At 31.3% G+C, this 64861-nt stretch overlaps 1 protein-coding gene across 2 annotated transcripts; it reads left to right on the top strand.

The window, feature by feature from the left end:
- Positions 1-4865: 4865 nt before the first annotated feature.
- On the top strand, positions 4866-62189 carry LOC114324429 (uncharacterized). 2 transcript variants are annotated; one of them, XM_028272277.2, is made up of 3 exons: positions 4866-5385; positions 18439-18784; positions 48371-62189. In XM_028272277.2, exons 1-3 carry the CDS (start codon positions 4889-4891, stop codon positions 48590-48592), a joined length of 1065 nt encoding a protein of 354 aa, XP_028128078.1. In that variant the 5' UTR covers positions 4866-4888; the 3' UTR covers positions 48593-62189. The 2 variants fall into 2 exon arrangements, with proteins under 2 accessions (XP_028128078.1, XP_028128079.1); XM_028272278.2 differs by lacking the exon at positions 4866-5385 and adding an exon at positions 9401-9454.
- The last annotated feature ends 2672 nt before the right edge of the window (positions 62190-64861 follow it).

Here is a 64861-nt window from a genome sequence, read left to right as displayed (position 1 = left end):
GAAACTCTGTACTTTAATGGCGAGCGACCGGCAAATACATATATATACCTAAATACAATTTATAAAGAACAGATTACACGAAAATATAAGCAAACAATACACAGTGTTTCAATGTTTCAAATATTCAAAGGTATAGCGATTACAAATACATATTGCAATTTGGCATTAACATTATACAATGTCTCACACACAGCCAACGGTGAATAGACAATAAAAATTAGCTTGAAAATAAAAAAAAACTCTGTAGTTATAGAAAGGCGAGAGGCAGAAAATAGATAGGTACCTGTGCATAAATAGGTATAGTTTGTATATAGATAAAGAATCCATTTCACGAAAATGTCGATATGCAAACAATACACACTGTTCAAAGCGTTTTAATAGTGAAGTAATTGTAAAATATTTTGTTCAATTTTTTGAATGGAATTTTGTTTCGACATGCCGCGCGGGGGCCCCTCAATGTCGGGGGCCCCGTATAATTGATACGGCTGATACGGCGGTAGCTACGCCCCTCAGAGACCTAACGCGTACACCATTTTTTTACTTTTTTACGGGCTATATTTTTGCTAAGAACATTTTTTTCGACAAAATACTTACTTTTTGAGTTATTTGCGAAAAACCGTTTAAAAATGTGGTTATTTTGTTGAAAAATGAACATATTCACTCGCAAATAACTCGAAAAGTGTTTACTTTGAGAAAAAGCTCTATAGAACAAAAGTTACTTAAAATTAGTAAATTTATCCATTTCCGGACTTATTTTGGACATATATTTTTTCACCCCCAAGAAGGGGTGAAAGTCACCCCAGGGCAAAAGCACACATCGGCACAATATCACTTTTTTCTTTGACATGTAAGCTATGCGTATGCCAAATTTCATGTCAATCCAAGCGGTTATTTAAAATTTAGAGCAAAAACCGTGAAGGCCGCGTCCCACCATCAAATAATTTGATCAAACTTGACAGTTAGTGACACAAAGTGACAGTTAGTGACGTCACATCCTGAGTGTTCATTGTGGATAATAATGAAAAATTTTAATTTTAAATAAAGTACAAACAAGTTAGACAACTCAATACAAAGAATTTGATCAAACTAGACTGATAGTGAGAGCACAGATTTTTAGAATTTCAAAAAAACTGCAATTGTGACGTCACTTTGACGTACTTCCTCAAGTACGTCAAGTTTGCTCAAACTGTTTGATCAAATTATTTGATGGTGACTCGGCCTTGAGAGAATGTACTATTTGAAAAAACAAGTAATTGGACTTCGTAAGTCCTAGGTTTTCACCCAAAGCAATCGAAAGTAGAACTGGAAGTCGATATTTGAACTCTTCGTGTAACTTTGCGTCGATTGATATACGATTTTACTAATTTTGAGTCGTTTTTACTAAACTTTTAGTCATATCATTGTTTAAACAGAAATGACTTCAAAACCGGAACTAAAGATTCAAACACAACTTTTCAATACACTTCGATTGATGTGTTACATGTACTATCGTCGAATAATATATCACTTTTGTACTATTCCGGTTACTTTAAAACAGTACTTCAGGTTGCCTTTCTAGAACCGGAAGTTCTAGGTCAAATTCCTTATCCTTTAGTACCATCCTTGGATTATAAGCTTTCATTTGACACCTCATTTGTCTTTCTACCTGGTATAGTAACGGAGGAGTTATATTCGCGGTCGGACGGACAGACGGGCAGACAGCCTAGGTAAAATTTCTCACCTTTAGTACCATCCTCGTATTATAAACTATCATTTGACACCTCATTTGTCATTCTACCTGGTATAATGACGGAGGAGTTATATTCACGGTCGGACAGACAGACAGCCTAGGTCAAATTTCTCACCTTTAGTACCATCCTTGGATTATAAGCTTTCATTTGACACCTCATTTGTCATTATGGATCTTTTCGATGCAAGTTGTAAAGATATTCAGAAACTTCTGGTGGGCTGGGATAATTTTCAGATGCAATTAGAAGTTATATAACATATAGATCTATATCATATATGTATATATATATATATATATTTTGTATATGTATATATATTTTGACGAATTTGTGCTCCAATGCCATGTATTATGGCGTTTTAATTCATAAAAGCAATAGCAAGCTTTGCTAGAAGCTTTATTCTTTTTGCACATTCCGATAGCTCAGAGGATAGGAGACGGTATTATTAAATCGTCTTCGTTACCTGCCATCAAAAGAGATGGCGCCTCTGTAAGCTGCCACTAGAGTGGCGAAATTTTTGGAGACGTTCAGAGAAACTTCCGTGATTTAATTTGTAGTACCAGCTCGACTGACTGATGAGAGGGAGACCTTGAAATATCGATATATCAGTCTATTGGTACCAGTTAAATCGCGGAAGTTTTGACGAATTTGTGCTCCAATGCCATGTATTATGGCGTTTTAATTCATAAAAGCAATAGCAAGCTTTGCTAGAAGCTTTATTCTTTTTGCACATTCCGATAGCTCAGAGGATAGGAGACGGTATTATTAAATCGTCTTCGTTACCTGCCATCAAAAGAGATGGCGCCTCTGTAAGCTGCCACTAGAGTGGCGAAATTTTTGGAGACGTTCAGAGAAACTTCCGTGATTTAATTTGTAGTACCAGCTCGACTGACTGATGAGAGGGAGACCTTGAAATATCGATATATCAGTCTATTGGTACCAGTTAAATCGCGGAAGTTTTGACGAATTTGTGCTCCAATGCCATGTATTATGGCGTTTTAATTCATAAAAGCAATAGCAAGCTTTGCTAGAAGCTTTATTCTTTTTGCACATTCCGATAGCTCAGAGGATAGGAGACGGTATTATTAAATCGTCTTCGTTACCTGCCATCAAAAGAGATGGCGCCTCTGTAAGCTGCCACTAGAGTGGCGAAATTTTTGGAGACGTTCAGAGAAACTTCCGTGATTTAATTTGTAGTACCAGCTCGACTGACTGATGAGAGGGAGACCTTGAAATATCGATATATCAGTCTATTGGTACCAGTTAAATCGCGGAAGTTTTGACGAATTTGTGCTCCAATGCCATGTATTATGGCGTTTTAATTCATAAAAGCAATAGCAAGCTTTGCTAGAAGCTTTATTCTTTTTGCACATTCCGATAGCTCAGAGGATAGGAGACGGTATTATTAAATCGTCTTCGTTACCTGCCATCAAAAGAGATGGCGCCTCTGTAAGCTGCCACTAGAGTGGCGAAATTTTTGGAGACGTTCAGAGAAACTTCCGTGATTTAATTTGTAGTACCAGCTCGACTGACTGATGAGAGGGAGACCTTGAAATATCGATATATCAGTCTATTGGTACCAGTTAAATCGCGGAAGTTTTGACGAATTTGTGCTCCAATGCCATGTATTATGGCGTTTTAATTCATAAAAGCAATAGCAAGCTTTGCTAGAAGCTTTATTCTTTTTGCACATTCCGATAGCTCAGAGGATAGGAGACGGTATTATTAAATCGTCTTCGTTACCTGCCATCAAAAGAGATGGCGCCTCTGTAAGCTGCCACTAGAGTGGCGAAATTTTTGGAGACGTTCAGAGAAACTTCCGTGATTTAATTTGTAGTACCAGCTCGACTGACTGATGAGAGGGAGACCTTGAAATATCGATATATCAGTCTATTGGTACCAGTTAAATCGCGGAAGTTTTGACGAATTTGTGCTCCAATGCCATGTATTATGGCGTTTTAATTCATATATATATATATATATATATATATATATATATATATATATACATATATATATATATATATATATATATATATATATATATATATATATATATATATATATATATATATATATATATATATATGCGGCATGACCATTGATCAAGTTGCATCTCATTTCTCCTCAATGACATCACATTTGAAATATCCTCAATAAGTTTGTAAGTACTATTTATTTATACATGTTTTCATATTCTTTTACATAGAAACAATATCATTGTAGCACCCTGATGATGGTTATAATCATAACCGAAAGCTTGGATTAAAGAAACTTGAAAGAGTACACTTTTCATTTGCTGCATAACCCAATATCCTAAATTTCTTTCTATATATATATATATATATATATATATATATATATTTTCTTTTGTTATTGTTAGTTTGTTGTTTTGTTTGTTAGTTTGTAAGTTGCCATCACCTGTGATTACCATTGTAACATTTTTTTGTTTATTACTGGTGTTTGTGATGTGTACCAATAAATAAATAAATAAATTATACCTTGTATAATGACGGAGGAGTTATATTCGCGGTCGGACGGACAGACGGACAGACAGCCTAGGTCAAATTTCTCACCATAGTACCATCCTTGGATTATAAGCTTTCATTTGACACCTCATTTGTCATTCTACCACGTATAACGACGGAGTGTTCACAGGCAGACAAACAGACAGACAGACAAAGTTTTCACATTTTGTGAAAATTGGGTGAAAACAAGAATCAAAATAATCATCCATAAATGGATATGGACTTTATTTGGAATAGTGATTCATTCATAATGAGCTAGAGATCTGACAACGCTGTCACATCTATGACGTATTTCGTGACGAAATGTTTTATTTTTATTTCACAAAATCACGCTCAGTTTTATTCAAAATGGCAGCGTAGTAAAATGTGTATTGTGATGTTCATTGTAAACGATATAAAAATGGCTATCGATAGTGTTACAGATAATTATATGAATCAAATAAACGAGAATATAATTGAAAAGTGTTTGTATCCTGTTGAAGTTTTGTGCATGCAATCTGTGAATTACCAATTGCAAGGTTGTTGGACAGTTCCTGGTAGCGATACAGACTTTAAACATTCAGATAGAGGATTTAAAACTGTGGAATCTAGAATAAGATTGTCTTGTTTGTTCTGAATTATACTATCATAGAAATGTGGAACTGCACGAGATCTTTTAGCCCAGGGGGACCTGTTATAGGGCCTTTGCTACAACCCCAAAAGAGAGACTTCAGCTACAGCATGTCTAATCTATCTGTGGCTCCTAAAAAACTGTTTTCCAATCAAAACTTTGTTAGTAACCATTACCCAAAAGTACAAAACCATTTTAACAACACAGCCTACAGCCCATATCACATGTGTCATAACCCTGGTGACACAATTGAAATCAAAGTAAAGTCTGCTGAAAATTCTAGTCAAAATAATATAGATATCATTCAAGAGAGTCTTCCTGTAGAGAAAAGTCCAGTTCAGGATAGTCAAATGTGCTCTACCAGAAAACGGTGTAAGAAAAATCGAAGGAATCGTAAGAAGGTTACTAACAAAAGTTCGAAACAAAATAAATCCAGAAGACAGATTACGGATATGATGGAAGTGGATGTTGAACCTGATGTCTCTATGGACAATGCTGACTACAGTATGAGCTCTAACTTGTAAGTAATATTATTAAATTAAGTACGGTTTCTTATTTATGTAATATACAACTATAAAGTGTTATTGCATATCAAGCATTCTGCTGAATTAATAATTCTGGCTGTGTCTTAGTAATTACTGTAAATTAAGCCTTCTTAAACCACAATAAAATTTTATTATTGGATGTAATGGGCTGCAAGTTGTAAAAATGATGTCATCCATCCATCCAATGGCACTACAGCCCAAATCGAGCCTTGGCCTCCTTCAACAAGCTTCTCTAATCATTTCGATTTACTGCTGTTCTTTTCCATGAACGCGTTTCCAGGAAGTTCCTGGCATCCTCATCGACTTCGTCTTCCCATCTCTTTTGAGGTTTTCCAACAGGTCTTTTTCCCTGCATTCTTGCATTTAGCAATTTTCTGGGGATTCTATTCTCATGCATGCGGACCACGTGCCCTGCCCACCGTAATCTCTGCAGTTTAGTATATTGTGCTAGAGTTGGTTCGCTATATTGCTCGTATATTTCTCTATTATACCTAATTTGCCAGTTGTTATTTTCACATATTGGGCCCAATATTTCAAACACATCTAATGCATTAGCAGATTTCTGTGTCACCACCCATGTTTCACAGCCATAACTTACTATGGGCCTGATTATTGTTTTATAGACCCGGAGTTTTGTTTTCCGGTGTACGTCTGGTGATTTGAATATGTGGCCCATCACGAAATAGGCTTTATTTGCCAGCACAAGGCTTCTATTCATTTCCGTTTCTTCTTCATTGCTTGCGACTAGATCCATTCCTTGGTACGTAAATCTATTCACATGTTCTATATCGTCAATAAAGTGTTGTTGTGCCAGTCTATTTGATCTGGTTTGTATGAGTAGTTTTGTTGCAATAAATACAAATAAAACAAAACAAAAATCATGTCAGTTGATCAAAATAATGTTCATCATGGTATTTCGATGACCCATTCTCATTCATTCTCAAAGTGGCCTAGCCCTCTTTATTTTGATGGACCTACCAATACTAGACTCATTATGAAGTTGGTAAAGCTCAAAATTATAGTGTCTTAACACCATAATCCACTTCCGTGCATGCCTTTATAAATATGTTGAGGATTTTACTTTCAAAACAGCCTAAACATTCTTCATAAATAATTCTTGTCATCCACATTTCTGATGGGTAAGTGAGTCCGAGCTTGTTTAGAGTTGTTTATATAAATATTTTCTTTTTTTTGTTACTATGATGTTAAAAGTTTCTTTAATCCGCAGTAAGTATGCTCTATTGCTAGATATTTATGTCTGTTAATTGTTCTTTAAAAATAATGTCTTTACAAAATTGGGGCACAGAATTGCATGCCCGAGTCCCAGTTGTATCATTATACTAAATAAGCATGATTAAAATTATTGCTCCATCCAATTTGGTACTTTGACATAAATTTCATAAATATTGTATCATATCTAAAAATATACTGAGTGACAAAAAATGCTGAACACCTACCTTATGTTTATTACGTTCATTCATTAATTCATGATTTTTTTTCATATCAACCTATCTTGCTATGAGCAAGAAGTGATAACATTTAAACATTTTCAAATTTTTATTTATTTATTTATTTATTTTACAAGCAAGTCCAATTCTGTAAAAATAAAGAAATTACATTTTTCAATAGATTATAAAATATTACATAAATACATACTATACAGATGAAAACAATAACATAAAAACAAATTAACAAATTACAGATGTTTCACTGAAATAACATAAAAACAAATTAGCAAATTACAGACATTTCACTCAAATATTAAACCCTTGTACTTAAATTGGTTTTAAAATGACTGATGGAGTTGTCAAACAGTTGTAAATCATAAAGGGAGTTAGCTAGATTCAAAACTCTGGGTATGAATGAGAAAAGTGAATAATTAAATCTATGAAAGGGTACATAAAATGTTCGCACTTGTCTAGTGGAGCAAGGTGGTACAAACAGTCCAATCTTATTAAGAAGTTGAGAACAACTGCATATACCATTTAAGATACTTATTGAATAGTAGTAGAATCTCCCTTTAAAAAAACTTTAAACGCAGTTATCTCAAAACGGTGTTTTAGGACTTAACTCTGTTTACGCACAGAGCACAGAAATATGCCACCCATTTCTATGCGTCATAAGAAGAGAGATCTTATTACTTTTTACAATATTCTGCATGGTAGAGCTGCTGCTTCTTCTTTGCTCAATAAAATTAATATACATGTTCCATCTAGACCTACCAGATCTATAAATAGTTTCCGTTACCCTATACATCGCACTAACTATGGATTTAATAACTTCATTTCAAGAACTGCTAGACTAGCCAATCAATATGACAACATAGATTTCTTTGCAACCTTTGATTCATTCTTGTGTCAGGTTTTGTGTACTCTTGGCTTGAGTAATAGATATAGATAACTTTTGTATTGCATTGTATAATAATACAGATTAACTTTTTGTATTGTAACCATAGATTTAGTCAGTGTTATGAATTTATAGTTTAACATTAATTGTAATTGGGCTTGCCCGTTGATAAATAAAATAAAATAAATAGATTAAAGAGTAATGGACCCAAGGAGAACACCTATGGTACGCCTGACTTAAGCAAATGTATACTAAGGCAGTGTATAGCAATGTATACTAAAGTATGTATTCACTTTGGGCATATTTGCATATATTTAATAAAATAATAATTCAATTGTTCAATTTCTTTGAACCAGAGAAACCAACATTATTCTTTAAAATTAGTTTCGTTAACACCACAGATTTTCCATATTATTCCTTAAAAGGCAACAGTAGCCATCAACAGGTAGCAACAAACGCGGTCCAAGATTGCGGCTGTAATTTTGAATATTTTGTTGAGATATTTGGCACACATATTCGTAATATAATAAAGAATGGCGGTACAGAGCCCAATTTGAGAAATATGTTAGTATGTGGAAATTACTCTACAACTAAATAAAATATTGCAAAAAGGAGCCTGTACCGCCATTAAGAAGAACAAAAAATAAACTTTCTTCAAATAAACTTTTTTATTCCATGCCTAGATTTTGTGTCATGTTGTACCGAGTAAAATTTTTTATCTCTAACAAGAAATCGAACATATTATAACTAAATACTCTCTACAAAATAACTGATTAGTCAACATAGAGAAATTGTCACATGTCATTTTGACAAACCTGCGTCAGATTTCTGTTCTGCTATCTGCATAGGGATTATGAACACTACGGCACTACGGTAAAACATGGCGGATACGGTTCATATTGAGTGTTCGTAATCCCTATGCAGATAACAGAACAGAAATCTGATGCAGGTTTGTCAAAATGACATGTGACAATTTCTCTATGTTGACTAATCAGTTATTTAGTTATAATATATGTTCGATTTCTTATTAGAGATAAAAAATTTTACTAGGTCCAATATGACACAAAATCTAGGCATGGAATAAAAAAGTTTATTTGAAGAAAGTTTATTCTTTGTTCTTCTTAATGGCGGTACAGTGGAGTGGAGTGGCGGTATAGAGTAATTTCCACATACTAACGTATTTCTCAAATTGGGCTCTGTACTGCCATTCTTTATTATATTACGAATATGTATGCCAAATATCTCGACAAAATATTCAAAATGACAGCCGCAATCTTGGACCGTGTTTGTTGCTACCTGTTGATCGCTAGTGTTTCCTCTTAACACAACTGCATATGAAGTCACTTACTCCATAAGAAGACATGGCTACATGTGAAGCGTGTCCTTGAATGTGTTAACTTGCATTACTTACTCTTACAAAAGCATTCTAAAACAGCTACATTCAATTACTGATCTATAATAAGATGATAATTTTTTTAAGTTCATATCAATCTTGATCTTAACATTATAATTTTTGCATTGATCCTACAATCTTAGGTAAAACAATTGTAAAACAGATTGTGGTATGTATATTTACATTGATAAAAACTTATATTTATCTTATCATTAAAAAAGTTTATTCATTAAGTCCAGATATATGTGGATGTTTTATTTAGACTGGGAGTTCAAAGGTGCCTTAGATATGGTTCATTGTGATATGTAAGTGCTTAATTTTATTTGTCCCAATAAGAGACACATTTTTTTTGTCTGAATTTTGTCATCTGAATCCAAATGTTTAGTTAGATAATAGACAATAAGTAATAGGACTGACAACTGAATGTTATGACATGCAGGGAGGCATCCAGTAATGCACCCCCTTTTTGAAACTTAGTCTTCAATATTGACTATATTTGAGACATTTATACACTTTTAGTATTAATCAATTAACGCTAACAAAACTTTTTGTTGTAACCTTCAAACATCATGAAGTTTATTCACTTTTTGAGAACACATTAGGATTTAAGTCTGGCTGTATGTTTTTCACGCACTTTTTGATATCATGTTTGATATGTCTTAGTCCAGCATCTTGATGGATGGCTTCATTGGTTATGAACCATTAAACTACTAGTATAGTTCTCAATATTTTGGATTGAAAGCTTTGTATTATTTAAATATTGTAATACAGCAGTCCCCTGTAATTCTAGTCCATAAGTTTAAACTGGTTTCAGGATAGATTTGGCGATTAATATTTTATTTACAGTTAATAAAAAATGTAACAGTACATTTTCTGGTTCTTTTCCTGGCTTTAGTATCATTATTATCTGTGTTAATTCCCATTGTGATGGGAAATGAGCTAATCTCATTGTAGAGTTAAATAACTGTGCCAGAAATTGAAAGCCTTTCTCTGGGAGTTGCTGAAGAGTTTTTCCAGTAATATTAATAACAGAAGGTTATATCCTGAAGATTGATGCTTTTTTGGATCGATGTTATGTTGTATATATTTTGCTTCATTTTTGTGTTTCTTTTTCAGCAATTTCTATTTGATAAGATGTTGCGAGTATTGAAATAATCTCTTCTTCAGTTTGTAGTCAGTATTTTCCATCATTTGGTGTAAGACATAGTCATACATTTTTTAAGGTATGTCGCATTTTCCTGTTTCTGTTTCTTTAATAAAAAGGTTTGTAGGTGCTTTTGAACGGATTCTACAGTGATTTAAGTCACAACATTTACATTCATTTATAGTGATTTAAAAAAATTACATACTATTATTTCATTCTCAATTTTGGAAATTTTACAAAAAAAACATGATTACCCTCGTTACAGTTGGCAACACTATTTTTCCTTCAGTCTTAAGTCTAGAGAACAAAAAAATTGGTCACAAGAGCCTTAAATGTCAAAGTCTATGTTTTTGGCACAAAAAAAGTGTATTAGTTTATGAAACAAACATTCGATAATAATATCTCATCTCTGACTCCCTGCATTTTTTTACAGTGTGCGTAGTTAAAAAACCTTGTCCTTTCAAAATAATTTCATCATAACTTTACCTCATTGTTACTCTCTCACTCAGTTATAAGAAAGCATTCAGCCATAACCTTGCAATTATCATGTGGCAATTTACTTTATACGGTATATATGCAGTGGCTGTCTACTGTGTCTAGGTCAAAAATTATTATCAGGAAAGTAAGGTAGTTGCATCAGGCAAGGAGTTTGTAACTGTTCATATTAGTAAAAATTTAAGGCAATTGAAATCTTGTTTGAAAAATGTATTATAGGAAAAATACATTTTAAATTATGTATTCACATTGAAGTACAAATAATACACTTAGTTTTAAAAGTTATGCATCACCCAAAATTTTCAGAAACTACTGTTATAAGAAGAAGAAGAAGAAGAAGAATTTTATTCAAATTAGGTAACCCTAATATACAGTTAAAATTGAGATATTTTATGATATGTATGTATATACAATTTAAATTTAAAGTCATAATAATAAAAATAAAACAAAAAAACACTTAAAATATTCCATTACAATACAAGCATTAAAAATACTACCTTACTCAAAATATTACACTAAACTACACGCAGTTAAAAACACATTTAGAAGCTACAAGAGACATTAAATACGATTTGCAACATAATTCTTTAAATTTTTCCTATACATGTTCATTGAGGTCTTCAACTTGAGTTCCGTTGGCAACTTATTGAAATTATCAAAACCCTTATAGAGAAGTGAGTTCATAGCACCTGTAGTATTGGTTCTGCTGATGTAAATATTATTAGAATTTCTCGTAAAATAAGGGTGAATATCTGAATTGTAACTAACAAGATCGAGAAAATATTTAGGTGCCAATCCATGTACAATTCTAAAAATCAATATCATGGTCAAATAAAAAAGACGTTGCGATACCGAAAACCACTGCAAAGTATTCAACATCAATGTGACAGGTGTTAATCTACTTGTACGTAAGATGATCCTCATTCCACGATTCTGTAATTTTTGTAATTTGGCTAGTTGGTTAAGATTTAAAAGATATAAGATGGATGCACAAATATCAAAATGAGGTTGGATTATCGATTTATATACAGTGATCCTTGACTGAAGTGACAAATTCTTAGAAATTCTTATAAAAAAATACAATTTCTTTGCTAGTTTTTTACACGTATACTCGATATGCTTGTCGAATGATAGAGTATTATCTAATTGAAAACCAAGATATTTAATTTGTGTCACTAGTTCAATTGGTTCCCCATCAATGTTTAAGGTGACACAGTAGCGATCAACAGGTAGCCAAAACGCGTTCCAAGATTGCGGCTGTAATTTTGGATATTTTTTCGGGATATTTGGCACACGTATTCGTAATATATATATATATGTATATTTCTTGAAATAAAATTATTTTTTATTTTTATTTTTTTATTTTTAAAATATAATAAAGAATGGCGGTACAGAGCCCAATTTGAAAAATATATTAATATGTGGAAATTACTCTGTAATTAAATACAATATTAAAAAAACGAGCCTGTACCGCCATTAAGAAGAACAAAAAAATACACTTTCTTCAAATAAACTTTTTTATCCGATGCCTAGATTTTGTGTCAGTTTGGAACTACTAGTGAAATAAAAAATTTTAGTAATTCCAAAATGACACAAAATCTAGGCATCGGATAAAAAAGTTTATTTGAAGAAAGTGTATTTTTTTGTTTTTCTTAATGGGGGTACAGACTCATTTTTTTAATATTGTATTGAATTACAGAGTAATTTCCACATATTAATATATTTTTCAAATTGGGCTCTGTACCGCCATTCTTTATTATATTACGAATAAGTGTGCAAAATATCTCGAAAAAATATTCAGAAGTACAGCCGCAATCTTGGAACGCGTTTTGGCTACCTGTTGATCGCTACTGTTTCCTCTTAACATTATATTGTTAGTATTAAGACTCCTGTACTTAAATTTAGATGTAACTATCATGGCTTTTGTCTTACTTACGTTTAATTTAAGTTTATTAAGTTTTAAGTATTTAGACACTGAACATAAAACGTGATTCATTTTGTCAACCGCCCCTTCAATAGAACTATCGCTACAAGCCAAAAGGGTATCATCAGCGAAAAGGTTAATAAATTCACAGTTCACAAACAAATTTATATCATTTAAATATAATATAAAAAGCAATGGTCCAAGTACACTACCCTGCGGTACACCAACGTTATTACTGACAGTTTCGGATAATACATCAGAGATTTTTACTCTTTGCTTTCTGTCAGTTAAGAAGTTCCTTAGCCAATTCAGAACAGCTCCATTAATGCCATAGGTTTTTAGCTTATCCAATAGAATGTATCTATCAATCGTTTCAAACGCTCGTTTAAGATCTAGAAAAACTGCAACTGTATAATTATTTCTATCTATTTCTTGTTTAAATTTACATATTGAGAATTGAACAGCCGCTTCACATGAATGATTCTTACGAAAACCAGATTGATGATTAATTAAAATATGGTTCAAATCTATGTGATCAAGAATTTGCTCGTATACAACCGTTTCCAATACTTTCTCCAAAGCCGGTAACATGTTGATAGGTCTAAATTCGCTCGAATTAATAGTATTTGTCACTTTAGGGATAGGAACAACTGTACTTATTTTTAAGTCAGATGGAACAATGCCACCATCTAGGGAAGTATTAATTAAATTTAAAATAACATGACCTATGGTTTCAAATATTTCTTTAATCATTTTACTACAAAGAATGTCTTGTGGATTGTACTTACTATCAAGAGAGTTAATGATGTGTCTTAGGTCAGAAAGTGATATTAATTTAAATTTTGTAAAGGGCATATACAGTGAGCACGTAAAGGTTGGAATAAATTCATTTTCTCGAGAACGGACGATTTTGGAAAAAAATACTGAAACAGGTCAATTTTTATTTTTAAATTACGACTTTTTGACATATATATTATACTAGTGACGTCATCCATCTGGGCGTGATGACGTCATCGTTGATTTTTTTAAATGAAAATAGGGATCGTGTGATAGCTCATTTGAAAGGTAATTCAATTCTCTATTCAGTAATATAAACATTAACATAATTTTTTATACAGGGCGCCTAAAAAAATTTTTTTGAATTAAATTTATTGACATAAAAAGAAGAATGTGTGTAATTTATTTAATTCAAAATTCATTTTACTGTTATCAGAAAACAGGAAAAAATGTTTAATTGGCAGATAAATATTGTTTTTTGCTTAAATTAAATATTAAAGCAGCCACCCACCAGCCTCGCGAGAGTTTAAACATTTAATTTAAGCGAAAAGCCATGATTATTTTTCAAATAAACATTTTTCTGTTTTCTGAGAGTAGTAAAATGTATTTTGAGTTAAATAAATTGCATACATTCTTCTTTTTATGTCAATAAATTTAATCCAAAAAAAATTTTTTTGGACACCCTGTATAAATAATTATGTTAATGTTTATATTACTGAATAGAGAATTGAATTACCTTTCAAATGAGCTATCACACGATCTCTATGCTCATTTAAAAAAATCATCGATGACGTCATCACGCGCAGATGGGTGACGTCACTAGTATGATATATATGCCAAAAGGTCGTAATTTAAAAATAAAAATTGACCTGTTTTGGGATTTTTTTCCAAAATCGTCCATTCTCGAGAAAATGAATTTATTCCAACCTTTACGTGCTCACTGTATAAATTACTATTAACGTTAATCCAAGAATCTTGTATGTAATTCCATACTGTTAACTATATCCTCTATGCTATTAACATAATACAAATTAAAATTGTTTGCAATGTCCACCTTATCATGACATATGCTTTTCTGCCCATTAAACTCAAATTCTATATTATTTGGAAAATCCCGACCGTTCCTGTTAACTAATTTTTTTAAAGTCTTCCACATTAATTTAGAGTTATTTTTATTTCTGTCAATTTTATCAAAGTAGTATTGGTCCTTTTTGACTTTCAACACATTCACAACCTCATTTCTAAGTTTTTTAAAAGTTAACCAGTTATTATCCCTCTCTTGACCCGACTGTTATAGATTATTTATAAAAAAAATATCATATTGTTAACTTGACAAATATTTTTTGTTTTAAAAGAGATGTTGTTTTTTAATAAATAAAAAAAACTAAAAAAATTATTTCTAATTAAAATGTATTTAACAATGGCAGCTAATCTGGAAAGCTGGATAATCCTAGACTACTAGTAGTTTTCCATGATCCAAACTTCTACATGTTGCCAGATAACCAGTAACTCAGGGAATTGGAATACCCAGTAAATCTTATAATTTTCCGAGTTTGTGCCTTTATATCTTGAAAATCCTTCATACGATTGAGTTGTGCCCATGAGAACTTTTTATCATGATGCTTCAAAGAGTATTTTCCCAAAGTAGGAACGAAATCCACTGGGACCTAATTTCCATAAGGTTTGTACGGGGTACTTTATTTGATAAAAATTTTTTCTTCTTAACAGCCAATAATGGATGTGGTCTAATCTGAAAAAGATGAGGCCTCAGATTCAGAATATATTTCTATCATTAGCTCATCCTGGTCGTCTACATTCTACATTTCAATGCAGTGATGAGAAGTTGTGGGATTTGGTTTTTCACTAGTTGCCAGCTCAGTCATGGATTGGTCTAGGTCTAACAATTTTAAATTGTGAGCAATAAAAGTTACCCTACCAGCCTGTTCAGCAGTAAGCCGGTTTCTTTTAGAGGAGTGGCCGATTGGATAAAACCATAAATACTGAAATTTCAGTCGCTACAATGAATGAAGGCATGCTTAATCTGCCGTCCTTAGGAAAAACGCCGTATCTGCAGAGAGATCGCATTTGAGTAAAATCGGTTTTTGTTTAAATGTCTAGCCGTTGAAAACTATTTAGAATTTTTTTTTGTTTTCTACTTTATATACATAATAAATATCATAGAATTCATATTTATACATAAGATTGGAAAAATATATTTTATTTACTCTAAAAACTCATGTTACTGCGTTCTTTCTAAGTATACTACATAAAAATTAACTTATTCCTCCTTAGTAAGAATGCAGTACTGCGTTTGCGCTAAGCATTTTCTTATTTTATAATACAGTAGGCTCTCTCTATAACGAACACGGTTATTACGAGGTTTCGCTTATAACGAGGTACACTAGATGTCCCATAAAATTCCTATTGAACTGAACATTTCTATAACGAGGAAAAATGAAATCGTAAAATATGTATATTATTCTTTATCTATTTTTAGCGCTGTAATGGCTATAAGTAAATAGCCCAACTACCTTCCTATTATACTTAAATTCCCAACATCTGTGCGGTTCTCCAGGGTAGTACTTAATTAATACTCCGTGGCGTTACAACCCTTCGTGGCTTTTACCGACTCGACAACATGCCTCCACTGTTTTTTGTTGAGTCCGACTCCACTGAAGATATCGAGGGTAGTGCTTTAATAAAAATCCACGCCTACGTATAATAATCCTGTTTTGTTTATTTATTGGCCGATACTGAATATTGTAAAAAAAAATTATAATTTATGATGGCGAAGCCTTATTTTCGAAGAAACAATATTTACCAACTTATATTGCTCCGAATGGCATCTTTATAATATAAAGTTAATATTTTAGACAACGATATAGGTATGTATGCACAATATAATATTGTTGTCTGGTATAACGAGATCCGCGTATAACGAGATAATTAGTCTGCCATTTCAGTTCTCGTTATAGAGGGAGTCTACTGTATAATAAATACAATATAACGATGAAAAAGGAGAATAAAAAACATTTTTTATAAAAGTGTGTCATGAAAATGGATAAAAAAAGTGTTGGAAATAATTTTGGAAGTAATAAGTTTGCCGCTAAGGGGCGTTTCTTGAATTTTAAAATTAAAAACATTCCAGAAACGATTAACAATTACGATCTAGTTTATTTTTAATTATTAATTATTATACATTGATTTAACTATGTACTTTTATAACATATTTTTTATTTGGAAATTCTACGACGTACGGCGATCAAAATACTTCGTACCAAAATTCCTATTTCGAACAAACTTTATAAAATTTGCACTGTTTAAAATGCCTGATGTAACGTAATAATACAATGTCGCATCAACAACAATATTCATATACATAGGAAACTCCGCTATACCTCACATTATTTCTTGATCACCAACAACTCAAACATATGTGTTTAGATTTTCTATTGATAAAGAAAAAATAGCCTTTTGCAGTATTAACTTTGTTCTATTTTCTATTTGACATATTTAAAAAATTATATCAAACAACCGTTCACGTTGAAAAATGGCAACAAACTAACCTTATTAAAAATTTTACACATGCTGTAAAAATCTGTCAAATGCTTAGGCAGAACGCAGCATCTAGTGCCTGCTTAGGATAAACGCGGCAAGTGACCTTTAAATACGGCGTTTTTTCTAAGTATTTTTCAGATGACGCATTTATTCTAAGTATCCATGAACATTTTTGCAGATACGGCATAAAATGCGTTGTGTTTAATGTATTTTGACTTAAGTTACGTCATTTTTAGTAAGCAAGTAAGATAGATATGCACATTTGGGTTAGAAAAATGTATAAATCTAATTTTTTCAGATTTTTGCAGATACGGCGTTTTCGCTAAGCACGGCAGTAATATATCAACTGCTATTTTAGTTAATTTTGTTCCGAAACATGTACCTTTCCACCATATTTTATGCTTGGGTCTAGTTTTTCGATTGATTTTGCAACGTATGGTTTTTCAAAAAATCCCTCCTTGGACGGATAAATGTCAATGGGCCATTATTTCAGCCGAGTCATCACTATATTTTAAAGTCGCTAAATTATCTATACATTCAGTTCCCACAACTTGTTTTTCTTTGCTTAAATGGAACACCATTCTAAATATTTGCATGTTAATATAGCACCATAACAATGAATATTAAAGGCTTGTTTTCACGCTACCTCTTATTGTACGTTTTGTGTGTCGACAAGACATACGTTTTGCTGTTTATACGCCACATTATACACTGGACAAAACGTACGTTTTGTCGTACGTTTTGCATGACACACAAAACAAACAAGACGTAGCGTGAAAACGAGCCTTAACACTGTAAACACCCCAGCTAGTAGTTCATGGGATTCCCTAGCCCCAGCTACTTCGATTTTATCTAAAATTGCATGATTCCCCGGCTGGCCAAAGTGAAAAACCATTTCATGAGTGGAGCAGCAAGTAGGTATTTGGGCTGGCTTCAAGAATAATAATGTTTGGGATGCAAAAAATATACTAGGTGAATTGGCAATAACAATAATATACATATTTTTTAAATTACAATAATTTGACCAATATATAGTTTTTATTTTTATTTCAGTTTTTGTAAATATAGAAAATTCTCACCGAAAATTTTCTGGCTGAGAATATTCTAGTTCTCAAGAATATTCTTTTGAGAATATTCTCTTCTTACATCACTAGGTATAAGATATCTTCAGGATTCGACGATAAATCCACATTTCGAAAGCCTCAATTTTCTTGCAGGTGACGTCTGTGAGAGTCCACAACTCAACTTCGTATTACAACAGTATAGGAAAGATATAACGTGGGATATAACAAGATACACAGAAAAGTGTATACTGATAATGCATAACTGTTTAAACTATGTGTATATAGTAAATTGATATATGAGTTGATTGACTGCTATATTTTTTCTAGTCCTAGCTCATCCCCAACATGCATCAGCGTAGCTGACTTTCTATTGGACATACCCGCCAAAACGAGCAAATCAGACGACGATGTGTTCACACTTATATCCATCTCACCCTCCATCAGCTCCAGACCCTGCTCCAGAGAAAGAGAGATATCTATCTGCGAATCCGAAGACAGTTTCATCGTCTTCGACAGTGGCACCGATGAAGAATTGAAGTTCTCCGATTCGGAGGATAACGCTGAATTGGATTCAGAAGACACTGATGATGAGGACGATGTAGTGGACGGTGGATCCGATTCAGAAAGCGATGACGACTGTGACTCTTCTTTTTCGGTTGTGCCTTGTAAGAGGGTAAGTTCAATTTTATCATTTCTTATTCTTACTTATATAGGGGAGTGCAATTAGAACGAAAACATGCATTGTTTCGGAAAAATTCAAACAAGCTTATATTTTTCTAAAACTGTTTTTGTTAGTTTATATACATATTAAAGTAAAAAGTTCTACTCGCAGATTTGGCCGCTAATTGTTTATTAATTGTTTAAACTTATAACAATTGTTTTGTTTAAATAATTTTAAAAATATCGTTAAATTCATCATTTTACTTTGATCAAATATGTTTCTATTTTGTTTTCGATTATGCTGAATCCGAATATGGCATTGCAATTTGAAAATTCTTATACAGAAGCTCTTATACAGTGTGTCTGCGTAGCTAGGAACCACATGGAAACCTTTTTTATGATCAAGTTTACGAAAAAAAATTATTCTTAATAAAATGCTCTGGATAGTCAAAAATCTAAAACTCAACCATCAGATATCAAATTTTATCAATTTTATACGAGTTCTGTCAAAAATATGATTTTCGTTAAAGAGTAAAGTACCTTTATATTCCAGAATATCAAAAAATGCTTTTATGAAAAGTTGTTTGAAATTAGAAACTATGTCTAAATATACAATTACATCATTCTAATCGAAACAAAAATCAATTTTTTCTCAAATTACGGATACTATTTTGTTATCACTTTTACAAAAAAAAGTTATTCTTCATAAAATGCTCTCCCTGGTCTAATATCTAAGACACAACCATCAGATATCAAACTTTTTTAATTTTATACGAGGTCTGTATAAAATATGAATTTTTCTTAAGAGTTAAGTGCCTTTATTATTCACAATATTTTAATTAGAAGGATGTAATTGAACACTAAAACAAATTTTTTAATTCCAAACAACTTTTCTTAATAATAATTTTCGATATTGTGAAATGTAAAGGTACTTTACTCTTGAGTGAGATTCATATATTTTGACATACCTCGTATATCATTAATTAAATTTGATATTTGATGATTGCATCTTAGATTATATGCGACGCAGAGTATTTTATAACGAATAACTTTTTTTCGTAGAACTGATAATAAAAAAGTTATCAATAGGTTCCAAGTTACGCAGACATACTGTATAAGAGATAAAAAAATTTTTTTTGCTAAACATTTATTATTGTTGAAGCTTATTATTAAATGTATTTTAGGTGAGTTTTACAGAAAAAAGTTTTGATCACTTTGTATTAACATTTTTTTAGTTGGTAATTTTCAGTTTTTGTATTACATTTTTGTTATCTTTCTTAATTTTCTTAAAAAGAAATAGTTTATTTCATTTCGAAAGTAAAATAGTTTAGTGCATTTTAAAGACTACATCATAAGCTTTAAAAAGCACTTATAAAACTGTAATATATATGTTCAAACTTGAGTAATACCGTCTTAAAGTGGTGGTAATTCTATAAAACTACGAAGATTTCAAAAATTACATTTTTTGAGACGTCATATCATTTGAATTAAATTTTTGAGATTTTTTTTTAATGAAACATCATTTAGTAAAGCTTGAAAGGTAAGTTGTGCAAAATTGAGAGTTTTATAAGAAAAAATGTATTAGTTACACATTTTTAAATCATTTTTAAACAAAATTCATGTAAGGCTCAGTTTCCGCCCACACCGTACTTATACCCATACATCTTATTTCTTTCTATTATAACCATAAGATAGCTTAATTATTATTCTTTCATGTTCAATTTGTAAAATTTCATTTGATCCATTAGTTAAAGAATTACATTAAAATAACTCAACCGTGCACTTCGCCGTACGTTAGTTTACAGTGCGCCAATGTTTGTGAGAAAGGTGACTTTAGCGTTATAAATAAAAAATTATAGAAGATACAGATTTAATTTTAGAAAATTCTTTATATAAGGTTTTTTTTGTAATATTTTCTGAATTTTTCAATGGTCAAGTCAGTTTTTTTCTAAAATTTATATTTTCGGAGTTATTTAAAAAAACATCTAATTTCGTAGTTCATTTGTTTAATAAAAAATGAAGCACCCACTTCTCGAGTAGATATGTTATTCTTCTCTTTGATATGTTATTTACTTCTTTTTGATATGTTATTTATTAAACATTTCTTAATGAAATTACGAAAAGTTCTATCTTGTTTGATTTTTTCCGAAGTGAAAATCTATATGCACTCCCCTAATAGTCACGATGACTAAAACAATTATTGTGCTTGAAGGAATCCTTAAGGTGGTCGAGAACCAAAGTTATGGCAGTTTTGATTTTAACTTTAATCTGACCTATCAACTGCGTGCATTCGTTATTTGTCCCTCTGGAGATGACCGTATATTTGGTAAAAATCCGCGGATGTCTCCCTACAAGATGGGTTGAATAGTACAAATATTGCTCTATGTGTCCTACAACTTTTGCCGCGTATTATAGTTCGATCTCCATTTTTTTCGGTCGGCCCATTTTTCCTCATTTATGGCTCTATCTCTTATTATTCCTGATTCCTTCTCTCCATTTCTAATACTGATCTTTCTCTCTTTTTCTTGCTTCGCTATCACTGTCCCTATGTACTTAATAGGCCTTGGGCCCGCATATACAATTATTATTTATGACCACACCGTTGAAACTTTTTGTACTTGTTATTTGGGTGGAGTCGGACAAATTTTGAGCTTGGCGCATTATGGTAGTGGGGCGTTTATCTGTCAAGCGGTGACGAAGTTGTCAATTTTATGCAAGAAAAAAATTTATTACCACATTGGTCATTCTATTTTAATCAATGGATTTTGTCATATAAACAACGAAAACAATTTTGTCGGACAAAAATATTGGGGCATATGACGCGTCGGACACGCTAAATATGTCAAATTTATGAAAATAATAAATTTATTACCACATCGATAATTTTAACGGTATCTATCATAAAACCTTTTTACAATAATGTGGTAACCTTGTCGGACAATTTTCACGGGGCATATGCGCAGTCAGACGCGCCGAAGATGTCAATTTCCTGAAAATTTTTTATTTATTACCACAGATGTCATTTTTATTTTGTACTGTTCTTTTACATGTGTAATGCATATTGGATCACTTGTCGGACAAAAATAATGGGGCGTTTTGGTACAATTAAAATAAAAAGTAATTTTTATGCATACAGGGTGTTTGGTAAAGAATGGGCCATAGCTTAACCTCAGGTCCCTGAGGTTAAAATAGGCCGATTTAAGCTAACTTAACTTAGTACAAAGTTTATAATAGCCGAGATACAGGGTGTCAAAGTTAAACTTTTTTTTAATTTATTATTGAATATTTCCTGATAGGTATGAGATAACAACATGAAATTTTATATCTGGGGGTTTCTTGGGTCGAGAAATCTATATTCCTTACCAAAAATTATGCATTGCCCAGAGGGCGCCACATATGCCTTTCAGCACTCATTTATTACGTTCAATTTTTTTTATCCCTCACTCTGTATAATTTTGACATTAAAATTTTTATTTTCCTATTAGTTTTACTTAAAAAAGGTATACTTCTTTCATCTTCCTAAACTCAACCGTTTTCGAGATAAACGCATTTTAAATATGCGATACACCATCATTTTTAGCATAATATCATTGTAGTTACACCCGAAAAATAACTTAAAATTTATGAAAATAATAAATTTATTACCACATAGCTAATTTTAACGAAATCTACCATAAAACCTTTTTAAAATAATGTGGTAACCTTGTCGGACAATTTTCACGGGGCATATGCGCAGTCGGACGCGCTGAAAATGTCAATTTCCTGAAAATTTTTTATTCATTACCACAGATGTTATTTTTATTTTGTACTGTTTTTTTACATGTGTAATGCATATTGGATCACTTGTCGGACAAAAATAATGGGGCGTTTTGGTACAATTTAAAAAAAAATTAATTTTTATACATTTTTGACTTCATATTAAATTACGTATTTTTCGGCTCATATTACCCGTATGCGCGCCAATGGTGAATATTAAATTCTTAACTGTAGTTAAAAAATGTAGTTAATAATGTAACTGTAGTTAATACCCAAAATTAATTTTGGGTACAACTCTAAGTCATCATCATCATCATCATCATTTGGCTCTACCACTCTATGTGAGTCTTGGCCGCGTTTACTATTTCCCTCCATTGTTGTCGGTCCTGAGCAGCTATTTCCTATTGCTGTACTCCCATTTTGCGTAGATCGCTGGCTACTGCGTCCTTCCATCTCTTTCTTGGGCGACCAACTGACCTTTTTCCATCGGGCCTTTCCCAGAATGTGGCGTTTAGAAGTCTTTCGTCACTTGATCTTAGTACGTGACCCGCCCATCGTATTCTGTTTGATTTAATGTAGCGTACTATGTTTTCATCTCCGTATATTGTCTGGAGTTCATCATTGTATTCTTCTTCTCCATTCTCCAAGTCATACCCTTTTAAATTTTTTACTTAATGTGTGTAACAATTTTCAGCTAAATCGTTCTAAAAATAACCGAGAAAAACTGTTTTAAAATTTTTTTTGATAATACCTCCTCGTCGATAGCCTAAAATAATGAAGTTTTCTGTTCGTTTGCCCCAACATTTTTGTCAGACAGTTACATGTTTTGGTTAAGAATATAATTAGTTGTAACTTACTACTTTGTCGGAAAAATGGTTGTAAATATAAGGGATGCACGAACCCAGCATAATTTAAAAGTATAGTTTATTAGTAAACATTAAATTTTTTGTCCGACTTTGGATTTGCCCCAATATTTTTGTCCGACACTTAGATTTTTTGATTTGGAATATAACTACTTATAACCCGATTTGTGTCGGAAATTTTTTTTATTTCGAGAAAAAAAAACTACAGAACTATGTTTGTCGTTGTTCAAGGAGTATGAACGCAAATATCAGATCACAATTTTTCTAAAATTTTCCCTCTTGTCGGAAATTTTTTTGGAAAAATTTTGAGTACACCTCTGCGTCTACCACTTTAAATGTTTTACTTAGTGTGTGTACCAATTTTGAGCTAAATCGATTCAAAAATAACCAAGAAAACTGTTTTAAAATTTTTTTTGATAATACCTTCTCGTCGATAGCCTAAAAGAATTAAGTTTTCTGTTCGTTTGCCCCAATATTTTTGTCAGACAATTACATTTTTTGTTTAAGAGTATAATTACTTGTAACTTACTACTTTTGTCGGAAAAATGGTGGTAAAGATAAGGGATACACGAACCCAGCATAGTTTAAAAGTATAGTTTATCAATAAAAATTAAATTTTTTGTACGAATTTGGATTTGCCCCAATATTTTTGTCGGACACTTAGATTTTTTTATTTGTAATAAAACTACTTATAACCTGATACTTGTGTCGGAAATTTTTTTTATTTCGAGAAAAAAACTACAGAACCATGTTTGTCGTTGTTCAAAGAGTATGTACGCAAATATCATATCAAAATTTTTCTAAAATTTTCCCTCTTGTCGGAAATTTTTTTGGGAAAATTTTGGGTACAGCTCTACGTCATACCCTTTTAAATGTTTTACTTAGTGTTTGTACCAATTTTCAGCTAAATCGATTCAAAAATTACCGAGAAAACTGTTTTAAAATATTTTTGGATAATACCTCCTCGTCCATAGCCTAAAAGAATTAAGTTTCCTGTTCGTTTGCCCCAACATTTTTGTCAGACAATTACATTTTTTGTTCAAGAGTATAATTACTTGTAACTTACTACTTTTGTCGGAAAAATGGTTGTAAAGATAAGGGATGCACGAACCCAGAATAGTTTAAAAGTATAGTTTATTAATAAAAATTAAATTTTTTGTCCGATTTTGGATTTGCCCCACTATTTATGTCGGACACTTAGATTTTTTGATTTTTTAATATAACTACTTAAAACCTGATACATGTGCTGAAATTTTTTTTTAATTCCAGAAAAAAATAGAGAACGATGTTTGTCGTTGTTCAAGGAGTATGTACACAAATTGTCAGATCACAATTTTTCTAAAATTTTCCCTCTTGTCGGAAATTTTTTTGGGAAAATTTTGGGTACAGCTCTAGGTCATACCCTTTTAAATGTTTTACTTAGTGTGTGTACCAATTTTGAGCTAAATCGATTCAAAAATAACCGAGAAAACTGTTTTAAAAATTTTTTTGATAATACCTTCTCGTCGATAGCCCAAAAGAATTAAGTTTTCTGTTCGTTTGCCCCAAGATTTTTGTCAGACAATTACATTTTTTGTTTAAGAATACAATTACTTGTAACTTACTACCTTTGTCGGAAAAATGGTTGTAAAGATAAGGGATACACGAACCCAGCATAATTTAAAAGTATAGTTTATCAATAAAAATTAAATTTTTTGTCCGACTTTGGATTTGCCCCAATATTTTTGTCGGACACTTAGATTTTTTGATTTGGAATATAACTACTTTTAAATTTAAATTTAAATTTTTTTAATTCGAGAAAAAAAAACTACAGAACAATGTTTGTCGTTGTTCAAGGAGTATGTACACAAATTATCAGATCACAATTTTTCTAAAATTTTTCCTCTTGCCGGAAAATTTTTTAAGAAAATTTTGGGTTCCGACCTACGTCATACCCTTCTAAATGCTTTACTTAGTGTGTGTACCAATTTTCAGCTAAATCGATTCAAAAGTAACCGAGAAACACTGTTTTAAAATTTTTTTTTGATAATACCTCCTCGTCGATAGCCTAAAAGAATTAAGTTTTCTGTTCGTTTGCCCCAACATTTTTGTCAGACAATTACATTTTTTGTTTAAGAATATAATTATTTGTAACTTACTACCTTTGTCGGAAAAATGGTTGTAAAGATAAGGGATACACGAACCCAGCATAATTTAAAAGTATAGTTTATCAATAAAAATTAAATTTTTTGTCCGACTTTGGATTTGACCCAATATTTTTGTCGGACACTTAGATTTTTTGATTTACAATATAACTACTTATAACCTTATACTTGTGTCGGAAATTTTTTTAATTGGAAAAAAAATACAGAACGATGTTTGTCGTTGTTCAAGAAGTATGTAAGCAAATATCAGATCACAATTTCTCTAAAATTTTCCCTCTTGTCGGAAAGTTTTTTAAGAAAATTTTGGGTACAGCTCTACGTCATACCCTTTTAAATGTTTTACTTAGTGTGTGTACCAATTTTGAGCTAAATCGATTCAAAAATAACCGAGAAAACTCTTTTAAAATTTTTTGATATTACTTTCTCGTCGATAGCCTAAAAGAATTAAGTTTTCTGTTCGTTTGCCCCAAGATTTTTGTCAAACAATTACATTTTTTGTTTAAGAATATAATTACTTGTAACTTACTACGTTTGTCGGAAAAATGGTTGTAAAGATAAGGGGTACACGAACCCTGCATAATTTAAAAGTATAGTTTATCAATAAAAATTAAATTTTTTGTCCGACTTTGGATTTGCCCCAATATTTTTGTCGGACACTTAGATTTTTTGATTTGGAATATAACTACTTATAACCTGATACTTGTGTCGGAAATTTTTTTTTTATTTCGAGAAAAAAAACTACAGAACGATGTTTGTCGTTGTTCAAGGAGTATGTACGCAAATATCAGATCACAATTTTTCTAAAATTTTCCCTCTTGTCCGAAATTGTTTTGGGAAAATTTTGGGTACAGCTCTACGTCATACCCTTTTAAATGTTTTACTTAGTGTGTGTACCAATTTTCAGCTAAATGGATTCAAAAATAACCGAGAAAATCTGTTTTAAAATATTTTTGGATAATACCTCCTCGTCCATAGCCCAAAAGAATTAAGTTTCCTGTTCGTTTGCCCCAACATTTTTGTCAGACAACTACATTTTTTGTTTAAGAGTATAATTACTTGTATCCTACTACTTTTATCGGAAAAATGGTTGTAAAGATAAGGGATGCACGAACCCAGAATAATTTAAAAGTATAGTTTATTAATAAAAATTAAATTTTTTGTCCGACTTTGGATGTGCCCCACTATTTATGTCGGGCACTTAGATTTTTTGATTTGGAATATAACTACTTATAACCTGATACATGTGCTGAAATTTTTTTTAATACGAGAAAAAAATACAGAACGATGTTTGTCGTTGTTCAAGGAGTATGTACACAAATTATCAGATCACAATTTTTCTAAAATTTTCCCTCTTGTCGGAAAATTTTTTTAGAAAAATTTGGGTTCCGACCCACGTCATACCCTTTTAAATGCTTTACTTAGTGTGTGTACCAATTTTCAGCTAAATCGATTCCAAAGTAACCGAGAAACACTGTTTTAAAATTTTTTTTTGATAATACCTCCTCGTCGATAGCCTAAAAGAATTAAGTTTTCTGTTCGTTTGCCCCAACATTTTTTTCAGACAATTACATTTTTTGTTTAAGAATATAATTACTTGTAACCTACTACTTTTGTCGGAAAAATGGTTGTAAAGATAAGGGATGCACGAAGCCAGTATAATTTGAAAGTATAGTTTACTAATAAAAATTACATTTTTTGTCCGACCGTCGAGTTGCCCCAATATTTTTGTCCGACACTTTGATTTTTTGATTAAGAATATAATTACTTATAACCTACTAATGTTGTCGGAAAAATGGTTTTAAAGGTAAGGGTTGCACGAACCCAGTATTTTTTAAAAGACAGTTTATTAATAAAAATTAAATTTTTTGTCCGACTTTGGATTTGACCCAATATTTTTGTCGGACACTTAGATTTTTTGATTTAGAATATAACTGCTTATAACCTGATACTTGTGTCGGAAATTTTTTTTAATTGGAAAAAAAACTACAGAACGATGCTTTTCGTGTTCAATGAGTATGTAAGCAAATATCAGATCACAATTTTTCTAAAATTTTCCCTCTTGTCAGAAAATTTTTTAAGAAAATTTTGGGTACAGCTCTACGTCATACCCTTTTAAATGTTTTACTTAGTGTGTGTACCAATTTTGAGCTAAATCGATTCAAAAATAACCGAGAAAACTCTTTTAAAATTTTTTGATATTACTTTCTCGTCGATAGCCTAAAAAATTAAGTTTTCTGTTGGTTTGCCCCAAGATGTTTGTCAAACAATTACATTTTTTGTTTAAGAATCTAATTACTTGTAACTTACTACCTTTGTCGGAGAAATGGTTGTAAAGATAAGGGGTACACGAACCCAGCATAATTTAAAAGTATAGTTTATCAATAAAAATTAAATTTTTTGTCCGACTTTGGATTTGCCCCAATATTTTTGTCGGACACTTAGATTTTTTGATTTGGAATATAACTACTTATAACCTGATACTTGTGTCGGAAATTTTTTTTTATTTCGAGAAAAAAAAACTACAGAGCGATGTTTGTCGTTGTTCAAGGAGTATGTACGCAAATATCATATCACAATTTTTCTAAAATTTTCCCTCTTGTCCGAAATTTTTTTGGGAAAACTTTGGGTACAGCTCTACGTCATACCCTTTTAAATGTTTTACTTAGTGTGTGTACCAATTTTCAGCTAAATCGATTCAAAAATAACCGAGAAAAACGGTTTTAAAATATTTTTGGATAATACCTCCTCGTCCATAGCCTAAAAGAATTAAGTCTCCTGTTCGTTTGCCCCAACATTTTTGTCAGACAATTACATTTTTTGTTTAAGAGTATAATTACTTGTATCCTACTACTTTTGTCGGAAAAATGGTTGTAAAGATAAGGGATGCACGAACCCAGAATAGTTTAAAAGTATAGTTTATTAATAAAAATTAAATTTTTTGTCCGACTTTGGATGTGCCCCACTATTTATGTCGGGCACTTAGATTTTTTTGATTTGGAATATAACTACTTATAACCTGATACATGTGCTGAAAATTTTATTTTAATTCGAGAAAAAAATACAGAACGATGTTTGTCGTTGTTCAAGGAGTATATACACACATCAGATCACAATTTTTCTAAAATTTTCTCTCTTGTCGGAAAATTTTTTAAGAAAATTTTGGGTTCCGACCTACGTCATACCCTTTTAAATGCTTTACTTAGTGTGTGTACCAATTTTCAGCTAAATCGATTCCAAAGTAACCGAGAAACTCTCTTTTAAAATTTTTTTTTGATAATACCTCCTCGTCGATAGCCTAAAAGAATTAAGTTTTCTGTTCGTTTGCCCCAACATTTTTGTCAGACAATTACAGTTTTTGTTTAAGAATATAATTACTTGTAACCTACTACTTTTGTCGGAAAAATGGTTGTAAAATAAGGGATGCACGAACCCAGCATAATTGGAAAGTATAGTTTACTAATAAAAATTAAATTTTTTGTCCGACTGTCGAGTTGCCCCAATATTTTTGTCCGACACTTTGATTTTTTGATTAAGAATATAATTACTTATAACCTACTAATGTTGTCAGAAAAATGGTTGTAAATAAAAAAATTTCAGGAAATTGACATCTTCGGCGCGTCCGACTGCGCATATGCCCCGTGAAAATTGTCCGACAAGGTTACCACATTATTGTAAAAATGCTTTATGGTAGATACCGTTAAAATTATCCATGTGGTAATAAATTTATTATTTTCATAAATTTGACATATTTAGCGTGTCCGACGCGTCGTATGCCCCAATATTTTTGTCCGACAAAATTGTTTTCGTTGTTTATATGATAAAATCCATTGATTAAAATAGAATGACCAATGTGGTAATAAATTTTTTTCTTGCATAAAGTTGACAACTTCGTCACCGCTTGACAGACAAACGCCCCACTACCATAATGCGCCAAGCTCAAAATTTGTCCGACTCCACCCAAATAACAAGTACAAAAAGTTTCAACGGTGTGGTCATAAATAATAATTGTATATGCGGGCCCAAGGCCTATAAATTTTTCACACTTTTTTATACCTCTAATCGAGATTTTTGTGGGTCTCTTATTTCGTCCTTTATCCTAAGATATTTCGTTTTGTTAATGTTGATGATGAGTCCCCAACTTTCGTATTCTTCGGTTAATATCGCACCATATAATTCATGTCTTTTTCCTTCATCGTTTGCTATCGTTTTCTCATCGTTTTTTTTTGCTATTATTGAATTGATTAATTTTCAACTTTTGGTTCAGTCCATTTTTATATAATTCTCTCACGTTTTCTAATTCTAGGCTCTAGCTTTAGGTTGTATATCTTTTCTGCTAATTTCTCCATTTCATATTCTTCTTTTAATTTTTGTTGTTTCCCTACTCCAAATCTGATGCAGGTATTTCCATATCTATATCTAAAGTATTTACTAAATTTAATAGTTTTATAACTATACCTGTATACAAATTTAACGAGATATAACGTTGCATTGAAATGGTAATAAAAAAAATCATGAAAGCCATTCTCACAGCAAGTGTTGTCGATTCTACATACATAATTGTTTTTGTTGGTGGTTTTTTATCGGTTTTATTACTATTGCGATAGCTATTATAAATAAATTGCTATGAGTCGGCAACAATATTCCCCGTTTCTTTATTTTAGAACCTCTTGGTTGTCTTATTTTCTTTTTTTAGGCCTTTCGTATTAAACATTCATTTTACCATATCTCTTCTTTGAGTCTTCTTCTAGCTCAAAGGTGTTATCTCTTTGGTCTTCAAACAGTTGCTCTAGGAATACTTTCCACGTTTTTATTTTACTATGTTTGTCCAAGATGATGTTTGCGTTAGAATGATTTTCTTTCTGTCTCCGTCTTAGTCCACCTGTGAGTTCTTTATTTTTTCTATGTACCTACATTGTGACTATCATACTTTGACTGTAGAGCCTTAATTTCTTCTCATCTTTCCATTGCTTTTTCTTTCGTTTCTCTGATTTTCCTTCTTATTGCTATATTTATCGTTTTGTATTTGTCTGGGTCATTTTTGGCTTTTCTTCTTTCGTCGATTAATTTCAGGATCTCATCTGTCATCCATGACTTTTTCTTGGTTAATTTATCTGCCTTTAAGTGTTTATCCTGTACATTTTGAACTACATATTTCTGTAATCTGTTTTGGCTCCTGGTTGAACAAAGTTAAGCGATAATACAAAGTAAATTATTGTATCAAATATAAATCAAAAGAATGGTCTATTTCCAAATAACTTCCAATAAAATTGAATCAAATCGAGTAACTTCGCCTACACGTATATTTTTAAGGTTTCTCTGCAATGAGACATTTTTATTATTGTTTGTAAATGGGAAAATCAATTACATAAATAATGTTTTGATTAGGAAACCGTGTAATTTGGCAAATTGTTCTATTTTAAATAATGAATGGGTTGCATGTGTGAGTCCATACTATTGTAGTAAAGAAAAAAGAGACGCTCTCACAAACAATTTATTTTACAACTGACGACCGGTTTCGCTGTCTACAATATTCACAGCATCTTCAGGTCACGGTAAAAGTAAAATTAAATGCTACAAATAACAAAAAACCAGAGTTAGTTAAGTGGTCTGATTGAAATCAAAGGGTAAAGATCAAGCCAATATTAAAGTATATATATTCATGCATACATATAAATGCTAAAATGTACGTAAATATGGTTTAACAACCCTCACACTCACATACATGCAAGCATTCAAATGTAGTGGCAACTAAAGTATGTCAAGTATAAGTATAAAATGTACACTTACTTTCCGGTATAAGGGAAGAATATAGTAGTATTCAATATCATTCTTTTTCTCCAAATTATGCTAAAGGGAGAGATGGTAGAGGGACAGATTTGATTGTGATGTACAAACAAAACAAAATAATTGGCAGGATCTTGAGGGGATTAGTAAGGGAACACGACACAATTTTTGGTTTCACGGTTTAATGTCGTGTTCCCTTACTAATCCCCTCAAGATCCTGCCAATTATTTTGTTTTGTTTGTACATCACAATCAAATCTGTCCCTCTACCATCTCTCCCTTTAGCATAATTTGGAGAAAAAGTATGATATTGAATACTACTATATTCTTCCCTTATACCGGAAAGTAAGTGTACATTTTATACTTATACTTGACATACTTTAGTTGCCACTACATTTGAATGCTTGCATGTGTGTGAGTGTGAGGGTTGTTAAACCATATTTACGTACATTTTAGCATTTATATGTATGCATGAATATATATACTTTAATATTGGCTTGATCTTTACCCTTTGATTTCAACCAGACCACTTAACTAACTCTGGTTTTTTGTTATTTGTAGCATTTAATTTTACTTTTACCGTGACCTGAAGATGCTGTGAATATTGTAGACAGCGAAACCGGTCGTCAGTTGTAAAATAAATTGTTTGTGAGAACGTCTCTTTTTTCTTTACTACAATGTTCTATTTTAATTTCATGTTCAGGGCCGGCCAGTAGAAGCAAAATTTAAACTTCAATTCTACAATTAAATTAAATTAATCATACTAATTACTAAATTAAAACTGTGCGATAAATATGAGAATAAGAAGAAACATTGCATGTACTGTCACAATGAAACAAAAGCCTAGAAAAGCCATTAATACTGAATTTTTTCTTTTTCAAAATTTTCCGATAGTTATTTATGTTTTATTTTTTCCCTAAAATTTCCTTTTTTTCAAATAAATCGAAAACTACATATAGAGGAGAAAAACCTACAGTTTTGTAATCTACAAAATTTTGCGTATCTCTAATAGTTTTCAATTTAAGAAAGGGAATTTTTTGGAAAAATACAAAATCCTCCTCTCAGTTTAAACTGATTTATTTTTTCAAACTAAGCATTTTAAACCTGGGCCAAACTTCCAGACTTTAGAGCATACGGGGTAACGATTATTTTTAATTAGGGAGGTGGGGCTGATTTTCTTGTTTTTTGTCGCTGAAACAAATACGGACCAACCTTATTTTTGTCACAGTTTCCTTAGGCAAGCAGCACACCAAAGAAACATGAAACGAAAAACATGAAACATGACACGTGAAACATGTTTCATGAAAATAAAATACTGCTAAACAAATCTCAAAGTCCGCCTACCAATGAAACGAGTGTGATTCATGCTCATAAATGAGAGTTTCATAAATTGCCGGACGTATATTTGTTTAGCAGTGTTTTGTTTCCATGAAACGTAATTTACGTTTCATGTTTTTTTGATGTGCATTAGGATTAATGCTAGAGATATACAAAATAAAAATAAAAATTTTTTCAAGCACTTCAAAAAGGTTGTATACTTCTTTTCATGAGCATTTTTCAGTGCGTCACAAATGATAGAAAAAAAGGTAAGTCCGTGATAATATACATTTTAGTGACATGCCATTTTAGTTAAATCTGACAGTTGTCACATTTTATTTGCAATTTGGCATAAAAACAAATCAATTGTGTTTATTGCATTTATAAAATGGTATTTTCTTTGATTTGTTTAGTGTTATAAATTGTACATATTATATTCGTAGATATATTATATAATTCGTAAATAATTTTTTTTCGATTATAGCACCATCTATTGACAAATAGAATAAATGGTATAAATGTCACCGACGAAATGTAATCACCGACGTGCGTTTTTTTCTGTCACATACAATTTAATGCGTTAGAAAGAAATCGAAAAACTGTGACGCACTGAAAGATGCTCATGAGAAAAAGCATACGAGTTTTTCCATGATAAATGCATTGATCTCTTAATATTTCACGTTAAAAGTTTCAATTTTGACGTTTGACGAAGAAGAGTTTTCAATAAGCTATTTTTGTATTGAGGCTACAAACACTATAAATATAAACCCATTATTATTTTTGTTTTTTTTTATAAGCTATATTTTCTATAAGAATGATTTTTTTGATAAAATAAAAAACCGTTTAAAAAAATGTTTTGTTTTTGTTAAAAAATTATGTTTTCAGTTGCGAATAAGTCGGAAATTATTAACTTTCAGAAAAAAATGTATAGGACAAAGTTGCTTAATAGTAATTTACGTAACATGTACCCCAGGCTGTGGGTGAAAAAACGTGATATAATTCAGGAATTTTTGAAACCTATCAGGTGTTGTAAAGGACGATGCCAGGAATAACTTCTACTAAAATGTAACCAAAAATATTGTGCGCTTTTTTTAATTGCGATTTTCATTTGTTAAATTTGCAATTTTTATTAATTTTTAATTTTGTAGCTTAGGATATTGATTTTAGAGAAAAACTTTTTAATAGAAAGTTGTAGTAAATTAAAAAATCTACAAATTGAGGTACGGTAAGTTTAATTTGGTTAATTGGTTATTGCAAAACAGCCTGCGAAAGGTCCAAAATGGCCGTTTTTTACAATTGCATTATTTATTGTACAAATAATTTTTTTAAATTTTTTAAAGCTTTAAAATAAAGATCTTTCGATTCCAAACATAAAAAAAAATTTAAAGCCAGATTAACGAATTTGTTGCTTAGATATTATAAATTGTTTTTCCCAGGAGGTCAAATGTCGAAGGCTATAACTTTTTGAAAAAAAATCGTAGAAAGTTAGTGAAACATCCAATCTCCTTTGAAAGAGTTATATTTTCATATTCTGATGTAAATAAATGCGTAAAACAATTGTAAACCTCTAATTTTTGGATTTGAAAATAAGGGGGCAAATTTCGTTATAAACATTTAGAGCTGAAGCGGCCCTGTACATCCTATGAGTTTTTAACTTACATATTATTGTTGCTGAAGATGAAACAAAGATTTATAAAAAAATAAAAAATTTCTACGACCAACTGAAGCCGAGATAATTTTTAGGTTTGAAAATAAGGGGGCATATTTCGTTATAAACATTTAGAGCTGAGGCGGCCCTGTATATCCTATGAGTTTCTAACTTACAGGTTATTGTTGCTAAAGACGAAACGAAGATTTATAAAAAAATTAAAATTTTCTACAACCAACTGAAGCCGAGATAATTGTTTTTTTTTTTGTCTTAAATGATAGTGCCTTTATTTATAATAATTAAGAATTTATTTTACAGTCATTGACTAAAGAAAGACTTGTGTTATCTTAAAATAAAAATTATTATAAAATAGAATTACATTTAATTATTAAAAATTATTTTTTAAATCGGTGCTTTTGCAAGCGGCCGAATTTTGCAAATCGCCCGGCTCGCGTCAAATCCGCGCGCTCGGAAAATTTTTACGTAACTTGTATTAAATTTTGACAGAAAACAATTTAATAATATTACCATTATGATATACAGTCTATTTACCACTGTATTTGTTTTTCTTGATAAACTTTTATAATATAAACACATATTATAAATTATAATAAGCACATATTATGTGAAATCCAAAAAGAATAGTCACTACAAGAAGAAAAAGTCATATATTGTATATTATAGTAAGAAGTAACATTATTATTATTATATTTATTTAACAATGAAAAAATTAAAAATATAGTTATATATTTCATATATTATGTATCATTTTTGTAATATTATTTCTTCAGAAATGAAATTTCCCATATAAAAGTTTATCAAGAAAAATAAATACATTGGTAAATAGACTGTATATTATAATAGTAATATTATTAAATTGTGTTCTGTCAAAATTTAATACAAATTACGTAAAAATTTTCCGACGGCGCGGATTTGAAGCGAGCCGGGCGATTTGCAAAATTCGGCCGCTGGCAAAAGCACCGATTTTAAAAATAATTTTTAATAATTAAATGTAATTATATTTTATAATAATTTTTATTTTAAGATAACATAGGTCTTTCTTTAGTCAATGACTGTGAAATAATTTCTTAATTGTTATAAATAAAGGCACTACGACTTAAGAAAGAAAAAACAATTATCTCGGCTTCAGTTGGCTGTAGAGAATTGTTATTTTTTTATAAATCTTCGTTTTGTCTTAAGCAACAATAAAATGTAAGTTAGAAACTCATAGGATGTACAGGGCCGCTTCAGCTCTAAATGTTTTTAAGGAAATTTGCTCCCTTATTTTCAAACCCAAAAATTATCTCGGCTTCAGTTGGTCGTAGAAATTTTTTATTTTTTTTTTATAAATCTTCGTTTCATCTTCAGCAACAATAATCTGTAAGTTAAAAACTCATAGGATATACAGGGCCGCTTCAGCTCAAAATGTTTATAACGAAATTTGCCCCCTTATTTTCAAACCCAAAAATTAGAGGTTTAAAAATGTTTTACGCATTTATTTACATCAGAATATGAAAATATACCTCTTTAGAAGGAGATTAGATGTTTCACCAACTCTCTACGATTTTTTTTCAAAAAGTTATAGCCTTCGACATTTGACCTCTTGGGATAAACAATTTATAATATCTAAGCAACAAATTCGTTAATCTGGCTTTACAATTTTTTTTATGTTTGGAATTGAAAGATCTTCATTTTAAAGCTTTAAAAAATAAAAAAATTATTCGTACAATAAATAATGCAATTGTAAAAAACGGCCATTTTGGACCTTTCGCGGGCTGTTTTGCAATAACCAATTAACGAAATTAAACCTACGATACCTCAAATTGTAGGTTTTTGTAATTTACTACAACTTTCTATTAAAAAGTTTTTCTCTAAAATCAATATCCTAAGCTGCAAAATTAAAAATCATTAAAAATTGCAAATTTAACAAATGAAAATCGCAATAACAAAAAAAGCTCACAATATTTTTGGTCACATTTTAGTAGAAGTTATTCCTGGCATCGTCCTTTACAACACCTGATAGGTTTCAAAAATTCCTGGATTATATCCTGAAATCGACCTATTTTTCACCCACAGCCTGGGGTAATGTTCCGAAAGTGATATTTTACGAGACGAGTAGGAAGTTTCCAGGGCGAGCCGTAGGCGAGTCCTGGAATCCTGCTAGTCTCGTAAAATCACTTTTGGATCGTGTTACGTACAATATTTTTTCTGCAGCCGTTTTGGATGTTAAAAAGAATATGTATATGGATAAACTTTACTTATGAACTTTTATTAAACACTTTAAAGTTACTCTCGTGAATTTAACATTAGAAAAATCTACTTTTGAATATTAATAACACAATTATAACAATTATTTACATTGATATTGTTAGGAATATTAACAGAAGTAGTAGTATTGAAATTAGTGTTAGACGTGTCAGTACTTTTACTATTTTTTGAGATATTAATGTGGTTGCGGCCATTTTTACACACACACACGAATCTTAAATGACATAGGTCTGGATCCCGCGTATGAAAAAAAAGTTGATTAATAGCAAGCTGAAAATTTGTTACTAGCTTAAGGGTGTCTAGTCGGATAAACTTTGATATATGGGAACACTGGAACAGGGGCAGTTCTAATTGTGGAACAGGTTAAAAATTTGGAACGGTCACAACACGAAAACGGCACATTTATTTTGTCCGACAGAACAGACTGAAACTCTTCGAACAGAGATTAAACTCTCATGCAAAAATCAGACTGCCATTTATCCCCAAATGGGCGTTTTAATGAGTGGAACATGTAGAATATGTCAAATGACAGGAATTATGACAGGTGATAAATAGCAGTCTGATTTTAGCATGAGAGTTTAATCTCTGTTCGGAGAGTTTAAGTCTGTTCTTTCGGACAAAATAAATGTGCCGTTTTCGAGGTGTGACCGTTCCAAATTTTTAACCTGTTCCACAATTAAAACTGCCCCTGTTCCATTGTTTCCATATATCAAAGTTTATCCGACTAGACACCCTTAAGCTATTTACAAATTTTCAGCTTGCTATTAATCAACTTTTTTTTCATACGCGGGATCCAGACCTAACAAGCGTTGTCATAATAAAATAAAAAGTTGGTGTTATTGTCAAAGCCGCTACCCAAAATCGTCCCGAAAGTAGAAAAAGCGTCCCGAACGAGAAAAAATTAGTCCCGAAAGTAGCTACTTTCGGTACGAGTTGTGTAAAATGCTACTTTCGATTTAATAAATCATACCGAAAGTTTTATTTCCGGAACAGTTGCAGAAAAAATTGGTTAAGGGGATGGGTACGTATTTTCGGCTGCAATGCTATTCAAATGGGGAATCATTTTTTTTTGGAATCATGAGAAAACTAATAACTATTTTTGAAAAATTTAAACGCAGAATGAAAGATAACGTTCTTACCGAGGGCCGAAAGTCCCTGAAAATTTCTATAATGTTTATTTTAATAAATTATAAGGTGAAAAACTAAGAGAAAATTAAGAGTGATTTTTAATTTCAAATATCTCATTCAAAAGAAACTTTTTATTTACTCTAAGGGACTTTTGGCCATCGATAATAATTTAGTCTCTCATTCTGCGCTTAAATTTTTTAAAAATATTTATTAGTTTTTTTGTTAATGATGACATTTTCAAGTAGAATGACATTCTAGTAATGTTTAGATATCCATACCAGTGTGAATTTTACTACACGTAATTTGCCGTGTAAAGACAGAAAAAGTAGGGATAGCCGTAAAATATTTGCGAATTGTGTACCGATGGCCTTAATATATTCATTCCCAGAGAAAAAAGTTATGCGGGAAAAATAAATGGTCATTGACTTGACAATAGTATATTTACATAAAAACATAAATAATTTATTATTTTAGTCCTTCGCACAGATGAATGACAGTTAACGGCATCCTACGTTTGCCGTGATTCGTCGTTACCGTCGCGCATTCAAAATTTTGTCTCTGGAATGGATTGCAAAATTGAAACCGTCAAAATTCGATAGTGAGTTCACTGATTCTTTAGCATTAAACTGCTCTTTTGGTAACATTTTTATTGTAAAAAACTTTAAATGTTAGGTTTCTACGTCAAATCCTTCAATTATTATGTTTACGTGCACTGGTGCGTGTTTAAATTGTACTTTTGGACTGTTTGGATTCACCATTCTCGGAAAATTAGTGTACATTCGTCTGTCTGAAATGATGTTTAGATGGTGCAATATTATTCAATTTTCGTTCGGCTTTGTTTAATGAATCATGGCCCATATAACAGTTTGGTCGTCTTTCTTCGTAATTTATTTAGCTACTTAGGTAGTTTTTAAGTTATATCCGGTAATTTATACTTTCAACCGCTAAAATGAACATTTTTTATGTAATATACAATAATCATCATCATCAAGGCGTTTCATTTCTGATGTAATGTTTGCCGCTCTTACTTAGAGCTCTCTGATTCGCTTATTGCGGTGAATCACTCTACATTCTTCTTGTAAAGTTTGTTATATGACTTGGCTTTCGTTACAATTTTCTACCACTTATTTCGATTTGTGCGTAGTTCCCTCTAGTTTCTCACTTTCACGATTTTTATATCTCTCATGATAGACCGGCCTACTTAGACTCAAAAATAGGAGTGAGCCTACAATAATTACCATCAAGCTGAAAATTGACAGGATTGTTCAAAATACCATCATAAATGAAATCTAAAAAGTCCTCATAAATCCGACCCCTGCTAAAAATTTTACGCGGGGTCAAAGGTCACCAAATATGGTTTTTAGCGATTTTCAGCGAAACGGCAAGTTTTATCGTAAAATTAGCTCTAACAAAAAATGTCGGTTAGATAATTATCTATAAAAAATATCTTATTAGTTTTTTTCCTAAGAGCCACTGTTTTTGAGATACAACGATTCAAAGAGTTGAAAGACTTCTAATCGTCATAATATGTATTAGTTAGTACACCAGGTATATACATCACTGAAGTTGTAATACAAGTAAACATAATATTCTATCGGTCAACTTACTTACACATAATAATATAAGATTATAAATATGATAATGTTTCTACTATACAGCTTGCGGTCTACCGAGGGATGCAATGTATAAGCTGTATTATATTACAGTGCCAACAAAAAAATCTTTACAAAGTGAATGTAACGCGAAAATAATAAGAATTATTTGAATTTTACGGCTTAATCCCAACAAAAATAGTAAATTGATATGACAAAGTATTACCTTACAATAATACTTTTTATTTATGCGCCTTAGTTCAATTTGTAAAGATGGGTTTTGTCGGAATAAACACGTTCGTCGGCTAATCTAATCACCCCACCTATTCTTTTCTCAGAAGGGTTTGAACATAATAATGAAAGACAACTTTATTTGATGGCTATAATGATTTTACGAGAAATATTAGAGCTGCAGGACAACGTCGTAGAACTTTAGCAACATCTTCATCTTCTAATATTTTCTTTGATCAATCTATGACAGTATCTACCACTCAACAGAAATTTCTTGCAAATACAGTCGAACCCGCTTATTGGAATAGCCTTCGTGCCAACCAAAACTATTCCTATATCCGAGATATTCTAATAACCGATCATAAGTGGCTAGTAGAAACGTTTCGTGACCTCAAATTACTATTCCTTAAAGCGGGATATTCCTATAACCGGTATTCTATTAAGCGGGTTCGACTGTACTCACAACAAATCTCGGTTCATTTCAATGCTGAAAGCTAAGTTTATTGCTGAAAATATATAGGTAAAACAAGCTAATAATGATGCTGACGTAATGATAATTGAAACAGCCATAGAGCAATTCAACTTAACAAATACAACTATTGTTGTAGGTGAAGATGTAGACTTGCTCGTATTACTCACTGGTAGAACTCCAATCGAAAAAACTATCTTTTATTTAAAACCTGGAAAAGCTCAAAACCAATCGGAAATATATTCATCGAAAAGTTTATCTACTTTTGCAAAATGTCACAATCATATACTATTTTTACACGCAATAACTGGCTGTGATACAACATCTGCATTTTTCAGGGGGGGTTAAACGACTGTTTTTAAAATGTTTGAAAAACAAGATTTACTTGAATGTGCTGAAGTTTTTAAAAAAACTAATTCGACTCCACAAGAAGTTATTTCCAACGGAATTAGCTTTCTTCTCTCTATGTATGGAGCGCCTAAGAAAACTACGTGTTTAGATAAGTTTCGATATGCATGTTTTTTTAAAAGTACTCGAAACAAAAAACAAGTGCAGTTATCTTGTCTTCCTCCAACCTCAGCGGCTGCTCATCAACATCTTTGTCGGGTATATTAACAAGTTCAAGCGTGGCTTGGTTATCAGCTAGATCCAAAAGACTGGGAATGGAAATTAGTCGACAGTTCATTAGAACCAATTCAAACTTCACTCCCCCCTGCGCCGGAAAAACTCCTGAACACAATTTTTTGCAACTGTAAAAAGGGATGTAGCGCTAAATGTGGTTGCAAAAAAGTTGGACTGTTTTGTTCGGTAGCATGCACTAATTGTCAAAACCGGTCGTGCTGAATCACCAACAATTGAGGATTCATTTGATTCTATCGAGGAGCCATGCGATGTGTCATTATTGGGACAATTTACTTGCACCCAGGATGAAGAAGAAGAAGAACAAGATGAAAAAGAAGAAGAAGAACTAGAAGATGAAGAAGAGGAAGAAGAACAATGAGAAGAAGGACAAGGGAAGCAGAAGTATTAGATAATTATGAACCAGTTTGATAAATTTCCCTTTTTTTTAATTTATACCGCTTTATATAACTTTTATCATTTTTAACCCTTGCCAATATCAATTATTAAATAGCTTTAAATTAAACAGAATCATAACAGATCCGTGGAATAGGCCTACTGGGGAAACCACGTTAAAAAAACGCGTTAAGTACACTACCTCAAAGGTGGTGTGGAAACGTGTGCGCATATTATGACGATTACCACTTTTTGAATCGTTATATCTCAAAAACGGTGGCTCTCAGGAAAAAAAGTAATAAGGCATTTTTTATAGATAATTATCTAATCTACATTTTTTGTTAGAACTAATTTTACGATAAAATTTACCGTTTCGCTGAAAATCGCTAAAAACCATATTTGGTGACCTTTGACCCCGCGTAAAATTTTTAGCACGGGTCGGATTTATGAGGACTTTGTAGATTTCATTTATGATGGTATTTTGAACAAACCTGCCAATTTTCAGCTTGATGGTAATTTTTGTAGCCTCGGATGCGTAAGTTGACCGGAGTATGACTCGGTTCTCACATTAGTCCAGAAAGCCACTGTGCATCCGCTAGGAAAATATTCCGATTCGAATTTTTAGCACAGTCTTACTCAAAAAGGACCCCTTTTAACAAATTTGCATGTTGCCAGGACCAAAAGTGGGTCAAAATTTTTTTAAACGTTTTTTTTTTGTTTTTTTCCTAAAATTATTTTTTTTTGCATCGAACAAAGTTTTTTTAGGTTTTTTGGATCATTTCAAACAGAAAAAGTCTTTATTGACTTTTCTCAAAAGTTGATAGTTTTTGACATATAAGCGATTAAACATTTAAAAATTGCGAAATCGGCCATTTTTAAAGTTATAAACAATTTTTTGGCTTATAAACAAATACAGTGAGGACGTTTAAGTTGGTATAAATTCATTTTCTCGAGAATAGGCGTCTCTGGAAATAAATCCTGAAACAGGTCGATTTTTATTTTTAAATCCTAATTTTTTGGTATATATTTGGATTTTTTTAAATGAGAATAGCTGCCGTGTGATAGCTCAATCGAACGGCTATTTAATTTTGTATTCACTAATATAAACATTAACATAATTATTTATACAGGGCTTGAAAAAAAAAATAATTAAATTAATTCTAATATTTAGATTACGTTATCATCCCAGATGGATGACGTCACTAGTATGATCTTTATGCCAAAAAATTATAATTTAAAAATAAAAATTGATCTGTTTCGGGATTTATCTCCAGAGCCGCCCATTCTCAAGAAAATGAATTTATTCCAACTCAAATGTCCTTACTGTATTTGTTTATAAGCCAAAACATTGTTTATAACTTTAGAACAGTGCTGAGGCCGCTTAAATAATCCGATTTTAATTCTGTAAAGTGTATTAGATAGGTAGAGAACCTCTTTATATGTAAAAAAATAGCAAACTTCTAAATGATCTACTTTTTGTTAAAAGTTTTTAAAAAATTTGAACTTTTTTAAAAAAATTTAGATTGCAAAATTATTATGCAAAATCTATTAGGTAGATTTTAATGAAATTTTGTGGACGGTTTAAGTATATTAAGAATTTTCTAAGCGAATTGTGAAGGTTCTAACTGCAACCAAAGTGGTTAAAAAACATTGAATAAAAACAGTCTTTTTGTCCCCTTATTTTCTATTTATTGCTATTTTGCAGCAGGGGTAATAATTTAAGACATTTTAAACTAGTCGTATTTTATACAAAATTCAAATATCTTTATTTTATTTCCGTATGAGTTTGTTCCAAAATGAATCGTTTTAAAGTTATAAGCAATGGAAGTTTAAAAAAATCGATATTTTTCGAAATTTTTAAATATTTTAATTTTTTTATTAATGTTTCGGGCATATTTGAGAAGAAGCATAAGTCAATTATTATTGTTGAAGTTGTCACCGAACTTTATCTGCAAAAATCCGAATGCCACCTCGCACATCCAAAAATATACGTTTTTTCACAGATCTGTCCTGGTTTATTATGATACAATAATAGTTTGGTATTGACGTCTATTTTATTTCAAGGGTTTTTTATATAAAAACTTTGGCTTTTAATAAGAGATGTGTAATTGTTCATGGAACATAAGACATGTTACCAAAACAAATATATAAAATTGTGGTAGATAGTAAAACGACCTCACTGAATTAAATCTATAGTTTATGTACATAATATATCATCCATATCATACATATTTATATTGAATACGTGATAATTGGAAGTTTAGACTATAGATATATTTCTGTATCACTAGCTAGGTTCAAAGACTATCACACGTTTTTATTTATATTTGGTATTTTTCCATTATTATTTACTTGTGTAGAATAAGTGAAAATTAGGTAATTGTTAGGTAATTAATTATGGGATGGGAAATAAATAGTTCTTAGAAAATATTGAATAGAAGACAAATAAATTTAAATTCACCTAAGATAGCTGGAAATATCCAATTTGGGTTTAAAATTTGTATATCACAGTTATAGAAAAATATATTCTTTGATTTTCAGTTGATAACAAACCTCCTATAAGAGCAAAATTTTTGACTTGCATATAATGGTTTTGTATGGATTTATGTCATGGAGTTACTATTTAAGTGTAAACATTTATGTAATATTATCTAAATTAAATACCAAAAATTCCGATAATTTATTTTTATCGGATGCATACCAAAAGTTGATTGCATTGGTATGTAAATAACAAATCAATGTTTTTGTCTATGTAAAATAGGCACAATTTTAATGACCTACACAAGATAAAATGGCCGAAATTAGTATCAAATCAAGTAACTAATGACATTAGTAACGAGAAAAACATAAATACGAAACTAAAAACTGAATTTCACTTTTTTTTCTAGGACTGCATGAAGTATGTGGTTACCTATATCTTATCTCTTATTGATTAGAATATCGGGCAATATTGTTGTTGCTTGTTATTGTTAATGCTGGCCTTACTAGATTGCAAGTAAAAACGATTGAATTATAGTTATTTATGTACCAAGTCAGTAAAGTGACTCTTTATCGAACGAGTCTGATATTACGAGAAGAGCGAGCGTAGCGAGCGAGGCGAGTAACAGACGAGTTCGATAAAGAGTCTTTACTGACTTGGTGCATACAAAATTTTATCACCAACATAATTTGATATTGGTTTTAACACTGAATTGCAATTTACGATTGAAGAACTTTTTAAATTTTAGACGTAATAATAATTTCATGACAGTGATGACAGATAACTTTTTGAAGATGGCCGCTTTCGATTTTTAATCGTTAGTTAGCAATATTGAATAATTACTAAATCGGTAAAGTAAAATACCAGCTTTTCGAATATGTGAAAATATTTTTTCTACGAATAATTTTTTTTTTAAATGAATATAATTACAAAATACTACAGAATTTCACTTTTTGACATAAATTTAATTGATAATATCGCAAATTTTGTACAATATTTTTAATAAAAATAAAGTAAATAAATGTTGTTCATTCAAGTAAATAATCGATTACTGCCATCGACCACTTTACATTCAATATCGCTTAATTTGATTAATAATCGTGGCAGGTAACGTAAAATTCTTCTTTCAGTACGATAAAGTGTTACTTTACTACCCCCAATGAGGGCAAACGGTACATTCCATGTCAAATCACTCAGGCAAAAAATTTTGGATCTCCTATTTGTCTGAAAATTGGTATATAGCTTCTGCGGGACGTAAAAATAAGATATTTAAAGTCAAAAAATCTTCTTCTTCTTTTTTCTCAAAATGTTATTTTATGCGATTTTACAGTGATTTGGTGTTTATTTAAACAAATTTGCATTTTCTGTCGTAAAGTATCAATGAAAAACATAATATTTTAATAGAAAGAACTCAAAAATGTCATTATATGGCATTATAACAAGTTATTTTGAATCAAAACAAGTTTTTGATCAAATTTTATAGTGTAAAAAACGTTAAAATACCGTTTTTTACATTTTCCTCCATTCCCAAAATACATTATCATCGATTTGGCTGAAAATTTGCCCACAGATAGCCAAAAGATAGGACTTTAAGTGGTTAGAAGGATTTAAATTATATTTCAATACCAAAAAAGTTACATGCAGTAATATCAGACTCAAAAGTATATATTAGTCCAGTCGGGATAGCATTTGGCCTTGAATGCCGAGCTGCCCAAAATTTTATTTTTCTGATCTTTAGGGGAGTCAATAGTAGCCTAAATTTAAAATCACGAATGAATTCCTCCGTTACGTTAGCCGCCATCTTGATTTTAAAGGAGAACCTTTTTTGCTCAATATCTCCGCCATTTTTAACTTTTCGACAAAAATGGTAGGAACTGAAATTGTTCCAAATAAATCGTATTTACAATTATTACAATTTCTTTTTAACAATTTTTGTCGTGAGGTCGATATTTTCGAGTTAATTGTACTTACAGTAGCCGCCTATATTTTTGACTATAATATTGCATGTAACTTTTTTGGTATTGTAATATAATTCAAATCCTTCTCACCACTTAAAGTCCTATGTTTTGTCTATCTGTGGGCAAATTTTCAGTCAAATCGATTATGATGTATTTTGGGAATGGAGAAAAATGTAAAAAACGGTATTTTAACGTTTTCTACACTATAAAATTTAATCAAAAGCTTGTTTTGAATCAAAGTAACTTGTTATAATGCCATATATTGACATTTTTGAGCCCCTTCTATTAAAATATTATGTTTTCCATTGATACTTTACGATAGAAAATGCAAATTTGTATAAATAAACACCAAATCACTGTAAAATCGCATAAAATAACATTTTGAGAAAAAAAGAAGAAGAAGATTTTTTGACCTTAAATATCTTATTTTTACGTCCCGCAGAAGCTGTATACCAATTTTCAGACAAATCGGAGGTCCAAAATTTTTTTTGCTCCAAAATTGAGTGATTTGAAATGGAATGACCCGTACAATAATGAATGTCTTTAGTGACAGTTGGCGATAAAAATAATTTTCGAATTTTAATGTTAAAGACTGTGATTTTCTTACAGATAATAGGGTAAAATGCTATTTTTTACGGACCTCTCACTTGTTTTTATATACTATACCTACATTTGCTATAGACTAAAATTATTTGTCTCATCTTAAACATAAGGCATTAGTTATTAAGTGTATTCGCGGTGTGCAAGTACTTGGAAGGGAAACGAGAAACGACCGTGCGCGAGTCGCGGAGAAATATTGCAACTATCTTAAATAATTCATATTGTCAACTGAAATTGTCAAATTGACGTATATTTCATACCTTCTGTCATTGAAGCAGAAAAATTATATATTGCTCCACAATATTGATATGAGATGCAATTATTATATAAAGGTAAATTTAATTAATTGTATTTTGCTTGCAGTACTGCATTTTAATAACTAATTTTATTTACTACATACAATTGTTTACGTTTGCATAACATAACCTGCATCTTATTTTTTCTTCTTATTATTTTTTTGGACTATGGCCTTGACAATTATCCAGCAACCAGGACTAATATAATTGGTGAATATAATTAAAAGTGCGAATAAAAGTACAGAGCGTAGAAATAGAGGTCGCTTTGGCGAACTTGCACGGTCCCAATACAGCAAATTTACAACTTTCAAAACTTGCAGTTTTTGTTGGTATAGTCGGTTCGCTAAACTCAGACACAACTGGCTAGGCTAGAGATTTTAGTCGGTAATTTTTTTGTTTTTTGCCAATTTTGCCAAAATTAGTAACTATTTAGTATTTATTTTTTGAGTACATTTTGAGTCAAATCACCCAGGCAAAAACTTTTAGATCTCCGATTTTTCTGAAACTTGGTGTATAGCTTCTGCGGAACGTAAAAATAGGATATTTAAAGTCAAAAAATCTTCTTCTTCTTTTTTTCTCAAAATGTTATTTTATGCGATTTTACAGTGATTTGGTGTTTATTTAAACAAATTTGCATTTTCTGTCGTAAAGTATCAATGGAAACAATAATTTTTTAATAGAAGGGACTCAAAAATGTCACTATATTGCATTATAATAAGTTATTTTAATTCAAAACAAGTTTTTGATCAAATTTTATAGTGTAGAAAATGTTAAAAAACCGTTTTTTACATTTTCCTTCATTCCCAAAATACATCATACTTGATTTGGCTGAAAATTTGCCCACAGATAGTCAAAACATAAGACTATAAGTGGTTAGAAGGATCTGAATTATATTACAATACCAAAAAAGTTACATGCAATAATATCAGACTCAAAAGTATATTAGTCCAGTCGGGATAGCATTTTTGACCTTGCATGCTGAGCTGCCCAAAATTTTATTTTATTAATCTTTAGGGGAGTCAATAGTAGCCTAAATTTAAAATCGCGAATGAATTCCTCCGTTACGTTAGCCGCCATCTTGATTTTTAAAAGAGAACCTGTTTTGCTCAATATTTCCGCCATTTTTAACTTTTCGTCAAAAATGGTAGGAACTGAAATTGTTCAAAATAAATCATATTTACAATTATTACAATTTTTTTTTAACAATTTTTGTCGTGAGGTCGATATTTTCCGAGTTAATTGTACTTACAGTAGACGCCTATATTTTTGACTATGATATGCATGTAACTTTTTTGGTATTGTAATATAATTCAAATCCTTCTAACCACTTAAAGTCCTATATTTTGGCTATCTGTGGGCAAATTTTCAGCCAAATCGATTGTGATGTATTTTGGGAATGGGGGAAAATGTAAAAATGTATTTTAACGTTTTCTACACCATAAAATTTGATCAAAAACTTGTTTTGAATCAAAATAACTTGTTATAATGCCATATAATGACATTTTTGAGGCCTTTCTATTAAAATATTATGTTTTCCATTGATACTCTACGATAAAAAATGCAAATTTGTTTAAATAAACACTACATCACTGTAAAATCGCATAAAATAACATTTTGAGAAAAAAAGAAGATTTTTTTACCTTAAATATCTTATTTTTACGCCCTGCAGAGAAGCTATATACCAATTTTCAAAAAAATCGGAGATCCAAAATTTTTTTTTATCCAAAATTGAGTGATTTGAGATGGAATCACCCTTTGTCAATTTTACCAAAATTGGCAAAATTACTTAATAAAATCACTAGCCAGTTGTGTCTGAGTTTAGCGAATCGACTAGAGCTAGTTTTCTTAACACTTTCTATAGTAGTACAAGTTATCTAAGAGACTCATTAACATTCAGCTCAGCGGGATGTTATTGTTGGAGGTGTGGAATTCCATAAACAAGAGATCTACGTGTTTATGGAATTCCACACTTCAAACAATAGCACCGCGCTGAGCTGAATATTAACGAGTTTCTTAGATAACTGGTACTACTATACTTAAAAATTTATTTTAGGTTCGATTCGCCGATAACGAAGACCTTTGCGAAATCCATCAGATGGTCCAGTGGTCTTTCGCATACAGAAAAGCACGAAAGGGTCCTTGGGAGGAATACGCCAGAGACAGAGAACGATTCAATAAACGTATTAGCGAAACAGAACGAATCCTTGCTCCAATTTTCGACGGCAGACATAGAGAAAATGTGTACAAATCGAGATTCGAAGACACGATAGGTTAATCTGTATATGCAAATTTATCCGAAAAGACCATTGAAAGAGTTCAGTTTTATCCCTTGTACAATTTTAACCCTTAACTACTGACGTGGATGTTTTAGGACATAGATTCAGGCATGCGGTATGTCATACCGTTGCCAGTTCTCCTTTGTTTTCAATATGAATTTGCTTTATATCACTTTTTTTACATCAACTTGAATATGATTCTTCATTCTACTGTAGAATAAAATTCTGTTCCAAATAAAACAAACTTTATTTTTCCAAGAAAGTTATGAACGCATGGATAATATTAAAGAAATGGCGAAAGTTCTTGCAAAATTCTTTATAAACTGAATTACAAAAAAACTTCAGTATTGGTAACTAAAAAATACTAAAATAATTTTAAAAGCAGTTGAAGGCAGAACAACTGGATGAACTTGTTGCCATACTAATAACGAAATAATACACTGGACTGCTTTTAACTATAGAAACGTAAACACTTACATGCGGCATGTGATACCGCAAGTAAATTTTACGTCAACGTAGCTCAAAGACTAAACCATACTAAAACTGCAGCAGTTTAAGAGCAGGTACAATTACACATAACTTACAGGTATACAGATGGTAATCTTTTATAAAAGAATTTTTACAACAAAATGTATTCGGCGCGGTCTGGCATACCGCACGTCAGTGATTAAGGGTTAATATTACTAAATGCACAATGTACTTCAATGAAAATAAAATTTTGGAAATAATGAAGTTGTTGACAGGCGGTAAAATTCTTATTTTTCTAAGGTCTTTTCTTGTATTACATATAAATCCGTTTTTAGTTACTAAGCATCACGAATCGAAGACTGAAATGAAATCATTTTTCATGTTTAAATTCACATCCAAAAATGACCTGGTTGCCCCTTTGATTAATAGAGGCATATACATAACCCAAATAAGTCCGAAACTATTCTTTTGAATTTTTTAAATACTTAATTAAAAAAATTATAAAGAAGTAAAAACTTCGTTTGTAAAATAGTATATGTTTTATTAAAAAAAACTTTTGAAAATCATCCAAGTTGATTACAAAAATTCCAGAACGTTTTCGGTCTTGTCAGACCATCATCAGTGAAACATTGTGTCTTGGGTGACTATGCAAATTGGTTAAGGTACTAGTACACTTTAGAAGAACAAAATTAAGCATTGTTTCAAGATTTTTTTCTCACAACCTTTATTAAAAATGAGCATAAAACTTTTTACATATTAATTAATATCTAACTCTTAGAAAATACAAAAAATATATCTTTTTTCATTTATGCTCGTACACTAATATTGTAGAGGGCGCCAAAGTCGAGACCTCGAAAAAAAGTAGTTCCGATGGCGGACAGTTAATCTCGGGATTGGGATCTCTGAAACAAAAAGATCGTACGGCATTTGAAAAAGGAAGGTTTCGTACGTGACAATATACCACCGTTAATGGTAAAAAATTCCTCAAAAAAAAGTTTTTAAGGAAATTTGAAAAAATTTTGTGAAAAAATCGCCCGTTTTTCTTCAGTTTGTTATCCGTAAATTGTCATCTAAGAAACCTTCCTTTTTCAAATGCAGTACGATTATTTTGTTTCAGATGTCCCAATTCTGAGATTAACTGTCCGCCATCATTTTTCGAGGCCTCGACTTTTGCGCCCTCTACAATATTAATGTACGTGCATAAATGAAAAAAGATATATTTTTTGTACTTTCTCAGAGTTAGATATTAACATGTAAAAAGTTTTACAGTTGAGTCCGGGAATCTTTAGCCGTGCGTCATCATTTAAAACATACGAAATAAGTCGATGATAAGTCGGAAATTGAAATTTACTAAACGCAACAGCAAGTCACTTACTGTCACTTGCTGTTGCGTTTAGTAAATTTCAATTTCCGACTTATCATCGACTTATTTCGTATGCTTTCTATGATGACGCACAGGTAAAGATTCAGGGACTCAACTATATGTCCATTTTTAATAAAGGTTCTGAGAAAAAAGTTCTTGAAAAAAATGATTATTTATGGTCTTCTAAAGTGTACTAGTACGTCAAAGGTTTGCTGGATCCTCTTTTTATTGTCTTTTTAAAGGCTTCAAGAATGCCTGCTTTGACTGCGTTGCTTTCTTTTTTTTACTTGCCATTTTTTCTTTCCTCTTCGTGTGCCTCATCCTAAAGAACTTGGCGATCATCATGGCTCAATTAACTCTGTCTGCAACGGTTCTATTGTTTTTCCACTCCACTGCTTTAAATTTTTCAACCAGGACCTATGTCCTCTCCCTGGTCCTCTTTTTCCTTTAATTTTTTTTATGACCAATCGGATCAACTCGTATTTTTCATTTTTTAATACGTGACCAAAGTAGCTCATTTTCTTTCCTTCATAGTGTTAAGTCTTTTTCTTTTTTCATCTTTCTTAAATGTTTCCCTGTTTGTTACGTGTTGTGTCCGTGATATTTTCCACATTCTTTGATATCACCACATCTCGCTGGCAAGTCCTTTCTTCAGTTGCGACTGTAATTATCCAGGATTCAACTCCATATAAAAGGGTAAAGGATACGTAGCATCTCTATACTCTAGTTCTAATTTCTATTTCCAGTTTTCCATTGCATGATACTGCTTCCATCTTATTGAAAGTGGTTCTGGCCGATCTCATTGCGTCGTTTTACTTTAGCAGTCCCATTGTTCATTTAGCTTACATTCCAAGTAATTGTATCTGGGTACTTTCTGTAAAGCTTTTCCTCAAACGTAGATTATTTCGTCTTTAATCCTGTTCTTACTGACAATCATGATATTTGTTTTTTGTGTGTGTGTGTTCAGAGCCATTCCATACCTGTCGCAGTACTGCTTAGTGCGATCAACCCAAATTTGCAGGTCTTCTCTGTTATCCGCAAGGAGCATTGTATCGTCTGTATATCTGAGGTTATTCATTAGTGGTCCGTTAATTGATATGTCTTCTTTGATTTCTTCTAGCGCCATTTTAAACATCTCTTCTGTGTTGTATTTTGTCGAAGGCTTTCTCAAAGTCAACCGAACATATGAATACGCCACAGTTAACATCTTGACACCGTTCTATGAGTGTTTGTATATCTTGTAAAAAGCAGTGTTACTAAATTAGAGCTACATATTTGTAGAGTGTCCATTTAAAAGGACAGTGGCTTTATCAGGGTTAAAATCTTGATAACTGTATAAAACACAACGTGTAGTGCAGTTATCTGTTTATTACTTTTGGAACAACGTTTCCCTATACAGTGTAATTCATTTGATATAGTTCTGCAAGTAAACTAAGAGAGTCATTAATATTCAACTCAACGGGGTACGATTGATGGAAATGTGTACTTAAATAAACAAGGGATCATTCCATAAAACAGGTAGATCCCTTGTTGATAGAATTTCACACCTTGAAGAATAGCACCCCTCTGAGCTAAACATTAACGACTCTTAGTTTGCTTGCAGAACTTTAACAATATTCCTTTATACATTTACATCAAAATAAATCGTTTTACTTCTGTGGGGATGTTGTTGAAATTGTTTGTAGGTTTATCTAACATATTTTGTATATTGTATAGCATTATAAATCAAAAACAGCAATCATGAGGTCAAAGTTCTATTGAAGATATTTATACATTTCAAAACAATGCAAACTATTGCATGTCTAGACGTATGTATCATCAAGGTGTATTATTCATATCAACAAATTATTCAGATTGTTTGTGTTATACTTCAATTAAAAATTGAATAATGTAGTGAACATTTTAGTACTGAATTATTATTAAAGCAGATAAATTATCTATGTATAACGCTTTGTATAAGGAAATAGTTTCATCCACTAACAGTGTGATAGACCAGAGAAATTACAGAAATAAAAGACTTTTTTGTGACACTTTTTAATATAGATATCTAATAATTGCCTTTGATAAATTTGGTGATAACAGTATAATATAATAAACATAATATGCAAAATATTACATCATTTGTAACTAACAAACGGTAATAATATGTAGTGCAGTCAATGAGGGTATTTGGCTCCGAATTCCATCCTACTACATCGATTTACTTCCTAAACACAGTCTACCCTATATCCTATGCCGCTTTTATCTTGAGGGTGGTTGCCACTCCTTCCCGGGGTGGAAAATTTTTTAATCAATATAATCACGGAAGTGATTAGAGAACTTAATTCTAAACAAAAACTGTTGTATAATTGTTTTTGAAAATTCAATACTTTTTGACTTCATGGTTGAGAATTTGCGATTTTCATTGAAAAAGACATCTTTTCGGACGGTTTTTTGCGAATACCTTAAAAATTATGCATCTATAACTATGTATATACAACATTTTTGTAGTTTATGAAAAATCAAAGAGATTCATTTCTTCATAAATCTTCTAGTTATAATAAAAAGAGGTATGGTAGGTGAATAGGTGAAAAAAGATTTTTTTGTTGCATGCTCAAATCGGTGTAGTCAACTTAAAATAACAGAATATTGGTTGATTTTAGGGAAGATAAAATGCGAAGTATATTTAACTCCCCATCCACCAGAAATTAAATGCATCCTTTTTCTTCTACAATACTTTTTATTACAGTATTATTTCTATGTTCAAAGGACGAAAATAAATGGTTTTTGAAAAAAAAAATAAGATCAAATTATACAGATTTTTAAGAACATTTTTAAATTTTCTTAAAAATCTTCCTTTTTCTCCATGTAACTCGAGATACGAAAAAAAGATACAATACAAAAAGGTAGGGTTTTTTTAGATAATTTTTTTTCATTACTGCATCTCTTGGCATTTTCGAGTGACATGGAGAAAAAGAAGATTTTTAAAAAAATTTAAATGATTTTAATAAATTTAATTTGATTTTTTTTTCAAAAACCATGCATTAACCCTTCCAACTTTTTGAACATTTTAAAGTCTCTTGAGCACTACAAAATGTAACGTAGCATCATCACCTAATATCGACCATTTCTGTTATTTTACGTTGAATACACCGATTTGAGCATGCACCAAAAAAAGTCTCTTCACCTACTATGTCTCTTTTTATATAATAACTAGCAGATTTATGAAGAAAAGAATCTCTTTGATTATTCATTCATAAGCTACAAAAATGTTGTATAGTTTGTTTCATTAGTTGCATAATTTTTAAGGTATTCGCAACAAACCGTCCGAAAATGTGTAATTTTTTAATGAATATGGCAAATTTTCAACCATGAATATCTCAAAAAGTATTAAGTTCTCAAAAAAAATTACAGAACAGTTTTTGCTTAGGATTATATTCTCTAGCCACTTCTAGGCATAGGGTAGACTTTGAATTAGTAGATAAGTAGAGGCTATTCCCACAATTTCATTAAAATGTGCTCGTATTGACTGGCGTAATAAACAATAAAAGAATTATAAATTATAATGTAAAAGTGACACAATTTTACTAAAAAATATATGTATATATATATATATATATATATATATATATATATATATATATATATATATAAAATTATTTAAAATGAGAGCTTGTAAAGTTATTTTTGTTAATTTGTTGCTTATCTATTGCAAAACTAGCTTCAAAAGTAGACTTTTTTGAAAATTATTAATAACTTTTCTAAAAATGCACAAAATACTTTAATTTCGCGTAATAATGGGAACAATATTACATATTGTTATTACAAGATTAATCAAAAGCAATTGTTAGATACTCTTTTTTATGAATATGTAATCATTTTTGGAAATAACATTAGTCTTTGAATCATGGGTTGGAAATTTACATATGTATTAAGAAATTGGGATGTATATGAAGAATGATTCGTGATGTTTATGACTTTCATAGGCTGTGATGTAACATAGTACATAGTTTCTACATCTTTAAGCTGCTTCAAATTAATCTTTGATTAACTGTGATATTTTTTAACATTGCCAACAAGATCTGAATTTATTTAATCTCTTGCCTTATCACCAACAATCGAAACCATTTTGGATTACCACTTGATCAAATGTATAATAAAGGTTATCGATCTCTTTTCATTTCCCTTCAAAGTATTTTACTTGCGCCTTGTTTTAGCGTCGTCCTGATCTCGTGGTTATAATCTCACTGTATTTATTGTTATCTTTGTTTTTACGTTGTCTCCGTTGTTTCATCATCTTTGGTAACCACTTTCTCTGATCTGAATATCATCCAAAACTAAACAGATTAATATATAACTTACGAGATGCAATTCTCCAATACACCAGGAATTTCTGCTTCTTAAAAAATATAATAATCTGTGGATCTTCTTCTGGTGCGCACTCCACTAATGAAGGTTAGTAAATGCCATTGAAAATGCGTCTCCATCTTCTGCTTTTCTTAAAACCGTCTGTGTGTTTAATCCGGTCCGGTCACAAATGTTTTTCAACCAAGATATTTGTTATCGTCTATGGGGACCCCCTTTCCTTCGATTTTACTCTTCATAATCGGCTGCAACAATTCCTACTTGTCATTTCTAAGCATGTGCCCCTAATATGCTATCTTTCTCCGTTTAATGGTGGTCAAAAGTTCTCTGTATCTTCCCATTCTATGCAACCCTATTTCGTTCTTAATATAACCAGTCCGTGGTATTTTCAAAATTCTCCTAAAAAGCCATATCTCAAAAGCTTCCAGCTTTCTCATTAACTCAACATTGACAGTTCAAGCTTCAGCACCATAAAAAAGGATAAAGTGGATATAACATTTTACCATCCTTTATCGTATTTGTAGATTGAGTCTTTGGTTACTCAGAAATTTCCTCATCTTCAAGAAAACTGCTCTTGATTGCTCTATTCTTGATCGAATTTCGGATTTAGACCTTCTGTAATCCAGACTCTTAAGTATTTCATTTTGCCCACTGGTTCAATATCTTCAGTTTTTATCTGGATCCTTACTGATAATCCAGGTTTTTGTTTTCTTTGTTTATTGTTAAATCAAACTATTTCCCAATATCACAAATTGGGTTTAGTAGCGTCTGCAGGTCTTTCCCAGTTTCAGCGATAATGACTATGCATTTTGCATGACTATGATTCTTTAAAGACAATCGTAATAAATGTCCGTGTGATGTTTAACAGTTTTAATTAATAAAATAGATAACTAAATTATAGATACTATTAAATTGACGAAATGTAAAAGTGTTTGTGTAATTGCGACCAAAATTTGCGACCAAAAAGAAATGTAGGTATTTAGAGATAATTGCATCTAATTAATATTATAACCGGCTTTTCATAATATTCGTTTTAAAGCGTCTTTTTACGTCTTATCCCCAATAACACGTCCGTCGTCGTTCTGATCTTAAAATCGACTAACTCTCGCACCTACGCTAAAAACAAATTCTCTTCGGCTAATCTCCCTTCTCCGTTTTCCCCTGAGCGGGGACCAACGTTCCCAACCCAATAAAATTGGTTCAAAGTATGTACCGCCCTTTTCCAATAAACTAAAACTATAAAAATTAGTCAAGCCGGCTCCTTGTTTATCTTTAACGATTGAAAATAAACACAATCTTCTCACTAAACTACCCGTCGATTAGATACGCCCACACAGCTGTCCCTAAGGGTGTCGACAGCCGCTCGTTTCGTGTTTCTACTAATAATTAGAGAAAAAATATATACAGGTGTCTTAAAAATTAAGGTAAAATATTTACAAATCTACATTCGGCCATCCTGCTCGGAATCCGACCCGGATTCCATGTAGTTATCTATCCACGGCTTCATGTACTCTGCACACGTTGAAGTGCTCTGAGGTCCATCATGGTATCCAGATTTCTTTACCTCGTATCTGTCATTTGGATTCACTTTTACTACCACGTACTAAATATTTTTTCTGCAGTTTGAGTCCTCCACCAAACTGTGTTCTCTTGATTGCCATTGATCTTGCCACTCTCCCTTTCTGTGTTCCAACTCGTTTCGATAATCCAACTCATTTTGGGGGTTATAATCCCCCCCCCCCCCAGAGACTATCAAGTAGTTGTAACTCCCCCTTAGGATCATTCTGGTTACACCTCTGATCCCTTCTGTGAAGTTTTCAAGTTCTTGTGTAAAGAACTCTTGTGGATCTGTTACTAAATTCAAAATGTGTTCTAATTATCTGAGCCAGAATTGCGTTGAAATAGTTCTTCACTCTTCTCAAGTGGTACTGAACTGCATTTTTGTCTTTCTGTAATAGCAGAATTGGCTTTAGTGAAATTTTTCTTTATAATTCTGATAGTACAGAATAGAACTTTCAATATTAAAATAGAAAGTTTTTTGACAGCTCAGATTATATTCACAATTCTAATATCCGACATTGATAAGGTAGTTGAGAGTTATTTTTATCAGATTATTTGAAGTATGCTATATTTAAAAAAATTATTAGTATTTATGGGAAAATAGATAATAATATATAATACTAATATATAATTCTACTTTAGAAGTACACATTTTTATACTTCTTGTAAATATATGGATCGCCTTTCTAAACGGAGCCCTTGGACATGCCAAGCATAATATTTCAAATTCGTTGGACAGATGTAATGAGGTTGACAGAAATTACAAATTAATTGCATATAGTGTCCCAAATTAGAGACACATAAAATTATATAGTGGTAGATAATGTTATTTTTAATATAATATGCATATCTATATAAATATGTTTTTTTATGTAATTGTAAAATATAAATAAAATATGAAATTTTAATAGAGATATAATTTTTTTATTGATTTATATAAAATTCAGACGTTATATTTACAAATGTCTGTCCTTTTATTGTTTCATACAATATATTCTTTAGTTTTCTATGGTTTGTTTTTACACCAGGAGGAGTAAACTAAAAAGACAGATTCACGCTCAAGAAAGTCACTAGAAAAATCACCAAATACAACTTCTTTTTTGGTTGATCATATCGGCCTTCGACGGTAATCCATACATATTATATTATACTAATACGTCGCTAAAGAGTTCTAAAAACAACATTTTTATATAAAAGTACTCCTATTGGTTTAAAAACAGACCATAATAAAAAACGAGCAATACTTCATGGAATGCTAATTTCTAACTTTTATTATTTATAGAAGAAAGAAGAGAAAATAATACCCCAAGTTTTTATAACTTCGTAAGGAAGAAATTACTGTAGCAGGCTGTATACCATTTAATTACAAGTAAAATTTAATAAAATATTTTGTTCTGGTAAAAGGTACATTAGTTTAAAAAGCCCCTATAGGGCTACAAACATATTAACAAAACGTTTTCGCTTTAACAAGAGCATCATCAGTGCTTGTAACACTGATGATGCTCTTGTTGTAACGGGTAGTCCTTTCAAGACGACAGACTCGGTAAAACACAAGTTAAAAATAAAGTAAATATATTAAATATAATTATATACAGTTTAAAACAAATAAAATAAAATATAACTCCGTCTTCTGCAAAGGAAAAACAATATTAAACTTTCTTACAGTTATCCGATGATAATAGCAACATTAAAATAATACGATAAACAGTATATTTATATACAATAACAATCTCGCTACGTTAAATCAACATAGCCCTATATTCCGATCCGGAGATCATTCCTCGCTACTACCGCACACTGCGATAACGGGCATGGCAAGACTCCACGTCACTACTGTGGCGTCCGCCTAGGCATAGTCCCACCTCACATACGGTGCATCTATTGCCAAGCCAGCTAATGCTCGCTCAATACGTGAGCAGCAGCTGTTGAGCCATGGTTAGTTCAATTCGCTAGCAATTACTGATTTTCTCATTCTCCTAGCTCGCCTTAAATATGCTCTCGATGCCCTCCCCTTCGGTTTCCCCCAGCGATGCTATGCGCCAACACGGATGCTCTTCCGGTCGTCTCTGGTAAAACAGCTCATCGCTTGTCGAGGTATCATATCGTTACATTGTTACAATCATTGGCTCTACAACCCATAGTGGCTCTTGAACTGTTCTAGAATCCACCTCTACTTCTGTTAATTTCAGCAGTTACTGTATTACTTTGGTTGATTTATGAGCCTAGATATATACTCTCTTTTACTCCTTCGAAAGTATATGCTCCAACTGTATCCAAAAATGCAACATGTCTAATGTTTGTTTTTTAGCCAAGAAGAGTGATTCAAATTTACCGCGCCGTAATGCTTGTTTCTAATTGGTCCAACCGCGGGCAAGCTTACTCCACTGAAATTAAATTTTGACACTAATGACATTTATGAAATTTTGGCACTTCTGTCATTTTATAGGTTAATTAAGTATATCGGCGATTTTTTGTTTTCTGCATTATTCCTTTAATTTTTAGATTTTTAGTCTACTTTTATATAAAAACAGTTGTTTTTAAAACTCTTTAGCGATGTGTTAATATAATATGTATGGATTATCATCGAAAGCTGATATGATCAACGAAAAAAGAAGATAAATTTGGTGACGTTTCTAGTAACTTTCTTGGGTGTGAATCTGTCTTTTTAGTTTACTCCTCTTGGTTAAAAAATCAACTATAGTATGTGTTAATACTTACTGAGTGTTAGTTGTCACTGCTTTGACATGAATGTATTGCCAACTGCTAAAAAAATTATATATGACTTTTAGCTTGTATAAACCTATTTATATCTGTTAATGAATTTCAAATGTCAATTGATTCGGTAGGATTCGTTACTTAACGGGGTAGGCGCAAAATCTTGGCCCAATATATTTAAATGCACTCATTTTTTTCGAATCCTGAGAAAACTAAAGTAATTTTTTTGAACTTAAACGCACAATGGAAAACTCGCTGAAAACTTCTATAACGTTTATTTTAATAAGTTACAGGGGTAAAAAACAAAGAAAAATTTAGTATGATTTTTAATTTCAAATATTTAATCCAAAAGAAACTTTTGTTTATTCTAAGGGACTTTCGGTAATTTGTAATGTAATCTTTCATTCTGCGTTTAAATTTTTCTAAAACATTTTCGAAAAAAAAAACGAATGCATTTAAATAGCATTGACCAAGATTTTGCGCCTACCCCCTTAAGTCTGGCGGACCCTTAAATGTTTTCCTTTCTTGCCTAAAATCCGAACCCTTTATTTTGTGTACATATTTTAGGTGGTTGGTAGTAAACTTTTAAGTGTAATAACTTGTATATTTTTATAGTATGTCGTAAGTAAATATTTTAACAATGCAATTTAGATTTAGTTTTTATTTAAAAACAAATATTCTGGGACATCCAAGTATTATATCACATTTTGTAAACGTAGTTAAGTATGAGGAGATAATTTTAAAAACTGCATTTAGTCAGTAAAGAAAAAAACAGCTGAATATATCTTGTATAGGTTTTTAAAGGTTCTAAAAGATATATGCCTCAGAAATCCTTAAAGAGCTAAGATTCTTACGTGAAATCGATGATTTTTTCACAGATAGACTGGGATAATCCAGAAATACATTCAATAATTCTTACCACAAGGTATTCTTCTTCCTCTTTATATGCAATTCTGCTTGTTCGTTGCTTATTGATACCTCCATGGAAGGTTGCCACTCCATCTTTTGCATTTCAGGTGATTGTATCCAGTGTCATTTATTTCCTGTCATTCGTTATTTAAAAAATCTCGAACTTTTTCAACGTCTTGGTTCCGAGAGCCGAGCTGTCCGTTCGAGTTGGCGCCCTTTTTCTTTTCTTTCCTTGTTGTACCTCCATATCATTTTATCTCTAGCATTCTTATCTACTTTCCTTCCATTTTTGTATTGACGGGTCTCATTTTCTTCCTTGTTACTGTCATTTCATTATCCCATCTATCATTTTATATTTCTAAAGCCAATATTCAGTGTATTGAAGCTAGCCCGAATACTCACTTGAGATTCAGTGTCTCTCTGCCGATTTGATTTGTTCTTCTGAGCTAAGCCACTCTTCTTTTTGCATTAAATCTCTTCTCTTCTATTTTCCCCCTATTTCGACAGTTCTTTTCTTCAAAAATCTCAATACCCAGAGTATTGTCATATGTCATATTGTATGTCATATTGAATTCGTTTGCTGTTATATTTATCTGTGGACTAATTTTTGCAGACTATCTTCATCTTGGGCTATCAATATTGCGTCGTCTGCGCAACAGAGTATTTTTGCTTCTTTGTTTCCCATTCCTTTGTTGACGCACAAGGTCTTGTAAAAAAATATCTACGACTTTAATCAATATGTTGGAATTATAGTTAACTCCTCATATACAATATGTTTTATTGCTATCTAAAGTATCTTCATTTCATTTTAAAATTGTTTATTTTTTGTTTCATTTTACCTCCATTTTTTTGAAATCAGACATTTCATCGACTGTATATCTTTATAAATGTAGATGTCGAAAATTTCAAAAGTTTGGGAGTATAACAGATAAATTTCGAAGGTTATACCAGAAAAACAAAAGATTTTTGCTCAATTATAGAATATTTTTAATGACGTTAATTGACAATTAGTCATTTCACAAATCATAAATTTATGTACATGACATTTATGGTTTGTCGTTTGAATATTGTAGCTCATTTTTCTTTCCTTCATAGTGTTGAGTATGTCTTTTTCTTTTTTCATCTTTCTTAATATTTCCGTGTTTGTTACGTGTTGTGTCCATGGTATTTACCACATTCTTCGTAACACAGCATCTCAAAGCTGGCAAGTGACAGCTTTTTCAGTTGCTTCCGTAATGACACAGCCACCTTTACTTTACGTTAAGTAAAGGTGGCTATGGTAATGGACATCCTAAGTCTTGACGTCACAAAATTGGGAGGAGCTTATATTTGACTCCAAACAATTTTGTTTATAAGGTTAAACACTCATAAGGAATTTTTCATTTATTGTTTACGTGGTTTGTGTGACAAAATAAGACTTTTCATTTAGGTATTTAGTTAAAGAAACGTGTCAGTTACGAGATTTTTATTCGTTTTTGCCCAGGCGAGTTAATTTAATACAATGATTAGAACGTAAACAGTTTTGAGGTTATGTTTATTTTCAACCAGTAAGGAATAAAAACCACCTGAGCAAAAACGAATAACAATCTCTTAATTAACAAGTTTCTTTAAGGAAATACCCAAATGAAGTCTTATTTTGCCACACAAAGCACATAAATGAAAAATTCCTTATGACAATTTATCGTTACAAACAAAATTGTTTGGAGTCAATATAAGCTCCTCCCAATTTTGTGACGTCAGACTTAGGCTGTCCATTGTCCAGTCTTTAACTCCATATAACGGAGGATATAAAGGACAGACGGATGTCAGCTAATAATGTATTTTAATTCAACAATTTTTTCTTTAGTTTTGGACCTTGTTGAGGGAGGGGGAGGTTTCCCTCCCCGTGTATCCGACACTGATTTAAAGTAAATGTTAAACTACTATTATGATAAAATAATTCACAATGTATTCAAGCTAAAATTCATTAATAAACTCAAGATATTCTTACTATGTCCACTATATAGTAAGAATAGTGTTGTGTGTTGTGTCCCAGAAATGTAGCTTTATATTTACTATGTAATGTAAAGTAACCAAATAACGAGTACCTTCGAAAATTTTATTCCAAAGTACAGTTGTCAGAACTACTATAGTTAAGTTCCCCGTTTTATATGTTGGTGCTATCACTTATCTATCTTTAAGTTACATTTTGGATTATTTATAATAAATCCTTAAAAAATATACAATAGTTTGTTTTCTTTTGTAGTTTTAATACTTCCTGAGTTAGGTATTTTAATTTTGGGACTGGGACAATAAAGGACAATTTACGGAGAACACGGACAAATGTTAAATAAAGCATCGTTTTCTGATGAACTGTAGCTTCCCAGCTATTGCTTTTCCCTTGATAAACCATATAAACTCTATTCGCGGTGTGCAAGTACTTGGAAGGGAAACGAGAAACGACCGTGCGCGAGTCGCGGAGAAATATTGCAACTATCTTAGATAATTCATATTGTCAATTGAAATTGTCAAATTGACGTATATTTCATACCTTCTGTCATTGAGGCAGAAAAATTATATATTGCTCCACAATATTGATATGATATGCAATAATTATTATATAAAGGTAAATTTAATTAATTGTATTTTGCTTGCAGTACTGCATTTTAATAACTAATTTTATTTACTACATACAATTGTTTACGTTTGCATAACATAACCAGCATCTTATTCTTTCTTCTTATTTTTTTGGACTATGGCCTTGACAATTATCCAATAACCAGGACTAATATAATTGGCCAATATAATTAAAAGTGCGAATAAAAGTACAGAGCGTAGAAATAGGGGTCGCTTTGCGGAACTTACACGGCGAATCAACGAAGCACTAAAAACTACAAAATCTAGGATTTTTGCAGTAAGATGAATCATTGTGCAACTTTTTGCATTCGATTCAAGAGTGTCAGGAAACTTTGTGAACTAAATTGATCTCCGAGAGATGGAAAATTAAAAATTTAGAACTCTTAGTAGAGCAGAAAAGGCAAGAGGTCATTAGCTTGCTGGTTAGGATTGAATGAAATAGTCCAAAAATCGACAGTTTTGAAAATTTTGTATCAGGAGAGCAGAAGACGCGAGAGGTTATTAGCTGGCTGGTTAGGATGGAATGAAATAGTCGTAAAATCGACAGTTTTGTAAATTTTGTATCGGGAGAACAGAACAGGCAAGAGTCTTAGCTGGTTGGTAACGATTGAATGGTAAATACACGTAGTTTTGTATGAACTGTCACCTTTGCGTAATTGCTTTTTCCTTTATTAATCGTATAAATTAAAAAAAAACGTAGATTTTCGACAGAATTTATTGAAAATTTTTTTCATGGGCTATAGCTCTTCGATTTTTTACGGAATCTTATGAAAATTGGCAAATTCTCGATTAATAATGGTAATAAGACCTCATTTTTTATGAACTGTCACCTCTCCGCAATTGCTTTTCTTTTTAAGCAATCGTATAAACTCTAAAAAACGTAGATTTTTTATAAAATTTACACCATAATTTTTCATGGCTTTTGATTTTTGATAGAAAGAAAACTGTTCAAAACTCTTCGGAACTTTCAAATTAGGTTGAATCAAATAAAACTAAAATTTAAGCTATTTATTGTTTTATAATGAATAATCTTATATTTTACAAATATATTACAATTTTACACTGACTTATTGGAGCGATAGAAAAAGAAATGTCTATAATACGTATGATCCCTCTAAATAGAAAAACATTCTATTTAGATGCATCGGTATTTGCAAAATAACATTCAACTAACACTTTTGTTATCGTTTGTCAAAAATTAAATTTTTAGATTATCACTCACTTTCGTTTTTTACAATATCTGTTGTCATTTTAAAGCGGTTTATAGGTACTTCTTGAATGTAAAGTTTTAATCAAACAACGTATTAAATTAATTAAATAACTAGGAGCAGGATATATAAATAATAGGTACGTTACAAAATACACAAAGAAACTACAAATCGCTCGTCCAAAGGAAAAGTGACATAACTCAAAAAATGCATAATTATTCCAGTTATCTAGTAAATCCTACACTTATACGATGAAAAGTGTCACATAGATGTCTATTTCCAACTTCGTAAGATGTCGGAAGTGTCATTATTCATTTGGCGGTAAAATGAATATTTTTATTTCGTAACAATGACACTTGAGGTTCGACGTGAATATTTTAAAATAAAAGTGACATAACTCAAAATTTGATTTTTTTTTTCTTTGTTAAATCATAGTTTTTTGGTTCTGCTTTTTAACACAGTTAGATACAGTTACTTATCCATATTCTTCGTTTTTAATTTATAGATTTTAACCGTTTAAAATTTCCGGTTAAATTAAGATCTAAAAAATCTATTTTTGTTGTCTCTCCTGAAAAAAATTGTTTTGAGTTGTCACACTTTTGTTCCGGATGAGCGAAATGGGTTCCGTACACTAAAAATATCGAAGTACAATATAGGCAATACACATTACACAACAACAGAAGCAGTTAAAAGTCGACACGAGAATCATACAAGCATCAAAGAAAGGTTAATTTAATAAAATAGGCTGAAAACACTTTTTTCAACAACATTAAATAAATACATTACTTTGTCTATATATTTTTCTTAATGTAAATATTATGAGTGAAATGTTTAGATATCACAGAAATTGACAACAAAAGTTGTTGAATATCATTTTTAGCAACTATAATACATACGCACATTTAAGAATAAAACATGCGTTGAAACATATTTTTAAAAACTGTAACAGGTTGACAATCTATGCATTTTTGCAGTTTAAACAATTAAGTCACACTTTGCTAAAAAACCACCTCTATTTTTTTGAAAAACTACTTCCACCTAAAACAGAGATGATGGTGAGAACATAGTCAGAAATCAGATTGACT

Source organism: Diabrotica virgifera, chromosome 3 (genome assembly GCF_917563875.1).
Source record: "Diabrotica virgifera virgifera chromosome 3, PGI_DIABVI_V3a".
NCBI classification, from domain to species: Eukaryota; Metazoa; Arthropoda; class Insecta; order Coleoptera; family Chrysomelidae; genus Diabrotica; species Diabrotica virgifera.
The sequence above is the reverse complement of the archived record's forward strand: the minus strand, read 5'-3'. Positions and strand labels throughout refer to the sequence as shown.

Bases quoted from the DNA above. Each gene is read 5' to 3' on its own strand.
- LOC114324429 (XM_028272277.2), top strand. From the start codon at position 4,889: ATGTGGAACTGCACGAGATCTTTTAGCCCAGGGGGACCTGTTATAGGG. The intron at 5,386-18,438 runs GTAAGTAATATT...TATTTTTTCTAG, and splicing joins TACAGTATGAGCTCTAACTT to TCCTAGCTCATCCCCAACAT. The intron at 18,785-48,370 runs GTAAGTTCAATT...AATTTATTTTAG, and splicing joins CGGTTGTGCCTTGTAAGAGG to GTTCGATTCGCCGATAACGA.